This window comes from Dipteris shenzhenensis, chromosome 15, assembly GCF_047967505.1.
Source record: "Dipteris shenzhenensis isolate YYH24624 ecotype China chromosome 15, Dip_SZ_1.0, whole genome shotgun sequence".
In the NCBI taxonomy this organism is placed as follows: domain Eukaryota; kingdom Viridiplantae; phylum Streptophyta; class Polypodiopsida; order Gleicheniales; family Dipteridaceae; genus Dipteris; species Dipteris shenzhenensis.
Genome location: NC_141610.1, coordinates 9,719,947 through 9,792,035, shown reverse-complemented (window position 1 = coordinate 9,792,035; position 72,089 = coordinate 9,719,947). Strand labels below are relative to the sequence as shown.

At 42.2% G+C, this 72,089-nt stretch overlaps 2 protein-coding genes across 4 annotated transcripts; one reads left to right on the top strand and one right to left on the bottom strand.

Moving 5' to 3' along the window:
* The first annotated feature begins 21,852 nt into the window (after positions 1-21,852).
* On the top strand, positions 21,853-22,443 carry LOC147893324 (uncharacterized). Its single transcript, XM_087385710.1, has one exon. The coding sequence runs from the start codon at positions 21,853-21,855 to the stop codon at positions 22,441-22,443; it is 591 nt and encodes a 196-aa protein (XP_087241836.1).
* Positions 22,444-32,498: 10,055 nt separating this feature from the next.
* LOC147893323 (E3 ubiquitin-protein ligase At4g11680-like) lies at positions 32,499-69,412 on the bottom strand. 3 transcript variants are annotated; one of them, XM_087385733.1, is made up of 5 exons: positions 69,011-69,412; positions 67,865-68,892; positions 33,725-33,850; positions 33,220-33,526; positions 32,499-33,099 (listed from the first exon to the last, which is right to left on the bottom strand). In XM_087385733.1, exons 2-5 carry the CDS (start codon positions 68,569-68,571, stop codon positions 32,920-32,922), a joined length of 1,320 nt encoding a protein of 439 aa, XP_087241859.1. In that variant the 5' UTR covers positions 68,572-68,892; positions 69,011-69,412; the 3' UTR covers positions 32,499-32,919. The 3 variants fall into 3 exon arrangements, with proteins under 3 accessions (XP_087241859.1, XP_087241860.1, XP_087241858.1); XM_087385734.1 differs by having other exon boundaries at positions 67,865-68,777; XM_087385732.1 differs by having other exon boundaries at positions 67,865-69,412.
* Positions 69,413-72,089: the final 2,677 nt, after the last annotated feature.

Here is a 72,089-nt window from a genome sequence, read left to right as displayed (position 1 = left end):
ACTTAACTTCTTTAGATTTAGTTATCTCCTTAATCTCATTTCCTTTAGACTTAGCTATTTATTAAGTCCCTTGAGTTTTAATTGTTCAACCTCTCCTTAAAGAGAAATAGCTATTTATGTAAGTCCTTTGAGTTTTAATTGTTCAACCTCTCCTTAAAGAGAACTATCTATATCTTCTTTTCGACCTTTTTATGCTATTCATAATTTCATAAATGATATGCTAAATTTTAAAGATAAACTCTTTTAAAGTATATAAAAAGAATTACTTAAGAAAATATTACCTTACATACTCATGGTTGAGCATTTTTTCAAAAGGTTTTGGAAGTACATAGTTCTATATGTACTTTTTACACCTTTATAATTGTGATATTTTTATGTACCCTCATATTTTTGTACAGCATTTACTCCTATGTTGTGTACTCTCCAAAATTTCATTTATTTCCAATGATATTTTTTTTAAAATCTTAAGGGCAGGCTCAAGTTGTTAGGTAAAGTGATAACAAGCCAGGGAATACATGCATTACCTATCTTTCCAAATACAATCACATTGTTCTAACAGTTGGTTGGTTTGGATGATAACATGTAAGTGGAACTTGACCTTGGAATGTGGATTGCCTAAGGATTTGAATTTTTTTTCAAGATTGTATTATTCAAACTCAGTATTATTATAATTTTTTAATTTTGGTGGATTTTTTTGCAAACTCTAGTTGTTGCAATTTTTAGCTTAGATGTCTTAAACATTTCTTCCTTATATGTTCCCCTTTTGTTACTCTTTATCCAATTGATGAAACTAATTGTATGGCTCAGTAATTGATGGGATGCCTTAATTTAAACACACACTTTGATTTCCCAACTAGCCTTTGGTCAGGCTATTGCCATACAGTTAATTCCCATTCATTGGATAGTTCTTTAGCATGGATGATTCCCAGTCATTTTGTGATCCACCTTATTTTATACTTACAATGGGAAACGCTCACAAAACCTGCAAATCCTTGAAAAACCATAGCAACACTCTTCGAAAATATGCACAAACTCTCAAAACTCACAAACAGAAGAGATAGAACAAGCGTGTTGGGTACAATCTCCCCCCATAGGAGTGGTGCTCTCCTTCTACCTCCTATGTATTTATGTATATATTCCCAAAAAGCTTCCGAGCAAAAATCATATAAAAGTCTCTGTGCTTTCCTCTATGCACCATTTTACAAAAAGCCCATCCACCTTCTCAAATAGCTGGCTTTTTCTAAAAATAAAGCTTTTTTTATAACTTTAGTTTATACACTTAACCAAGCCACTAATATTCCAAAATTCAAATATGTACATAAGTTTTTGTAATATAAAAAATTAGGCATAAGCCTTATTCATCCCTGCATCACTGGAGTTGCGCCTATGTGCCCAAAATATGGCGAATCATGCTTGCTAGATGCCATCACCCGATCAATTACTCTTCCCCTGGATTCACACGATTAATAGTAATGAAATATTTCAAGCATAAGATAACCTTGGAATTAATCACCACAATCAATCAACCTTTCAGTATTATAGCAACGCGAATTCAATAAATCACAAATGAATGGTGCACACATGTAACACATACCATCTCATGGTGCACCTGATGCTACACATGAATAAAATCATACGAATGGTGCACACATGCTACACATACTGTCATCGTATAAGTGGTGCACACAATGCTACACACTCATATAGCCACAGCCGTATATCCAACCATGCAGGAGCACACATGCATCAGTACGGAACAGTGAGCACACATGCATCAGTTGCATGACAAAAATGCTGGATCTCACTAAACTAAATACTGAAGGATTAATTTAATGGGATAATTCCAATTCTCGTAACATCCCTCTTGCTTGAAATTGCAATTTCCCTCAATTGCACGACAAATAAGTAGTTAATAAATTAGGGTACTGGCAAAAATATCGCTCGGGCATCCACTTAGCATCCTCATCATGATGTAGATCCTCAGGATAACCTATCTCTAATGGAATATGCCTTCCAGACATAGTTAAGTATGTGCACACTGCAAAGAAGAAATCACTATGAAAGGAAATACACACAAACACAAGACTTATCTCAATTTGGTTTCCAAGCTTTGAAAGCGGCTATTTGTCAAATAGTATCTCTATGGGCTCTCGAACTCACACGATTCCAACAAGTGAATCCATGTTGGAAGGTACAAAGCAAAGCTTGTGTCCGATAGCACTTGTAGACTGCCTCCTGCTCTTGTGAACACTTGCTTTTGAGATTCTCCTCTTCTAAAATCCGTTGGGTTGCTCCCTTGTTTGCACTTTTGGATTGACCAATGCACCTGCCACATTTAGTCGGATGATGAATCGTATCTTCCTACCCTTTCAAGAATTATGGTAGTTTTCTTTGATTATATCATGATTTATAGCAAGAGTCGAGAGGAACATGAGAAACACTTGAATCTTGTTTTCTCTCTCTTATGTGAGAAACTACTATATGCCAACCCAGAGAAAAGTTCTTTTTTCTAGCCTGAAATTGAATATCTTGGACACATTGTTTCAGCTAAAGGCATTCGAGTAGATCCCAAGAAGGTAGAAGTGATAGTAAACTAGCCACAACCTAAAGATATCCATGAGTTACGATCTTTTCTAGGTTTATGTAGTCTCTATCGCAGATTTGTTAGAAATTTTGCACACAATGCTACACACTCATACAGCCACAGCCGTATATCCAACCATGTAGGAGCACACATGCATCACTACAGGACAGTGAGCACACATGCATCAGCTATGCGACAAAAATGCTGGATCTCACTAAACTAAATACAGAAGGATTAAATTAATGGGATAATTCCAATTCTCGTAACAATACTAACTTTTATATTTATTTTAAAGAATTGGGTTCCACATGTACTATTGGCATTAGTTTTTCATCTTGACACTTATCAGACTGATCTTATTTTATTCACTTTACTATCACTATAGGTGGGGAGTAAGTTTCACATGGTGGCCTTACTCCCCACCATGTGGTCTTACCCTCTTGATTGGGGTTGGGCCACACATATACATTTTTTTGACTTATTTGAAGGTTGCTTTTTGGCCAACACACACACACATGCTTTGACCCTCCTAGTATTTACTTGTCTTCATGCACTTTTTGCTTTTTGAGGAAGAAATGGTCTAGTTCTAGTTTTTTGTCAATTTATTTCAAATTCCATCCATGCTTCCTCCGTCTTTTGACAGAAATGATGGTCAATTTGGTAGGGTCCATGACTATCAACATTCTAGCAATCATATGATAATGAATATATAATGTAATTGGTTTTATTTTACATTATATATATATATATATATATATACATATGAGTGTGTATATATATATATATGTATATATATCTACACCCTCCCCCCACACACACACACACATATTTATGTATGTATGTATGTTCTCCTCTTTTTTCAATTACTTTATTCAATCCATTTAATAACCCCCTTGTTTAAACTCGTTTGCAATTCTCCATTAGGGTGTAGAATACCCCCCATGTTTGAAAATCTTCTTCTCACACAAAGGTGGTGACTACCCCCCTTGTGACTTGTTTACATAAGATGGTAGAGTCATCCTTGGTAAGTTTTAATTGGTTATTAAGTGCGGACTACCCCCACTGATTTAAATTTTACACACATATGCATGCATGAGGTACACACACACATGAACGCATATGATGCCAATTAAATAGGCATGTTGTTACTTGTTTAATTTATATTTAACTTCTTTAGACTTAGTTATCTACTTAATCTCATTTCCTTTATTCTTAGATACTTATGTAAGTCCCTTGAGTTTTAATTGTTCAACCTCTCCTTAAAGAGAAGTAGCTATTTATGTAAGTCCTTTGAGTTTTAATTGTTCAACCTCTCCTTAAAGAGAAATAGCTATATATTATTTTCAACCTTTTTATGCTATTCATAATTTCATAAATGATATGCTGAATTTTAAAGATAAACTCTTTTAAAGTATATAGAAAGAATTACTTAAGCAATTATTACCTTACATACTCATGGTTGAGCATTTTTTCAAAAGGTTTTGGAAGTACATAGTTCTATATGAACTTTTTACACCTTTATAATTGTGATATTTTTATGTACCCCCTTATTTTTGTACACCATTTACTCCTATGTTGTGTACTCTCCAAATTTTCATTTATTTCCAATGATTTTTTATTTTTTTTGAATCTTAAGGGTAGGTTCAAGTTGTTAGGTAAAGCGATAACAAGCTAGGGAATACAAGCATTACCTATCTTTCCAAATACAATCACATTGTTCTAACAATTGGTTGGTTTGGATGGTGACAAGTAAGTGGAACTTGACCTCAAAAATGGATTACTTAAGGATTTGACATTTTTTTTCAAGATTGTGTTGTTGAAACTCAATATTATTATAATTTTTTAAGTTTGGTGGATTTTTTTGCAAACTCTAGTTGTTGTAATTTTTAGCTTAGATGTCTCAAACATTTCTTCCTTATATGTGTCCCTTCTTTTACTTTTTATCCAATTGATGGAAATAATTTTATGGCTCAGTAATTGATGGGATGTTCTAATTTAAACACACACTTTGATTTCCCAACTAACGGTCACGCTAGTGCCATACTATTAATTTGCATTCATGGGATAGTTCTTTAGCATGGAGAATTCCTAGTCATTCTGTGATCCGCCTTATTTTAAACTAACTTTTATATTTATTTTAAAGAATTGGGTTCCACATCTACTATTGGCATCAGTTTTTCATCTTGACACCTATCAGATTGATCCAATTTTATTCACTTTACTATCATTATCGGTGGGGATTAAGTTCCAAATGGTGGGCTTACTCCCCACCATGTGGTCTTACCCTCTTGATTGGGGGTGGGCCACACACATACATTTTTCTAACTTATTTGAAGGTTGCTTTTTGGCAACCATGCACTCGCCTGCGCACGCACACACACACACACACCCTTCCTACCCCTTCCTCCCCCCCTCCCTCCCTCTCTCTGTCACTCTGTCTCTCTCTCTCTCTTTGTCTCTCTCTCTGTCTGTCTCTCTCTCTCTCTCTCTCTCTCTCTCTCTCACACACACACACACACACACACACACAGGTTCATCTTCTCTAGCTCTTGCATTTCCTTACGAGCAAAATCATGTATATTTTTTATGGGCATTCTCATCTCATGATAATTCTCTTATGGGCACTCCTATAAAAATCATATAGTTGACAATTTTTGTCCTTAAGTCCATCTTCAAAGTAGTCGTAATTCCTTATTATCATTAAGAGACTGTTATCATTTTTATATATAAATGAATCAGTACATGTATACTATCAAATGTTTAGACTACCATCACGATATATGGGCCATAAATGCTTTGCAACTTCCTGGCATTGGCACATTGAAGGTTATTAGATATTCTTTTATTGATAAGAAGAAACACTAATATACCATATCAATCGTCATGATCTAGCCCATGAGTGCTATTCCCACATTAAAGTGTCGTAAGAAGCATACATGTGTGTGTGTGTGTGTGTGTGTGTGTGTGTGTGTGTGTGTGTGTGTGTGTGTATGTGGCCCACCACTAATGCCAATAGTAGATGTGTAGCCCAATTCTCCAAAACAAATATAAAGTTATTTAAAATAAGGGAATCACTGAATGACTAGGAATTATCCATGCCAAAGAATTATCCAATGAATGCTAATTAATTGTATGGCATTAGCCCAACCAAAGGCTAGTTTAGATTAAAAAGTTCCTCACTAATTGATCCATATAATTAATTCCATTAAATGGACAAAAAGTAACAAAAGGGGAACATATAAGGAAAAAATGTTTGAGACATCTAAGCTAAAAATTGCAACTAGAGTTTGCAAAAAATTTTGCCAAAATTGAAAACCTATAATAATATTAAGTTTGAAGAACGCAATAGTGAAAAAAATGACCTTAGGCAGTCCACGTTCCAAGGTCAAGGTCCACTTACCTATCACCATCCAAACCAACCAATTATTAGAACAATGTGATTGCATTTGGGAAGATAGGTGATGCCTGTATTCACTGGCTTGTTATCACTTTATCTAACAACTTGAACCTACCCTTAAGATTCAAACAAAATGAAAAATCATTGGAAATAAATGGAATTTTAGAGAGCACACAACATAGGGTCCTAGTAAATGGTGTACAAAAATAAGGGCGGTACATAAAAATAAAGGTGTTAAAATTTCATATTATGCATAAGAAATTATGTTTTTAGAGCAGGGAGAAGGGGAAAAGAAAATGAGGAAATAGAGGAGGAGGGAAGATAAATATATTGAGAAGGGGGTTGGAAAAAGAAAAAAGAAAATATATAGAGAGGGGGAAAGATATATGTATAGAGAAGGGAGAAAAAAGGTATATGTATATAAAAAGAAGGGGAGGGGGGGAAAATTAAGAGGGGAAAGAGGGAAAATATAGAGAGAAATAATATAAATAGAGAGGGGGTTGTTATAAATACATAGAGAAGGGATGAAATGTAGATAGAAAGGGGAGGGAATATAACTGTAAGTACATAGGGAGGGATGAGAAGTAAATAAATAGAGAAGGGGAGTATAACATACATAGAGAGGGGGGGGAAATAAGTAGCTAGAAAGAGGGAAGGGGGGGGGAAATGGGGGGGGAATTAGAAAACAAGAAAAGAAGGACCTCTAAATCCATTGCACCTAGTAGTGACAGAGAAGGTGCGGAGGGTACTGTTGCGATCTTTGAAGGCAAGGAGGGAGCATCAAAATTGAACTAAAAGCATAAACTGTTGAAATCAAAGTCAGAGGTGAAGATGCATGGACAACAGCCTAAGCGCATTGCTAGAATCGGATAGTGTAACGGTGGCACAAGGAAAATTGCACGAGAGTTGACTCCATCAAGCGATGTGATGGCTTGGGCAATGGGCAATGGGAGTTGACTCCGTCAAGCAATGTGATGGCTTGGGCAATGGGCACGGGAGTTGACTCCATCAAGTGATGTGATGGCTTGGGCAATGGGCAACAAAAAGCAGGGACTAAAGGATGGGACAACATAGTCAACCAAAGGTGCATAGAGCTACGGGGATTGCAATGGGAAAAGCTAGTTGGTGGTTGTGTTTATATAGTCAACAGAGACAGGTAGTTGGGGAAGGGATAGTCGGGAAGGTGGGGAGTTTTAGGAGAGTGGGAATAACTAAGGAGCTAGAAGGTCATGCGTAGATCATATATATAGGTAAAGGGTAAGGGTAGTCGGGGAAGGGAGAGTCAGGGGAGTCAAAGAGGTTTTATGCAGCATAAAATGTGGGCAGGTTAGCAGCAGCACATCGCGGTGGGGTTGGGGGGTGTTTAATTCAAATTAAAACTAACACTTAGGAGGTAAGAATGAAAAAAGGGTAATTAATAAACGGTTAAAACAAGATAAAGGAGCGAAGAGTTTTGTAGTAAATAGGTTAAGTTAGGGCATTTTATTAAAGGGGGTTAGGAGTAGTTTAGGAGGTCTAACTAGGTTAAACTAATAAAAGAATAAAAATAAATAAGCAATACACAGAGAATTTTAAAAAATAGGAAATACAAGGAAAATTGGGAAGATAATCACGAAAAGAAAAAGTAAAAAAGAAAAGTAAAAATTTAATAAGGGGAATATAATTTAGGAGATAAGGAAGAAAAGTAAAAAATTAGAAAAAAACCTAGTAAAATTAGAAGATAGAAGAAATATAAGAAAATTATGTGATATTATAAAAAATGACTAATGAAAAAGGAAAAAAGGTCATTATTTAAGGATAAAAAGAGAAAAGGAAAGGAAAAATAAGGGAAAAGAGATAAGAAGAAAAAGAAAAGAAAACATTGAGGTATGTAAATTTTTTTAAAAGGAAAACAACGAAAAAATAGATTTAGCTAATAAGAAAAATTGGGGATAAAGTATTTAGAGAAAGGGAGAATAAATAAGGAAATATTACGGAAAATAAAGGGAAGTAGGGGTGAATACGGAAAAGGGGGGGGGGGGAATAAGGTGGGAAGATAAAGGACCAAGGGTTTAAACAAAAGGAGGAAGTGTGTGTGTGTGTGTCTGTGTGTGTGTATGTGTGTGTGTGTGTGTGTGTGTGTGTGTGTGTGTGTGTGTGTGTGTGTGTGTGTGTGTGAGAGAGAGAGAGAGAGAGAGAGAGAGAGGGGGAGGGGGGGAGGAAGGGGTAGGAAGTGTGTGTGTGTGTGTGTGTGTACCCACCCTTACCCAAGGGGACACCATATGATGGGGTCAGGACAACCATCAAGTGGTGTCCTTCCCCACACCAAAAAAGTCCAAAAGAGGAAGCCTCTTGTAAGAATTTACAAAAGGGATTATATCGTAAGTGTTTGTAAGTGGTTATCAAGTTGTTTTCCAAGTGGTTATCAAGTTGTTTAATGTAATTTGACACACCAAAATTTCCATAACTATCTTGAAACAATCACGCACCAGGCACAACGATTGCGTAGTTATGACAATTTCGACAAAAAGTAAAGCATGAAAGGGTTAAGTCTTACCTTGAGGAGAGTTGTACAAGAACCTCATCCCTAGACAACCTGATAAGAGTTTAGCAAGCAACGTGGCACATGGCATGTGCCATGTGGCTAACTCGACTAAGGGTTACCAACACTGCACATGGTTAACCTAGCCAAGGGTTAACAAGGTTTGGGTGTGTGTGTGTTTAAAAGATAAAACCTTTTAACAACAGGGCACACAAAGCTCAAATAAGGGTGGATAAAAAATTATTTATTCTATGGGTATTTATAAAACAAAAGCTGGTATAAAAGTGTCAAATCCGTCAGGTAGATCCAAGCTCCGAGGTCAAGGTCCACTTACGAGAAAAAATTATGTAAGAGTTTATTTGGCAAGGAATGCCAATAATTTTTAAGCAAAAAAATATTTGCAAAAAAGTAAAGCCGGTGAAGTCCTGACAAGCATCTCATTTATTACTATAGAGGAGCATCTGCATACCTGTCACCATCCAACAAGAAAACATGATAAGAACCAAGTTAACTTAAGTTGGGAAGACAAGTGTCATAAACACTCCTCCCTTGTTATCAAGGTCATAATAAATTAGAAACTTAGCCATAAACTTAACCAGCACTAAGTATAAAAGTTTCTAAGTGTAAAAAGATGGGTATAATTGAGTGTGGATTTGGTAGAGTGTATAAAGTAAAAGGTTAGGTTGCGTGGTTAGGTAGAAGGTTAGAGGAGGAACTATAGAGGAAATATTTTGATATTGTGACAGTGACTATACCGGAGATCATGAGACTAGGAGATCGACACAGGGATATGCATTTTTCCTTGTGAAGGTGCTATATCATGGTTGTCAAATAGACAACCAACTGTTTCTTTATCTTCGACTAAAGCAAAATATAGAGCACTCACTACTATAGGTGCATGTGAGGCTATATGGCTCAGAAGACTATTGCCAAAAATAGATTACTTTGATGAGTCAAAGCCAACAACAATGTACTGTGATAATCACTTGGCTCAAGCATTGGCCAAGAATCTAGTATATCACTCCAGGATAAAGCATATTGATGTCAGAGAGCACTTCATCAGAAAAAGAGTGTTATTTGGTGACATCACACTATAGCATTGTGATAGCAAAGAGAATGTTGCAAACATCTTTACCAAACGACTCAGTAAAGAGCTTTTCAAGAAACACCGACTAGCTCTTGGTTTGACGTAGAGGAAGGACATTCCCATTAAAGGGGTGTGATGGAATGTAATGATCAGTCCTTCGATTCCCTAGAATGACCATCTTGAGGGAAGGCCTACTTCATGATGTTGATCTTGAGGGAAGGTGTTGAGAGTTCATGCTTGATCAACATCATGTGATCATATGTGCATAGCACTAAAAGACATCTACCAGTAGAGCAAAAAGATTGACACAGCTGTGGGTGGAGAGTCACCTACAACTGCATGTTGTTTCTTAGAGAGATTTTTGATTTGGAATTACCAGTCAAAATGGAATCATATACAGAAGCCGATGTGCTAGCATTTCAGACTGAGAGTATTCAGTGTCTAATTACTACCATTGGGAAACAACCTGAAAATATGACTACATTGCAGCATGTATAAAACCTTATCTTTATACTTGTATGCTTGTTCAAGCCTTTAATTGGGATGTGTAAATCTCATAACTTTTTTATATTTTCCTCCAAGAGGAGAAGAGACTGAGTCTAATGAAAGCATGCTATCTTTATACTTCTATGATTATTTAAACCTTTATTTTTATTTGGGATATGTAAATCTCATAACTTTTTAAATTTTTCCTCCAAGAGGAGGAGAGACTCACTCTAATGAACCCAATAGAGTGCTATAAAGGAAAGGGTTATATGCCCTAACCCTAACCCTAACCCTAAATGGGTTTGTATATATTCTACATTTTCAACTAAATCTAGTGTACAGTTAGTCATTTGTGGTGTGCTCTCTAGCTATGCCCTCTCTCCTCATCTCCACTCTTCTCCTCTCCCCTCTTCATATTTTACCATAGGCCTAGGTTTACTAATTTTATACAGTAAGGAATGCTAAGAAATAGGTTTATGCATTGAAAGTTTTATAATGCAAAGCAAATAACTACAATTGTGCAGCGACATATGGATGCCTATATAGATAAGCAACTTACGCACTAATATATTCTCTCACAATCAGCAAAACTTTTGAGAATGTATTTCCAAAGTAATCGTAGATTTCTGCATAGCAGCCATAAGGTATGTGGTGCCCTCTATTGTGTTTTAAATGCAAAGTTTGAAATTAATACAATCTCTTATCTTGGAAAGTTCTTGAAGCTAGGGAAACTTATTTTTTAAAGGTTTGATTCATATTGTAGTCATTATGTAACTATTTCTCTTGTGGTCACTTTCACTTGCTTGAACTTCTTTTTGTAGTAGCAAAATCTTGCTCTGTTTGTTCTCATTGTATGCCAATAGGCAAAGGAATGGTTCTTTCTAAACTAGGAAGACATATTTGATCTCTAAAGGATACTTCTTATTGCACTTTTGTTAATAGTTGTATATGTTGGCTTGAGTTAAGCAAACCTTTTTGTAAAGTTCATTGGTGCATGTGATACAATGCTTGTTCTGTATGTGATGTTATGAGAGTATTTAAGTGTGATCTTTGCCATACCTTTTTATATAGTTTCTTATCATATCCTATAAATTCTTGTTGATCAATTGGAAGGTTCCTTCCTTGGCAACGTAGCTGCTTCTATCTTGATCTTTATTATCAAGATAGTATAACATGTACATCAATTTTGTCTTTCTAAGCGTAGAAATTAAAAGGCTAACATTTATAGATTAGAAAAAGATAACAAGAATAGTGGAAGGTGAATACTCAGTCCCTTTAACTTCATGTTTTTTTGACAATTGCATCGTCTATATGTGCAACTTGACAGTTCACATATAAATATGTAACCATATGACCCGAATTCAACAAAAGGTTTTCTTTAATTCTATGAATTCACAAATACATACACAAGGGTTTTTTTAATGCACAAAATCATACTATTAACATTTATAGAAAAGAATGTCTAGTCGTGCAACCTTACATGACTTCAAGGACAAAATAAACATATTTAGAAAAAAATCCATTTAGATAGCTATCCAAGTAAACCATAAGACAAAATCCCTACATTTTTCCCTTATAATTTTTATTGAGTTCCTAATAAGATGGCTTTCCAATCTTGAGGCTCCCAAAAGTGTAATTGGATTGCTTTCCACACTTTCTTGGCAAGTGAGAAAGTAATGAAAAGATAAAGCATATTCCAAGTACCACCAGGGTATCTCTTGAATTTCTAATTAGATATCCCTACTCTCATCCTCTTGACATTAACACCATGGTGTCTCTTGCATTTCCCATTAGATATTTTTACAAGATTTGACTATGTGTGCCAATATATGTTGGTGGTGCTCTTAGGAAGAGGCTTACTCAACTTGGTAGTACATTGGGGGGGAGGGGGGGGCAGCGGGAGGAAGCAGGTTCAACTTGCATGAACAAAAAGCTCATTTTTTAGAAGGGTGGCTTGCAGATACCCCAAATTTTCAGAAAGGAGCTACCAACTTTTAGAAAGCATAAGCTTTCTATGGCTGCCTTCCCAAGTCTAAATTCATAAACCTTTTATTTGATTATTATATGGTAAGACAAAATTCTAATAGGTTTACCAATACATCTTTGAGTCAATGATGTTGATTCCTCCCTTTTCCTAGAGCAAGATTACCATCTACCAGGAGACCCTGGCTCTAGTGTTCCTTGTGCCATCATATCCTACCCACAAGAAATTCTATAGCAACCACCTAAGCTGTCCCATGCATCCTTTGCGAAAACATACATGGTTGGACATGGGGCCCCACCTCCCTAAGGAGAGTTTGGTCAAGCTCCAATACAAAAGGTTTCACTGCACACTCTCTAGCACAAGGGCAATCTATTGCTCCACTGAAATGCTAATGTCCACCTATCCCCTGTAGTATAGTATGGTAGCTTTTTGCTAGGTCAAACAATACTGTACACACACACGTTCTCTCTCTCTCTCTCTCTCTCTCTCTCTCTCTCTCTCTCTCTCTCTCTCTCTCTCTCTATCTATCTCTCTCTCTCTCACACACACACACACACACACACATACACACACACACACACACACACATTTCTCATTCACAACATAGTCCTTAAATTCACATCACACACATACAATACACACATATGCTTCGATTTACTTAGTATGTCTATAAAATGTTTTGAAACCTTTGGGACACATTTTACTTTGAGCCATTTTTTGGAACACAAGTTTTGACCTCTCCAGACATGATAGTGCTCATTCATTAATAGGAATCATAGAAAAGAAAGGCATGCGAACACATAACAACAAGAAAAAAAAATTAGTTTGTTCAAAGATATCCATTAGTAGGATATGTGCATGATTTTTTTTTTAAGTTGTAAATGCCTATCATCACAGCAATAGTAAAGCATCATTGCAACATTGAAAAACATAGTCAATGTCCAAATATAATTAGAAATATATGTACTCAACAAAAGATCAAATATATCTGGAGTTTAAAATGGTATATCATTCCAACAAAGCTTGGTAACAAATTTTGACAAACAAGGAATGCATGTTGTACAATCCAATAGCCATATGTTGACTTAGGTAGGATTTTGAGTGCTGAATCACAACAATGCCTAGATTATAAACTCAAATACAAAGGAAAAACATATGGTAGACTTTGAATAGGCTTACCATCATAACATCTTGTCAAAAGAGCATCTCAGAAGAATTTTTTGTGAGTGCATTTCACTCATACCATAGAACTTTCCAATTCAGGCAATAGCTCGCACTTGTTAAATGCATTAACCAAACAATGAAACCAAATCAAAAAGCAAGGGGAGGATTATTTAGCCATAACCAATTTCTTACCATCTAACCATGCAACTTCACAAATGATGAGGAAAACATATCTGACCTATGTGACAATATAATGGCCTCCCACAAAGTAGAAGAAAGGTCCAAAAGGGAGGAGTGAGGCATAACGGCCAATAAAGTAGCACCATGGAGGATTGTATACTGATATGAGTGAAAGGGCGGCTTGGCATCATGGAGGTACCAAGTACCAAGGTGTGCTACACAGTGGATGGAAGATCATGAGGTTTGCGGGCCAAGGCACAAGGGTGGGGGAGAAGAGAGAAAGAAGCAAGGGAAGCAAGGAATTAAGAAAGAGAGGGAAGGGGGATGGGTGGAAAGGAGGGATTTGAATGAAGGCTACACATGGGGAGAATATTTCTAAAGGCTATGGGTGGGGAGAAGAAAAGGGAGAGGTGAGAGGGGGGAAAATAGATGAAGGGTAGGAGTGATAATAGAGGGGACATGAGATAAGGAGGAAACTTACAAAATAGGGAGGGGGGTTGAATGAAATATCAGAGTAGTAGGGATAGCAATAGTATCAATTTATGAAGGCTGCACAAAGATGCTAGCAACAACTAACCCATCTAGACAATCAAGTAAGACCATGGGTTCCCTTTTCCCATACATATTCCTGCCAAGTATCTATAATTTTCAAGAAGGATTGCTTGAAACCATAAAATATTTCCTTATATGAATCATCTTTCAATCATGAAAGCATTTTAACCAACACATCAACCCAGGACTAGCCAAATAAAAAATGAAACAATTTCAAACATACACTCCAAGACATGAAACTAAAAAAAGGTGAGAAAAATTAGCATCAGCACTTTGAGTGTTCAGTAACATGGCCTCCATTATGGGCCGATGCAACATACAATCACCAAATGATTTGCAAAGTGTCCCTTCCCTAAAACGATTAGCCAGTGTCCATTCCCTAAAGCAATTTGCAAAGTGTCTCTGTCAAAATCTCCCTTTTTCAAAAATGAAAAAAATAATCATTCTAAATGACAATAGTTCATCTTAACTACTGATAGCATATCTCTCATGAAGTAAAATACAAAATTGCATCCATTTTGAAGTACCGAAGTTAGGGTGAGTAAGTACCAAAATTGGCTCCATGTCCATATTAACTCCAATCAAATGAGCACTATCATGTTTGGAGAGGGCAAAACTTATGTTCTGAAAAATGGCTCGAAGTAAAATGCATCTCAAAGGTTTCAAAACATTTTATAGACATACCAAGTAAATGGAAGCATATGTGTGTATTGTATGTGTGTGATGTAATTTTAAGAACTATGTTGTGAATGAGAAATGTGTGTGTGTGTGTGTGTGTGTTGGGGGGGGGGAAGGGAAAGGAAGCAAAAAGGAAGGACATGCCCTTAGCTATCAGTATTGCATCCATCAATGATTGCTTACAGCTACTTTTGACCTTTTGAAAGGAACCCCACATTGTCAATGCCACATTTGACTCTTTTCTTTGGCAACTCATTGACATCAACCCTTTAGATGAGCAGGACCTGGATTTTTACCACAAGTCACTCCCTTCCATTGTCAACAAGCTCTTGTTGGTAAATAATTTGCCCTTGATTCCCCTGCCAACCAAGGTTTTTTTTTGTATTCCCCTTAACCCGGTTGTCGATGTTGATTGTCTCGATCCCAACCAAAAAGGAAGACTTAGCTAACTTAACCCAAGACTTTGCCTCATCTGAGAGTTCTTCAGATAATCCCTTACCACCAAGTTTGCCTCTTTCATCCCTCTTCTTACCCCTCGTCAACTAGAGTTGGATTCCATTGGACTTGTTCACAAGCTTTGGGCATTTGAGACCATAAACCACTGTGCCCCTTTCACTCTAATGTTGTCGATCAGTGGAAGGTGTCCTTATGGCAAGGAAAACTCTTCCTCTCTACTATTCTTAATTTCACCCTCCCTCTATTTTCTCTCTAAAAATTTTATCATTCTAAATGTGCTAACCATTGTGTCTACTTTTGATTGGCAAGAAGTATGTCAAGACTCTTCAGAATATCCATAGGCCGTATATCAAAAGTTGTTGTTCTACTCAGCATGGGTCTGGATGTGTACTTCCTCGATTATGTCACTGGACCAAGTCCTTTGGTATAACCTCCATTACCTTTTTAAACTTGAGTCCCCCAAAGTTCAATTCTATGCCTTTATTGCATGGGTTGCTTCCCTATCTATTGAGGTCTGAACCAGCCTTATTGCTTACTACTTGTCTCAAGAGCAGGGGGCTCACAGTCTAACCCATTCCTCTCGAAGTTCCCCTCTCCTCCCCAAGATCACAACCATACCCCTCTTGCTCACATTATTGAACAAATCTTGAAGCCTAACCTTGCCACTGAGTCCTTCAGAGGGTTCTTCAAGAAATCAAATTCTCTACTCCACAAGGGTTGTCATCATCCCACTTCTCCAAGTGACCCATGTGTGGAACTAAGAGATACAATGACATCTCCATCATTGCCAAGCAAATCACCTTTGAATGATGGCCCCCAATGTACTTTGATTACTCCAGTTAATGGCCTGAAGTCTTTTTTTGTGGAAACAAAATTTTCCAAAAAGTTCATTCATGTATGTTTCTCCTCCAAATCCTTTGAGTTTATAAAGCCAAGGTTGATTTTGATGGAGGTTGTTAAAATTTTTGATCCCTCGAAACTATATATTTTCAATAACATTAGCTTTGCATGGTCTTACACTTCAAGTATGTCCAAATGGTTCTATCATCCTTTGCACACTTTTACCACTTCCCAAAACACTTCTTACATAGTTTACAAAGCTAACGCTTTGCCCCCTCTCTCAATGATAGATTCTTAAATGAGTTACCTATCCTTACCATGGATATATCTATATGCCATCACTCCAAGTTAAAAAAGTTTCTTTCCAAAGGTCTTAACCACATTCCCCACTTCCTCCTAATCCATTTGTGGCCTTTGAAGAATTGTATAAATCATGGTGCAGTATCGATAATGCATAATACACATCATAAAGACAAGATCAGGTCCCGATGTCTTAAAATAATATAGACGATGCCCAAACTAGAATGCCTCTCAACCATGGTACAAAGATGAACACATCATGAATGAATATGAGTATTTAAAATCACATCTTTTTGTGGTAGGATTGGATAAATCACCTCAAACCCCCACTTTTATTTGCGAATTATTATGCCAATTGTTAGCCATGAAGAGGATTTCTTAAAACAAATTTGAGACCATCCTATGGAATGAAGAGGAAATTATGACATGTATTAAAGAAAGATTACGATTTTTTGAGATAGGTGAACTGAATGTTATGATGCTTCTGTACCTTATGTACAGCTATAAAAGTCATAAAAATAGTTTTCATTGGATCATTCATGTGTTTTCTCGAAGATCACCGATATAATCAACTTTGGCCTTTCTAGTATGATTGCAGGACTTAAAGAGGTCACTTCTAATGTGCGCAATGATGTTTCTAAATTTTGTCATAAGAAGACTAATGCTTTTTGGTTGATTAAAAGTTCATGTGACTTCTTGATTAATGTTCCCTCATCTATTCTCTTTATGCACAAGTTTGACATTACCACATGCTATGAGGCCATATCTCACACTAGGAAAGATAGCCTAATGGTGGCTACCTTGAAATTTCACTTGGAACTACTCTGGAAAAAAGGATACCTAGGATTTAGAATGCACAAACACATGTTGATGCTTATCAAGGATAAGAAACCCAAGATTTGATTTGAAATATTTATGCAAAAATTAAATCTATACATTTTGATTAGCCTTTGTGAAAGTTGGAGAAAACCAACTAAATACTTGGGATATTTGTGTTCCCCCTCATGGTGCAATCTATATCTTCTCTGGTTTGAGATAGCCTTCGTCACAAGACTTATGTGCCTTGATCAGTGGAATATGGCAGATGCCTTTCTATATTCATTTAGATATATTAATGATCTTAACTTTTGCAATAATGAGTTTATATGGAGATGCCTTGATCCTACTCAATGTAGATCATCCAAGAACCCTTGGTGGATTTATCCTCTTGACATCATTTCATTAAAGCCCACTTCAAATTTCATAAGTTCTGCAATGTAGAGCACTACTTTTCTTAACACAACCTCCACATTACATAGACCCTTCATTGGAAAATATGCATCCTCAATTCTCTCTCTCTCTCTCTCTCTCTCTCTCTCTCTCTCTCTCTCTCTCACACACACACACACACACACACACACAGAGTTAAAAATTTTACATTTCCCTTCTTTTCCTCCCTTATGCACTCTTTCATTTATTCATATGAAATGTCTCCCTTTCCCCCTACCCTGAATGCTAACTCTTAATGATATGTTTGAGCCATATAATTTTCACCCCCAACCCTCCTTGATCTTCATATCTAGTAAAATAAATTATGCCCTTGTATTTTTCCTTTCCTTTGTTTAGGCCTTAGTAACTTTACTTTTTTTTGCTTTATAAACTCATGGGCATTATCGACTTTAATGAGCTTATTTAAATTGACTAGGCATATGATTTTCCCCCTTCTCCACTTTACTTAAATCCCTTATGAACTAAAATCTTATATAGCCCTCCCCCATGACTTTATAAGTGAGGGTATGTGCAAGCCCCTTTCATGGATTTTCTATTTTTAAGTAGAATTTTAGTTTTGGTCCTCTTTGATGCCTAATTATCGCATGATAATTTGCATTAGGAATCCCCTATGTCGTGTAATTTTCGCTATGTTTTTACTAACCCCCTCCCTTGATCCCCTTGCCAATCTAGGGCCCAAATTGGAGCGCTTTTGGCACTCATCTCCTCCCTTAGATCTTTAGCTTGATAAAGGGCTTATATTGACCTACCTCATCATTTCATCACATCCATTGGATCTTGTTCTTGATCAAGGGTTAATATTCTATCCCTCTATCCTTTGATGCTATCCCTAAGATCTACCCCTTGATCTAATGGTTGGGAGTGCTCTACCTCAAATTTGAATGTATCCCTTGGATTCTCTAGAGATACATCAAGGTATAGGAGTGAAGGTCATGGGACTAAACTCTGGGTTAGAGGTCTCCTTACCCTTAAATTCTTTTGTCAACTTCAAAATGCCATTTCCCCACACCTCAGATTACTCTCATTGGTACACCTCAAATCGCTCTCTAATCCTTTGAAATTAGGAAAGGCTAATTGGGGGCCCTTTTGAGACCCCATTTCTCCCCTAATGAGTATATTGAAAAAAAGAAAACATAGTTCTTGCTTTACAATGTAATTTATTTAAGAAACTCAATCGAATGGTACAAATGGGAAAAATATATACAAGACTATTTGTAGGAATTTTATAAAAGCAATTGAAAGTAATTAAACAATGAATAAATTACCAAGTAATTGTAAATTAATAAATGAAGACAAATTGTAAAAACTTTAAAGAAACAAGAAGGTCTCAAGGACCTTAAGAAAAAAATCAGGATGGAAAACCTTAAAGTCTATTTATAGGGGATGTATAGCCGAACAAACAATGTGGACGATGCATCATCAAACCACCTTAACAGGAGGTCATGGTACCTTCTTTTTATATACATATACCTTTTCCCTCCCTTCTCTATACATATATCTTTCCCCCTCTCTATATATATACTTTTTTCTTTTTTCTACCCCCTTCTTGATATATTTATCTTCCCTCCCCCTCTATTTTCTCATTTTCTTTCCCCCTTCTCCCTGCTCTAAAAACATAATTTCTTCTACATTCCTCCCCTTTTTTTTCCCCTTCTCTCTCTATAAAATTACTTCAAAATTTCCCTATATTTTTCTCATTATGATTTCCCTTTACTTTATCCCTTTATAATCACCCTTTAATAACTTTGCTTTCTTTCAGTTCCACTCTTCATGTACTTCTATCCATAAGGTTCTCTTTCTTTCTCTAGTTTGTTTTTCTCTACTACTTATACCTATTTTTCTTCCAATCTCTTCCCGTGCCCTTTTTTTCTAACCACCATAAGTAAAGCAACCTTGGATGACTTCCTTTGTATTCTATGCCAAACTGTCTTATACCTCTAATGTATCTCAAGACTCTTTTGGCTGCATTCCAGTGAGACTATTTTGGATTTGCCATAAACTGTGCTAGTGAGCTTACTGCATAACAAATATCTAGCCATGTGATAGTCATCTATATAAGAGAATTGATGAGCTACCTGTAGTACTTGTCATTGATTGTAGGCTTTTTTGAATCTTTAGTAAGTTTCAAACTCTACTCCATGGGAGTGGTTGCAATCTTGCAATCTGCCATATGAAACTTCTTCAAGAGACTGTCAACATACTTGAGTTGACTCATAAATGTGCTATCTGAATCTCTTTAGAACTCAATACCAAGACAATAGTGCATAAGTCCAAGATCTTTCATGTCAAACTCTGCAAATAAGTCTTGTTTTAGCTTTCTGATGAAGCTATCCTTGCTTCCAGTCATAATCAGATCATCTACGTACAAAAGTGCAATAGTAATGTCTTCCCCTTGAACTTTGTAGTAGAGAGTATGATCTACATTGGACTTCATGTATCCCAAATCAATAAAATATTTGTCGATTCTGATGTACCAACTTCTGGTGCTTGCTTTAAGCCATAGAGACTTTTCTTGAGATGGAAAACCTTATTCTCTTTTCCTCGTTCAACATAACCTGCTGTTTGCATGTAGACTTCCTCATCTAGGTAACCATTGAGAAATGCATTCTTGACATCGAACTGATACACATTCCATCTGCTGACTGTCGCTAGTGATATCAAGAACCGTATGGAATTCATCTTTGCTGTTGGAGCATGTCTCATCATAATCCTGACTGTATTTGCTATGCAAATCCTTTTGTAACTAGTCTGGCTTTGTATCTTTGAATGCTTCCATCTGTATTGTACTTCACTTTCTATACCCATTTGTTTGCTTGCTATGGCCTTATTTCCTAGTGGAAGGTCACATAAGTCCCAAGTACTATTCTTATACAAAGCATCCATTTCTTCATTCATAGCAGTTTGCCATTCTGGCTTGTCTACTGCATCTTTGAAGTACACTAGCTCTTCTGTAGCCATGATGGTAGTCATAAGAGCATAATTGGTGGTTTTAACCTGAATTGCTTTACCTTTCTGAGCATATGTCAATCTAGTTGGAGGCCTACTTTCCCTAGTAGACCGTCTTAGCTGTTGTGGCTCTGCTTGGGGTGTTTTTGGAAATTCTTGCTCTTCTTCATCAACCATTTATGTAGATGACTGAGTAATTAGTGCATCTATCTCCTATGTCTTTGAGGTTTTCCATTCTGATTCCTCATCAAAGATTACATCTCTGGAGATAATGACCTTTTGGTTGATGGGATCATACAATTTGTATGCTTTACTCTCTTCACTGTAACCAACCATGATGCATTTGTGTGACAAATCCCGGCATTATCTGTTGGGCCGACCGTTTGTCTTCCATGTTGATCATTCCACATTGTTATATTTAGTGAAGCAGCAAATTCTTAGGGTTCGATTTGCACAATGGGTGTTGTTCTTGCAAGAATACGACTTTGATGCGATTCATCGCTCGGGCTCGTAGCATGTGGTTGCAGATTACCTTTCCCGACTGGAGTCTCTAGAGAGCTGCCAATGGGAGTGGAGGACGAGTTCCTTGATGCAGAGTTAGCGGCATTTTTTTGGGCGGTTTCGATCACGACAGAGGCTGAAGTCCTCCCAGAAGGACCATGGTCGTGGTATGATGAGATGCTCTCGTTCCTATCTACTGGCATCATGCCCAAATCAGAGGAAATGCTTGGCATTGCAGAGCCGATCCTTTGAAGTAGTCCTAGGACAGTTGTACCGACGATACCTAACTGAGGCACTGTTGCAGTGTGTTCCACTTCATGAGCAAGAGGCAATGCTAATGGAAGCCCATTGTGGGGTTTCGGGTGGCCATTTTGCGGGTCAAGTCACCATGAAGAAAGTTTTGCAAGTAGGGTTATGGTGGCCAACCATACAGAAGGATTCTCGATGGTTTGCAAAAAGTTGCGACCTTTGCCAATAGTTGGGACAGCCCACCAATCGAGACCGCATGCCACTTAATCCCATCTTGCCTCTGGAGCCATTTCAAAAGTGGGGCCTGGATTTCATGGGTCCATTCAAGCCCACAGTTGCCTGTACCAAGAATTGTTACACTCTGGTGGCCACAGATTATTGTACCAAGTGGGTGGAAGCTTGGGCCTTGCGGGACAATACCGCTAAATCGATCGCAAAGTGCCTTTACCACGATGTGTTCACTCGGTTTGGGTGTCCAATTGAGATTGTCAGCGATAGGGGGACTCACTTTCTCAACAAAGTCATCAAGCAGATGAATGCTTTTTATATGGTGATTCACAAGAAGTCTTCCCCCTATTATCCGTAGGCGAATGGATTGGCAGAGTCTACAAATCATACTTTCGAGCGGATCATGTCACTATTGGTGAATGAGTACCGCATGGATTGGGATGAGAAGTTACTGGCACCATTATGGGCATACCGCACATCATTCAAGGTGGCCACGGGGTTGACTCCTTTTAAGTTGGTGTTTGGGCTAGAAGCAATCACATTGATTGAGCATATTGTTTCGAGTCTGAGGATTGCGGTGGAGGACAGGCTTCTTCTGCAGGACTCTATGGTATTTCGGTTGGATGTTCTAGACCAATTGGATGATTTGCGGTTCGAAAGCTATTATCTCACCTTGGAGGTTCAAGCACGGCGGCGCAAGCGTAGGGTGGATTTGGCTTCCAAGAAGAAATCTTTTGAGCGCGGGCAACTAGTTCTTCTATTCAATACTAGCCTTGGAAAAATGCCGGGGAAGTTGAAATTGCGATGGTCGGGTCCATTCTGGGTCTTTCATGATTGCGGATTGACATCGTTTTATCTTGCAGATTTGCAAGGGCACATACTTCCATACCTAGTTAATGGGTTTCGGCTTCATCCATACCATCATGATGGCAGTCTTCAATGCCCATTCCCCATCTCTAATGAGGTGCAGATTTCCTGGGTTGAGGTGGAGGCGGTAGAGCTATCGCATGAGGACATGTGACAAACGGTTTCACGGCATGATGACAGTAGTCTTCTACAAGGTCCTAGCCGAGCCGCCATGCAACTCACTATCGTAAGGACTCTATTGGAAATCTGAATTACAACTCTTGAGCAATTGTTTGCATGTACCAGTTGCTTGCTACCTTCTCCGCACTTGCAATTCTCTTGAGTGCATTTGCCTTCCAGCTCTCATCGGCGTCCATTCTTATCTCTTTTCTTCTCCTTTGTCTCACCATGGGAATGGCTCATGCTCAATTTCTTCCTCTTCTTCCTTGGTGTATATTGATTCCCAATCGATTGATGCTCACCTTCAGCTGCTACTGATTCAAAGTTTTAGTAGTATTGATTGGCAGTCATCCATCAGCATCGTCGCTTTGCCAGCAGTTGGCGGTAGGATATGCTATGGAGTTCTTGGATGAGCATCAGAAGCTAACAGTGCAATCAATTCATCAGCGTCTCTTTTTGCCTATGGATGGAGGGATGATCACGCAATCGTGTGCACCGGTGGTGATGGAGGCGGAGTTTGGAACTCGTATTAGGGGCGAATACAAGCTAAGTGGGTGTTCGAATGCTCAGATGAGGGAGGACCTATATCATTGGATACTCGAGTCATTGTCCTTGCAGGCCAAAATGTACACCATCACTCCTCGAACTCGAGGGATGATCGTGATTACTGAGGAGAGGGCGGTGCCATGGGCTCGAATCCTAAAGGAGCGGATTCATGCAGAGGCTTTACGAGTGGCAACACATGTAGATAAGAAGCAAGCAAAGAAGCAAGCAGTGAATTTCAAGATTGGGTAGGTCCTAGAGATTTTGTATCCCATACATCTGGAGTCTACAGTGCCTCGACGGTCGACTGCCTTGGTGCTAACTCTTGCACCTGAGGGGCCTGAGGGAACTTCTGGTAGAGTGGCTATGAAGCAACCGAGGAAGAAGCCTCACCTTAGCCAGGGGGTCATATCTCCCCTTGCACCCTCAACTCCGTCACATACAGGTGGTGTGGGAGGTGTTTTCACTAGTGGGGTGGCGACAACGCAAATTGCTGTGTCTACACCTTTGGCATTACCAGTCATGGCAGAGCGGGTGACGGTGACTCCAGTGTCCACTGCAGTGGTGATTCTAGCAGTGGATGGAGCAGCTTCAACAGAGTACACCAACAACGACTATGGTAACTCCTACAACATCAGTGGTGGTCTCTGATGTGGTGAGGGTGTCGGCAATAGAAGTGTTAACGGTAATCTCGAAGTCTACGGGTGTGTCTCCGGTGTCATCTACCGGGTTTAATTTTTGAGTGTAGCCTATGCATGTGCAGCTGCAGTTTTGTTCGCATTTTCTCACGTGGATAGCTTCACAAATTGGTGTGGGGCGTGAGTCTGCGAGAGTGACCAGCTTAGAGGCGGAAGTCACACAGTTGCTCATGGAAAATGAGTCTCTACGAGGTCAGCAAGAGTGGGTGAGGCAACTGGAGGACAGGATGACAGTCCTTGAAGCCAAAGTTCAAGTGGCGAAAGCACATTCAAAGGCCACGCAGCAACTACATGCGGAGTATGTGTCGAGCGTTGAGCATGAGTTGCTACGCCGACGTACTACAAATGCACTGGCGGAGTATTTGCAAGCTTTTTTGGAAAATGTGAGTGTTAACATGGAGCAGATGGTGGGCTCACTCCTAGAAGCTCTTCAAGGTGATGTGTGAGTGGAATGGGACAGACAGGTGACAAGATGGAGTGCGGCTATTGTTCTGTAGACCTATCCAGAGCTGGTTGTGCACAAACGACAACCTAGGATGAACGGAGATGCAGGAGCTAGTGCGGGCTCCGGTCAGCAATAGGGTCCGCAAGTGCTAACTAGTTCTAGACCAAAGGGGTCTAGTACTTCTTCTGGTGGCAGTGGTGCAGATAAGGGGAAAGGAGTGGTTGCAAAGTCAAGGCAGATTGAAGAGGATTGGCAAGACAAATATGAAGAGCTCGCAGAAGGCATTGCGGAAGCCATTCTTCGCAATAGCAAAAGAATCGATGCACTGAAGCGGCAGAAGCGTTCACTTTGTTTGTGGTTGGAATTGTGTGCCCATTCTTTCAGTCTGTGACTACCTCCTCATCCTCCTTGGTGGAAAGAGGCGGATAGGTTTCTGGGGAAGTATTATAATAAGCACACGCCTTTTTTGAGGTTGCCAGATCCCCCTTCTTACGAGCCAATGGTGATTCGAAGACCTGCAATGGCACAGGAACGATGGCAGCAGCAATTACCGCTAGGTGTAAGATAGATGAAGTATTGCACATGGAGTAGTGGCCTGAATAGCAGGAAGTGGATAGATCCAAGCCTCATCCATTACAATGGCTTATGGATCTGGAGCAAGATCGAAGATTAAAGATGTTCATGTAGAAGAGGCAGTTAGAGACGATTGCGGCCGCTGGTTCGAGTGGAGCAACGATGCAGCTGCAGACAGAGTTATTTGAGAGCAGTGATGCAAGATTGAGCAATGTGGGTGGTATTGTTGCACCTGTTCACAGTACATTTCTAATTTGGATGAAGAGTAGAACTACAGCAATGGCTATGGAAGGGCTTTGCATAATAAAGTGTCGGTGTGTAGCTAAGCGCATACGTCACTATAATGGTTGCTTTTTGACAGGCAACATTGAAGATGTCCGAAATACAAGGATGCTTTTGGACAAGCAGGAGAAATAAAAAAAGGGCTTTCAGACAGGCATTGCGACTATAGAGAGTGGATGTTTTTTTCTGGATGTTTTCAGAATGAGATGCTTTGTAATTCTTGTGTACCGAGTGAATGGTGAGATTTAACTTATCGCACTTGGTTCTCTGCCGAGGCTATGCCTAAAATGATTGTTGCACATACACTTTGCACCATGCAAGGCATCTGACTTCAGTCCAAGGATGTGCATGTGTGGTTCGCACAGTCCACCATGAGTGCCATGTGTTATTGCATAACCATGCGGGTTAGCAGTAGTGACCTAGAGGGGTGTACGAGGGTAGGTTAGCCGCAAGGGTTGACGGTTCAAATCTCCAAGCAGTTGGGGTCTTCAATGGCTACTTCTCTAACCATCAAACGGTTCTGTACGCATGCTATTACTAGCATTCCGAGGTCATTGTGTACACAGACGTTGTGCGAGCTATTGCTTTGGAATACAGTATTCTTCAGCGTTTTGTCATTCTTTGTGTATCTATATTCTGTTCTCGTGGATGTTACACACATCGTTTGTTCATTATTTCTCGTAGCGTCTGCGTGCATTTATGATGCTCCACCTGTTGACATGGCCTATTGATGTGGACTGCCACTGTGGCAAATGACATGGCACTTGGTGATCATGAAACCAAGATAGCCATTAGTTTGTAAAATTTTGATAAAATTTTGGAGAGATTCAATAAGGCTTCCTTGGTGAGGAATAGCTTCATAGCAAGACATAATGTCAAAGGTAAAAATAGAGAAGATATATTTTGGTAAATTGATCCAGAAGTCATATTGGTTGTCGATAATTCAATAGGCATTGGTACGAACATGAGTAAAAACCCAAATATATTTATGAAGTCTTTCAGTATACTCCTGGATTCCACAGTCAAAAGCATTAAGCAGCTTGGTGATGCAGTGTAATATTGGAGAACATGCAGTTATGGGAATAATTAAGCCATGAAAAAGCATCTTATGTACTTTATAGGTACCCATTTGATAGGTGAAAGTAAGTTTGGAAGGGAGAGTAATTAAGATAGTGAATAAAGTGTTGTTGTAACACTTTTGGAGATCTCTTTTTTTGTTCGAGGGTTTGAGAATTCAAGAGACAAATGTCTTTGTTTTGCAGCAAGTTTTATTAACTTTTGGCACATGAAGGTCAGGGTTTGAGAGGATTTATCCAACTCAAAAATATAGAGGTAGTGTTATTTTGGTCATAGAACCTTCAAAATGGTTTTGGCAACTACCACTTTAGGAGAGAAACTGTAAAAGAGAGCTACGGAGGTAATCAAGAAAGGGGATCTATGGTTGATAACCTCCACAGTTTATGCTCCAACCTAATGGAATCAAGTTCAAGTTGGCGGAGAGGGAGGAGAGGAATAGCACCAGAGAAGTCTTGAGAGAAGAACTTTGGTAGGGAAGAAGAGGCTGCAAAAGGTTGGGAGCTTAAGGAGGCAACAACTTCTTTTCATTATTCTTTTTAAAGCTTTGTTGGCAAGGTGGATGAAGCTTGAGATGGACTCACAAAAAGCACTTGGAAAGCCAAGTTTTTTCACCTCGTGGCTTGTTCTAGGTTTAAACATTTACCTTTCCAAGTGCCTTTGCGAGTGATGATACAAGACATTTAAGTCTTCAAGAAGATCTTAAAATATGAAATTTTTAATGCTAGAATAGGCCGTGTTGTTGCAGCATGTTCTAGCTTTTTAAAAAATTAACAAAAAACTACATTAGCAAGTTGCATCAAGCTTGAGATGCAGGCTCTTGGAAATGCAAACTTTTATACCTAGATAGAAAGATTTGCATTCCCAAGTGCCTTTGAGAGTGTTAATAGTTAATATTTTAGTCTTTCACCATAGCTATAAAACTAAAAATGTTTATGCTAGAATAGGCCACACATAGCTAGCTTGTAAGAGTGCATCTCAAGCTTGATGCAACATGCCAACATAGCTTGGAGAAACAATTTTTTTTCAAAGACCCCTCTTTGAAAAGGCGTGCCTAATTTGGCTATCCTACTTACCTCACCCTTGAAAAACAATAGCCTAAAATGAGTGGTGATGCTCTAAACTTGGTGGAGAAAATGAGCCACAACTTCATAAAATGATTATGTTGATGCATGTAACGTTATTAAATATTGAAACAAACAAGATAGATGTATAGTTCTTGTCCTGCCATTTGATTTGATATGCTACATGACCCCTTTTGGACTTTCCAATCAAAAGATATACACTATCAAAGTTTTATGTTGGAATAGGCTGCATCAGTGCGGCCTATTCTAGCATAAAAATTTTAAGTCTTATGGTTGTTTTGGCAACCTGGATCAAGCATAAGATGCACTCACAAAAGACACTTCAAAAGGAAAACACGCCATGCCGACGCAACCTATTCTAGGTTTAAAAAATTATCTTTCCAAGTACTTTTTGTGAGTGCATTTAGTCTTCTAGAAGGTCATTAAAATTGAAATTTTTTATGCTAGAACAGGCCACGCCGGCGTGGCCTATTGTAGCATAAAACTTTGATAACCTATATGTTTTGATTGGAAAATATAAATGGACTCGTGTAGCATATCAAATCAAATGGAAGGACATGATTTACACATATATCATGTTTGTTTCAACATTTAATAAAGTTACATGCATAAAAATAATCATTTTATGAAGTTATGGCTAATTTTCTCCACCAAGTTAGAGCATGATCGCCCATTTTAGGCTATTGTTTTCCAAGGGTGAGGTGAGTAGGATAGACCAATTAGGCACTCACTTTCAAAGGGGGTCTTTGAAAAAAAAACATTTTCTAAAGCTATGCATCAAGCTTTGTGTAACATCAACATAAAGAGGGCTCAACTCTGATTCACCACCTAGCCACCACGATTCATCAAGTGCTCCCTCATCCTTCTTCCTTTTGTGGAGCCTCTCTCTAGAATCTCCCCTGAACCCAATGCTTGCCACTTGGAGCCCACCTGATTGCCACATGTCCATAGAGGACCTTAGTACCTTTCTGCCCTTTAGGCCTTAACATTGCACTCTCCATTATTGCCTAGACCTAGGATAGTTCCTAGTCCCCGACCTTCTAGGCTCCCATCAACCAAGCATTGTTGAGCCATCTGGCTTCACCATAACCACACCAAACGATTTTGGGATTATGGCTGATGTAACATTCCCTTCCCCTTAAGAATGGTTTATGTCCTCGAAAACAAAATTGGGAAACCTCGTCTAGAGACTGCTTACCCTTTCCCATATTGAACTCTCTTCATATCTATTTTTCCACTTAACCAAACATTCTTGCCATATTGTATGTCGTGTTCTTTTTTCTTATCTATCTAAAATTCTTTCGGGTTCATGTGGTAAAGATGCAAGTTCAATGAGCTCAACTAGGACTTCATTTCCAATGAGATTATCATCATCTCCTAATTTTCTTTTTAGCCTACTAACATGAAAAACTGGATGTACTCTACATCCCTTAGGTAAGGCTAATTTGTAAGCAAGTTCTCCAATCCTCTTAAGTATTGTGAATGGTCCACAATACCTAGGAGACAACTTTGGACATTTACGTGTCTTTAGAGATTCTGAAGATTTAAGTACCTTAAGGTAGACTTTCTCATTTACTTCAAACTCCAACTTTCTATGGTGGGGGTTTACATAACTTCGTGCTCTATCCTGAGCTCTTCTTAAGCTATCTTTAGCTAACTTAAGCATTTGATTCATATCTTCAAGAAAGTCTTTGGCAACTTGAACCTTCTCTTTTTCGAGTCCCACTGTCATTGGGGCTCTTGGTTGAAATCCATACATCATCATGAATGGACTAAAACCCATAGTAGCTGAATGTTTGGCACTGTTATATGCAAATTCTAATATGGGCAAATACTCTTCCCAATTAGTTTGCTATTTACTTACATTTGCTCGAAGCATATCCTCAATGATCTGATTGACCCTTTCTGTTTGACCATCACTCTATGGATAATCCGTGGTGCTCATATTCAATGAAGTTTCTAACCTCTTAAACATAGCCCTCCAAAATGGCTTTTAAATTTGCTATCCTGATCACTAATAATACCGGCTCGTAGCCCATACAATCTATAGATATGCTCCACAAATAGCCTAGCTAATTCTGGAGTCTTAACATCTTCACTGACAGGAATAAAATGAGCCATCTTGGTCAACTGATCCACAATTACCCACAGTGAGTTGTGCCCCCCCTGTGTCCTAGGTAATCCCACAATGAAATCCATGAAGATGATTTCCCATTTGCCAAATGGAATCTCCAATGGGTGTAGGAGACCTCCTATCTTAAGGCATTCAGCCTTATTGACCTAGCATTTTTGGCACTTCAATACATAATCTTGGACGTCCTTACCTATTACAGGCCAAAAGAATTGTATTTTTCACAAGCACATATATGTCTTCTAAATTCCCGGGTGTCTAGCACTTGGACTATCATGACATTCAATAAAAAATTGACGCCTAATGTCATTATTATCCGGGACAATACTCTACCCTTGTAGAGCAAGTAGCCATCTTCAATAGTATATTTTTTCCACTAGAGTCCTTTATCACCAACTTGTGGTGTGTCGCCATTTCCATGCGACTCCTCAGTGAAAGCCTCTCGATTAGTTGGATCCCTATTTCTAATTGCTTTCCATACTTCAGAGAAGTGAGGATCAAACTCACATTTTCCCTTTAAGGACTCCAGGAAATCATTCTGAAATTGAGTAAAACTCAATTCATTAATAATTGGCATTCGGCGAAGAGATTCTACTACCACATTGAACTTCCCTTTCCTATATGTCAATTCTATATCAAACTCTTGCATTAACTCAGCCATCTAGCTTTTCTACCCTTAAGCTCTGGCTGATTACAAATCCATTTAATGCTCTCCTGATCAAAGCTGATCTCAAATTTTGCACCATATAAGTAGTGCCTTCACTTTTTTAAAGCATAGACTATAGCATATAGTTCCTTTCCATATGCTGAGTAATTCTATTGGACCTGATCTAAATTTTTGCTTTCAAAAGCCACTGGTCTGACCCTCAATTGCAAAATGGCGTCTGGAGCTTGCAAAATCAGTGGCATTTGTCTCAATCACTGAGGAGTCGCATGGAAATGGCACCTGGAGCTTGCAAAATCACTGAGGAGTCGTATGGAAATTTTTGCTTTCAAAAGCCACTGGAAATTTGGATCATGCCCAATAGAATTACTCACCATAAAGAGGGCTCAACTCTTTGCTTCGAACTTCTCAACCCATTCTTCGATCTTCTTCTTTCACTTTGGCAAGGCTAAGAAGGTTGGAAGAGTTAGGGGCCTTTAGGAAAGATGAAATGGCTTTTAAAGTCCTTGGTGTTTGAAAGAGAACTTTAGAGAATGAGAGGGCTTAAAAGGCTTAGATGATGTGGATTTTTTCCAAAGGCTTAGAACTTTGAATGGCATGGCGAAATGCAACATTCATGTGACAATCCACACGATGTTCACAAAAAATGTCTTGTGCTTGTAGATCCAAATGAGGTCTTGGAGGAAGATAACCTTAGACTAGAATATGTGACAGTCACTGTCACCAAGCAACACACCCTACATGCCCAAGCTGAATGAGGCAACCAAACTACGGTAGTGGAGAAAAAGGTACTCAGAATAATGTGGACGATCTGCAAATAGAGCCAAATAAAAAAATGACTTGCTTTGTATGCTTGCCAAGCCAAGGTGGAAGGTGTGGATGGTACATTTGTGAAGGAGATGGGAAGAGTGCTTTTGGAGTTGCCAACGTGACATTTTTGGATGATGTATTGGAGTATATTTCTATGGTATATCATAGCATACAAGAAATAGAAGCACTCTCTATGGTGCATTGGAGTTATTTTCATCGGGGTTCTTGGTTTGTTTCTCTCTTCTCAATTAGCACTCATGCTTTTGCATTTGTGGAGCTTCTAGGAGGAGACTCGACTGTGTATTCACCATGGATAAACCATATAATGTCAGTCTTGTAGGTTGTAGGTGTGACTAACACAATGCTCAAAGCACTTTTTACACAATGGGCATACAAAGCACTTGATTCATTTTGGCGCATTTCCCTCCATTTCTTCTTCACTTGAAAACTCTCGTTCGGAGTCTTGGGACTCACCTGCAAAATATCTTTCAAGGCTCATATTTATTGCTCTAGAAATCTAGGAAGTCTTCAAGAGGACATATTTTTGCAAAGCTAGCTTTTAGCATCATCAAGATTTTTCCTTTGGCAACAATTTGACACCAACTTAAGAGTACACATAATGGGCAAAGATAGTGCACATGAAAGACAAAATCAAAGACATTGGATAAATTAAACTGTGATTCTTAATATAACTTGTTATTTAGTTTTTTTAAAAAACATGTCACGCTGTCTCTATAAGTTAGAATTTAGGCCTAGGACAACCATCAACTTTATCAAAAGATTCAATGCAAGTTTGAAACATCATTTGGTGCACTTCTCCTCACATATGCATGCATACTTGTAAGAGCCTTACTAGTAATGTTTAGATTGCAAACTATGAAACACCTTTACAAATATGTGAGCAACATAAGTATCATTAGAGCAACTTCAAATGAGTGAGCAACAAAGATGAGGCCTAAGCTCTATTCTGAGAGAGACAGAGAAACTAAAATTCAGGGAGCTTAGAGCAATTTCCAGATAATATATATGGCTAGCAACATAAGTAGCATTAGAGCAACTTCAAATAAGTGAGCAACAAAGATGAGGCGTAAGCTCTATTCTGAGAGAGACACAGAAACTAAAATTCAGGGAGCTTAGAGCAATTTGCAGATAATATATATGGCTCCCCTCAAGCTGCACACAGTCAAAGGGCTGTTCATTTCTACATAGTCCACAACATTCTGAGCAGAGCGATAATGTGCTTAAATTAGAGGTTGCAATGAAACACTTGACATTCACAATGGAGGTGCATAACCATGCTTTGCAATATCTAAACTAGGGACTAGCTACTATGACATCCCCAACAACATTTCCAGCACCAAATGATGGGTGTACACTATTATGAATATACACATATCCCGCCCACCCACAAAGCATATATACCTTTGTAAGACTAGAATAAGTCCAATCATACAAATTTAGAATTTTTGTTGTTCTAAAGATCAAAAATCTACAAAGAAAATAAAAGAGAAAATGAAAGAGAAGAAAAAAGAGGTAAATAAAAACTTTTATGAAAAACAAAAGGAAGACATCCTTAGCAAGCAAAGCAACACTTATGTCGTCATCGGTGCCCAAGCATAAGCAGCTATACTGGGTTTCTAAAGACCAAGACCCGCGGAGTCTCTTGAGCATCCATTTCCTTGTACTAGGAGGTGAAATGCTAGTATTTAATAACATAATTGTATTGCACATTACAGAATATACCCTTGCAAACAGAACAAAAACCTACTAAAGACAATGATACCAATGACCGATAGAATATGCACACATGTCATGGGGAAAAGCCTCAATATTACAGATCTCTACAAGGGAAGGCTTACATATGTGGATACTTGCAACTTATTTTTAGACGTACAGTGTTTGGCACTTCTGAAACCTTAGCGAAGTACGCAAAGTTTTATCTAGACGTATCATCTTTCATCTCAGCGGCAGCAACTCACCGTTACTAAACTCTATTCATAAGAATTAGCCCTTGTGGGCCATTCATTTTTCTGTCGATGAGTCAGACATTACATGGGGAAACATTCCTCCATGATCGCATAACGGGAAGCTCTTGTTTCCGGATATTTTCATAGGAAGCAACTTGTGCTCCCTTCATAAGCCTACCCGTTGATTTAATTACCTGCATCAGCCATTGGTTGGTTGCTCTGGCTGATCGCCAGAGACACTGATCTCATGTTTACATAAAGGACAACAAGCATTTATCTTCAGCCATTTGTCGACACACTCCACATGGAAAAAGTGCGTACATGGCAGTTCCCTCAAATCAGCATCATCTCTGTACTTTCCAAGGCAAATGCAGCAAACCTGAATTCAGAGCGCACAGTTTTAACAATGGAAACTCTAAATGTTTACATGAATGAAAGCTTGAAGCCATTATGATCATCCATGACAGACGATGCTGCAGGGCATGTAGTTTGAGCCTACCGCATCTTCAGCTGAGACAGGTCGCGCTCTGTCTGTTCCAGCTCCAAAAACTCCCCCTTCTCCAGGACTTTCACAGTCTGACTCGTTCTCATCTTCGCACCCTTTACTTCCACTCACACCCTTCGTCTGAAATTTGTAAATGGGAAGTGCCTCAATAACCTCAGGAGCAGCACCTTTTGCTTGCCCTTGGTCTTCCCGGAAGCCTAAAAGTGTGATAATGCATGGTAGACAACAGCAGATCGTCGCACAAATAATAAAGGGCATGGCATAGCCTATACAGCTGAATGTAAGGAAGACAATGCACAGCCTGCATGATGCATGCAAAAATGTCAGCTTCCTGCAGAAAAACTAAATATAAGAAAGTAGACATTGACGTGGGACCTTACACGCGTCATAATAATAACTCAGGAAAGTAAGAATACTGCAGCTCCCCCTGCAATGGGATAAGAAAATGAATGCCAACAAGGCCAAAATGACGTTTGGCAGTGTCCACTCTGTAAGCTACCTGTACAAATTCGGAGCCTCGCGAGAAGAAGAGTGGCCTCCAAATATCCACACATTGCCCACAACAAACCAAACAGCAAAAAAGCAGTCGAGGGCAATCTTGAATCTTTCCATGTATATGGCAACCCTGTCAAAGCAAAGTTATCCCTGAATTCGTTTGGTCAAGTTGAAAAGCAAATATATATCTACTCATAAACCATACGAAGCACAAGAGACTTTCAAAACAACTACCCATGAAAAAGAAATGAGCAGAGAAAGCTAACAAGGGCTACATGAGAAATCCATAACAGGCTCACTCCAAAACCTTGAGGCCAACCGATGAAATTCAGACTGCATTTACCAAAGTAGCACAAGCCCTTATATGCACACTCAACGTTGGAAATCATGAACAATGTCTTTCCATTTCCCATCCTAAACATTATCATCAACTAATGTTTATTATTCTTATAGTATCGACCAACCCACAATAACTCCACTTTTACAACGATACATTGGCTTCTCTTCCTTCTCAGTTTGGAGTCAGGTGTGTTTCTTACACTAGCAATAATCAAGATGCCAGACTATATCATCTATCTATCACAAAAGTTTACCTATCACCAAAAGGAGGGAGTTGTTTAAGGTCACAAAAAGGACAAAGTTGAACACTTAGGAACACTCATTAGACACATGTCCCACAGGACAACCAGATGGCAACAATTACAGCTATCTTTTGTTATCTTTTATTATGGAGGACGGAAACTGGGTATCAAGAAATCTGAGAATTCTTTTCAAATAACAAGAGATTCTGTATCACATCGATAGCTGGAAGTTCCCTTCCTGTTTCAAGACTTCATATATTATATTGCCCTTGCGTTGTTGACAACTACTGAACACATTAAACTCAGTCAAGCTGCTACAAGAAGGGAACCACTGGGTAAGCAGACAAGTTGTCAGTCTCAAATTGAAAGGCTAGGCACAGAGGTGTTCATGATGACAAGTGACTAAAGAATCTGAGCTGTAGCCTGTCAGTAAAGAGCGCTAATGGACGGCTACAATCATGATGGGCACAGAATTGATTCTACACATAGGGCATAGAGTTGCATATGCGACAGTAGGAAAGAATTAACTGTGTTCGAAGGCTTGAATGATGGGACTAAGTAGTCTTGGAGAAAGAGTTATGCTCATTAAAGTGATAACTTCTGGCTTGAAAACCAGATGATGCTGGGTGACATCAGAATTTGCAGTTATTGAGCTCTCTGTTTTCCTTGTTAATAAAAATTTCCAAACTACCCATAAAAGAGCATTTCCATCAACAGATTCCTGCAATCCAAGCTTGACAAAACTGAGTTTTTCAATCTTTGATCCAGAATTTTTACTGTACTTGTGACATGACACTCAAATCAAAGCAGAACCATAAGCTGAAAAGCACAAGACTGAATCTTCTGCAAAGAATGAGTGCTCACAAACTTGTAACAAGATGGAAGCTCAGATGCTTATTGATAGCCTGCAAGAAAATGATGATTAACAGAGTGTGTCTGAAGAGGGCAGCAAAGCTGACGACACAAGAGAGAACCTTGTGAATCCTGAAAGAGTTGAATTGCCCCATTAAGTGCCAAAAATGAAACCAAACCTGCTCATATATTATACTTAGTGATGTTTACACAGGAATAGCCATAGACTGTGTTGGGCCACCCCTCAAAACCCCAACTCTATCATATCCTCAGAACTGCAGATGTTTTTAAGAAACGGTACAAACGGACCACCATCCCACCAAGTATGTCATAGTTGTCATCAAAGCTACAGCGTCCCCTGTCAATTCTTCCTTATCCAATTTCATATAGATTTCACAAAAATCATGACAGCACATGGGGTGTACATACTACCTACATCGCTATAGCCCGCTAGAGTGCGCTTGGAGGGTATGTACCATCCCAACCCTCCCATCTTTGGATTGAAGCTGATGAGCTCATGTATTCGTGTGGGACATGAGCAAGACTAATACCTACCCTGTTTTCCAGCTTGAGGAGCCACCGAGAAAAGTGGGGGAACTAGCATACTGGGAGTTCACTTGGCATCCACTTGACTATCCAAGATCCTCTAACCAATGATATGCCACCCACAATGCTCATGATGCAAATATTTGTGAACAAACTCTTGAGAAGGTTCTATAGCTGCAGAAATCCTAAGAGGGCATGTGCTTTTGTGTGTGTGTGTGTGTGTGTGTGTGCATGCGCGCGCGCGTGTAGTTCGGTGCTTCCAGCCTTCACCTAGGTCGCCCTTTGCTGCTGCACTTCTGGCTCTCCGTCTCTGACGCATGTTTTAGGGTTGCCCTTCTATCATTATGTTTTGCACCTCTGTTTCGCCTCTCTTGGTTCAGTCCTTTCATCCTGCCAGGGGGGGGTTTCTAAGTTCATGTTTTCCTTGCGTTGATTGCTCCTTCCTGCTTGTACAAAGAAAGCTATTATTTTCTGCATTTTCAGCTTGTGTTTTCCTTGTTCTCCTATCCATACCTCTCCTTCTCTGTCAAAACTGTCCTTTTCTCCTTCTCTCTCTCGCCTTTGCATTTAATTATTATGGCAACTTCTCAAGTGGAAAAAAGTTTTGTTTCAAAAAATAAAATAAAAAAGCAGGTTTTGGGTCAAGATGACCCCACTCAATTTTCACATAAAACTCAGCTTGTATATGAGATTATGCATGAAGGTTTTGAGCATACCAGGAAGGATTGGAAGGATCTTGTTCCTTCCTGTGGCATTACAGTGGAGATTGATTACATAGTCAATCCTATATGGGAATATGCCAAGAATGCTGTCATAATCTTCTTTCCAGGTTGCATACCTCCGGCAACTGATGCATGGTTGACACGTCCGATCACGTTTGATACGTACCGTTCGATATTAGAGCGGTACTAAAAGAACTAAAAAATATCGATGGTACGTTCGATACAAAAAAAAAGAGAGAGATGTTTTAGAGTTTCAGAGTAAGTACAAGCTTTTCTTGAATGGACATTCAATGCTTAGAAGATGTCCGTGACTTGATTCTTGAAAGTTGAAACACAAACATTCTACATGTTGCATAGGTGCAATTTGCAAAACTTAAAAGGACCAAAGATATATCATGATTCATGATTCATGTCAAAAGGACTCAAGATATATCATTACAAACAGTAGCAAGTCGTGACTCGTGACATAAAGTAGTGAGTACAAAAAGGGGAACCAAGGTCTAATATAGATGCAAAAAGTTTTACAAAAAGCTTTACTACTACTAGCAAGAGCATAGGGCCTAGGTCCTAGCCTCTAGGTACTCCCATCAATGTCAAATCCAAGACTATGATCACTCTCACTAGAGGATGATGAGGATCCATCAGACTCCTCACCATAGTCACCCTCACTAAGAACATTGCCCTCCTCATCATACTCCGGCTCTCTAGCCACAGGGGTGTCCTCAACAATGGTTGTGGTTGATATGCTCCCGGAGCTACGCCTCACATAGGTTCGGGGAGTCAATGGCACGGATGTCTTGAACGGTTGTGGTTGATATGCTCCCGGAGCTACGCCTCACATAGGTTCGGGGAGTCAATGGCACGGATGTCCTGATACGGGCTGTGGATGCTCTGCCACCACGAGTGCCACCAATTGGAACGGTGACCCTTCTCTCAATGCAAGTGCGTGAGACTCGTCGATCTATCTTTTGACAACAATCTTGAAAAATGTCATTGGGAATCCCCGTGCATGGTCCGGATTGCCCATCCAACTTACACAAATGGATAAGAAGCCGGGTCATACTACTAGTTTGGATCTTGGGGCAATACTTGTAATGCCACTTGCAAACATCAGACTTCTCTTTCACTCTCTCAAAGTAAGCACGATGCAAGGAAATGGCTTCATGAATATTTGATGGCATTGCAGGCAGCGGGAGAGAGGAAGAGAGACACAGAGAGAGAGAGAGAGAGAGAGAGAGAGAGATGAGGAGGGATAAGGACAGAGAGGCTGAATCTTGATGCTTGGAGTAAGGAGAGAGATGGAGATGGAGAGGAGCTTGATGGAGAGGGAGGAAGAGGGAGATGAAGAGGCCCAAAGAAGATGGAGAGGAGCTTGATGGAGAGGAAGAGAGAGAGAGAGAGAGATGGAGAGGGAGCGTGATAGAGAGGAGCTTGATGAAGAGGGAGAGGGAGATGGAGATGGAGGGGAAGGGGGAGCTCGATGGAGAAAAGATGGAGATGGAGAGAGAGGGCTTAATAATGTGTAATTAAACGCGGCATGGTGCCTAGCACATAAGCGTAATGAATCCCTAGGCCCAAAGGCATTCCAAGGAATTAAAAGAGTGGTTGTTAGGAAATGATGATCTGGCATCTTTAATGGGCCCCCTAGAGGGCCATGTACCTTCAGTGGCCCCCCTAGAGTTCCAGGTGGCTCTAGTGTCTTCTACATGCTCCTTTGCCATTCCTCGACCTTCCTGGGCCTTCTAAACTTCACATGTGTGGTTTTCTCTCTCATTTTCTCCCTTTGTTGAGATTTTGGACTGGTTTTTCAGCCTCCTTCAGCTGAATTCCGTTTTTCTTCATAACTCCTCACCCGTTTGGATTCCTCGACTCCCGTTTGGATTCCTCGACTCCCGTTTGGCCCGATGGCTTCCCTTCTGCCTCCCCTTCACAGTGATATGCTTTTCCCTCCGTGCGTTTGGAAGAACGGGCAGAGCCGAGCACTTCTTTTGCTGGTCAAATTTGCAAAAGTGGCTTTTTCTGGACCTTTTTGCTTCTACAGCCTCATGGGCCTCTCCTCTTGCAAAGCTACAGCTTTCTGTTGAATTTCGAGTGGTCCCACGCGCTGGTTGACTGGTTTTTCTCCTTCAGCTGAATTCCGTTTTTCTTCATAACTCCTCACCCGTTTGGATTCCTCGACTCCCGTTTGGCCCGATGGCTTCCCTTCTGCCTCCCCTTCACAGTGATATGCTTTTCCCTCCGTGCGTTTGGAAGAACGGGCAGAGCCGAGCACTTCTTTTGCTGATCAAATTTGCAAAAGTGGCATTTTCTGGACCTTTTTGCTTCTACAGCCTCCTGGGCCTCTCCTCTTGCAAAGCTACAGCTTTCTGTTGAATTTTGAGTGGTCCCACGCGCTGGTTGACTGGTTTTTCTCAGTTTTGGAGGACTTTCCGACGATGAAACTTCTCCAAAACCTTCTCAATGCATTCCTCTCTGAAGCACGCTTCTTTTGAGTCCAAGAGCTCCCACTTCTTCGAGACAGAAGTGCTTCTTTTCGCATTTTTTAGTGGAATTCTTGCTGGTCGGCTCTTGTAAATGCTCTTTCTTCATGCCTTTGCACTCCTCCTTGGCTGAGAATGCAATTGGACATTGGCTACTATGTCCTCTTGACGATTGAGGACTTGGTTCGAGCTTTCAGGGCTTGGTGAGTTATGATTTTGCTGCTATAATTTCTTTTTGCCATAAGCTACTTGTTGGCCTCGTGTGCCGCCTCTTTCTTGGTTCACAGGTGCCCAGGCAGTGCTACATGAGTCATTCTTTGGTTGGGTACTTTGCTGATTTTATTTTGGAGCTTTGAAAAGCTTTGTGAATGCCATCTGGAAACCACTCAAAGAGAGTGCAGCTGGGGTGCAGTGTGATTGCATCTGGACAGCCAATGGAATTGCACTCGGAAAAGAGAATGCCTTTGGGTTGAGCCTATGGATTAAGTGCACTTATGTGATGGTGTTCTATGCTTGAAAGCCTTGCGAAGGCTCAGTGAATTGGGGCTGCGTGCTCAGTTGCAGGGAAGGTCTCCCAGATGCAACTTGTAATCATTTCACTGTGAAATATAAAGAAATACCGAAAGGGACGCCACGGTGTTTGGGGCCAATCGGGTGCACTTGTCTATGTTTGTTGAGCAGTGGCATTCTAGCCTCCATCCCTTTTTCAGTGGTTTTGTTTGTGAACAAATCGGTAAATGTCAAATGGTGATCATGCAATGGTTAATGGTTGTGATATATGCTTTGTGAGCTGTAAATAAGTGCTGAAGTGATTAAAGGTTTAGTTCCACTGCCCTCTGAGTGATTAGAGGCCGGTTTCATTGGTTCCATTGCCGGGATACCACACACTCTTTCTCAAGAGGTGGGCCTTGGTAGTTTGATGAAGGATATCTTTGCTGCACTTTTTAACAGCTGAATATTACAACCATAAACATGGTGAGTACCCATGAGCAAGAGAGCTCCACAACTCCTCAAACGAGAAGGCAGGAAAGCCTTAATGATCCAGCTAGTGTACAGCTGCATTGTACAGCTGCATGGAGTACAACAAATGCCTTTTGAGCAGGCCACACATGAAGCTACAATTGAGCTCAACGGTGATACTAGTTCTAGCAGTGAGTCAGATGATGCTACTATGTTGAATGCACAGCTTGCAAGTGCAGTGACTGCTTTGACTCAACCGACTCAAAATTTGTCTCAGATTGTGCAAACAAATGTCAAGAAGAAGAAGAAATCAAGAAAGCACAAGCACAGAAAGAGTGAGTACACACATGCATCAGCTTCTCATGGCAGACTGCACACTCATGCATCAGTTTCCCATGAGGGACACCCATCAAAAATGACTCAGAAAGTGACTTCCAAGAGAGAGGAATCCCCCAAAAGAGCACTTGAGAAAGAGGTACAAAAAGTACAGCCAGTGCAACAGTATGAGCAGCCAGCACAAGGCCTTGGTTTGGGTACTTCTACTCCTCAAAATAATAATGTGCAGTCCATAAATGTGGCTCAGCCACCTCAGCCATATTTGAGGCAGCAACCTGAATATTTTGGTACAGATTCTATCTTTGATGCTATGTTGATTTCACCGCCAACTCGGCATAGAAAGCAAGCCATGTATGACAATGTGGGAATGCAGCCAGGCATGCAAGCCACAGCATATGCTCCCATGCCTAATGTTCAGCCAAGCATGGCTCTCCCTAGTGAAGGGAATGCTGCAAAAATACAGCCATCTTTGGGACAGCCAATATCAAATGTATATAAAGAATTTAAGGATGGTGGTTCTCATGTCAAGTTTGAGACATATAATGGAGTACAGGACAGGTACAAAGCCCTCACATTCCATCAACAGTTTGATGCTGCATTTCTTGGGGGTTTGTTTACAGAAGCATCCAAGATGAGTAAGGTTGCCACATTTTTGAAAGGCAATGCACTTAAGTGGTACACCAACCTTATGCTTCATGGAGATGCACCTGCTACTTGGCTGGAATTTAAGCAAGTGCTCTCTTCTACTTGGCTTACTCCAACTTTTGAAGTTGAAGTACTTTCACACTGGCATGACTTGTCATACAAACTTTGCAAGAATCTTGATGATTACACCCAGAGGTTTTGGGATGTTTTGCTGCCATTGAGCTCTTACAGGCATGTTTCTTTGAAAAAGCAAATAGAGAGGTACTGTTGTGGATTGCCTAGTGAGCTACGTGATTATTGCATCAAAACCAAGGTGGGTTCTATGACTCAATTAATTGAGAATGCAAGGACAGCATATGCATGGATGCAAGAGAGGAATTTGGGCTTTATGGACAGCAAGAAAGAAGACAACAAACGGGCTGCCAAACACCAGGATAATGACATCAAATCTGAAAATAAAAATTATGGCAAATGACCATTTCAAAAGGGAGGAAAAGCCCAATTCAAAGCTGGTCAAAGGCGTGGACAGCCTAATAAACAGCCCCATACCAAGTTGTAAACTACTCGGTGCTTTCTATCAATTCAGACAACGGATTTTGCAGAGGCGTTTGAATGAAATGATTGCGAGTTGCCAAACACATTTACTTGAACTTAAGAGATTGCAATTAAGCTAGAATTAAGACTTATACAGCTTAAACACAAAGTGACATCATTGGAAATTGCAATATGATTAAGGGGCCAAGACGCCCCCCCCCCTTATCCAAGCTCACTTTATTCTTAAAAATGGAGATACAAGACCAAGGGAAAGACTGCAACAAGAGAGAGAAAGGGGTTGTGGCTGCTCCAAGCTAGGAGAAGGAGAGAGGATGATGCTGCTGTTCCAGAAGAGCTGAGAAGGGGTAGATGTCTGGAGAGGTGGGGCTGGAACTGTAGAGAGAGAAAGTGCTGTTGTAGAGAGAGAAAGTGCTGCTGAGGTGAGAGAATGACCTGGGGAGAAGCTGGCTGCACCCAAGAAGCTGGAGAGGTTCTGCTGCATCAACCAAAAGAGAGAGAAGAAAAGTGACGAATTTTTCATGTAGGGAATGAAGGGGAGAGGCCTTCTTTTATAGGCTCAGCCCCCCCCCCCCCCCCCCCGGCTTAGAGTGGAAGGTGGACACTTGTCCCAGATTTTTGGTGGGCTGCAGTCCCAAAGAGGACAGCACACAACTTGCCCCAAATCTACCAGATTTGGGGCCAGACACTTGGCCTGCATGCCCTGCCACTTGCCATGCATGCTGCCACATGTGTGGGACAGGTGGACTGACCTGCCAGCTCAGATTCCATGTGGCAGTCTGCCACGTGTCACTCCCAAAAACCCTAAAATTTCAAAGTTGTCAGAATTCAATTCTGATCGCACCCACGGGTTCCTAACAGCTTGGACTATCTATTGACTTACTCTAAGGTCATAATTTAGCCATACTGAGCTCATTTGTTTGTCGTCTTATCTTGTATCTCCATTACTCTTGGCATGCTGCCAAGCCCACACCCAAAGCTCAAGGAACATTCTCTTGAATGGTTCCTAGGTCAGTATGCAATCTGTGCATTTGATTGGTCCCATGTTTGGGTACTCAAATGCTAGACCTAGTCCCCATTGTCCGTAACTGAACAGTAGGAAAACATTTCATTTCTTAATAAGCATACTATTGAAAAACAAAAAGAAATAGTACCAAGCAAGTGGATACATGTTGAAGCAGGATGACATTCCCTCCGTCTTTCATTCGGTTGTCCTCAACTAAAATGCTTCCTCATAAGCATCCAGGATTTCAGGACACTCCTGAAATGTAGCTCTGTCCACCAATTGGACATCGGTGGATGGGAGCCCTCTAAACTTCAAATTTCAAAAGGAGCTTTTACAGTGGAGGAATGAATTGTGTTGTTATAAGCAAACTCCACAACATGAAGGAATTTCTCCCAAAAGGTTTGCTGGTCATGCACATAAAATTTCAGCAAATCCAAGAGTGTGTCAGTGACCAATGTAATTTAATAAGCTAGTTAGGGGCACTTTTCCCTCTTTAAGAGGTTTTTCCCCCTAACCGCAGTTAGTCCACTAACTATGGTTAGTGACTACTAAGGTTTTGTCACTAGGACAAAACCTTATCTCACTCCTTTAGTTGTATCACTCTCACACTCATCTATTTGCAACTAAGCTTTCAGCCCTTTTTCTGAGCATAGCCTTTGGCAACCAACCTTGCCTTGTATCTGTCAATGGAGCCATCCGGCTTCCGTTTCACCTTGAAAACCCATCGTGTACCAATGGCATGTTTACCTGGTGGCAAGTCTACGACATCCCAAATCTGCAATATTATCTTCATTGGACCCTGTGAGCAGTAAGTCATCGACATAAAGAATGATGACTAAAATTTCCCCCCCATCCTTCTTGATGTAGAGGGTGCTCTCAGTAGGACTATCGTGCAGCCCCTTGCTGGTCAAAAAGGCATGAATCTTGGCATACCATGCACGAGGGGCCTGTTTCAGCGCATATAAAGCTTTATTTAGCTTGCATACCTGAAGTGCATTTTCTGAAATTTCAAAGCCTTCAGTGGATCATTTCCGTGTCTTTGGATGCCTTGCATATGCTCATGTGCCAGTTGAATTTCAGCATAAGTTGTCAGCTAAGGCAATTAAGTGCATATTTGTTGGGTACAATGTAGAAAGCAAGGGGTACCGTCTCTACAATCTTGCTACACGCAAGATCATTGTCAGTAGAGATGTGATATTTGCAATTCAGCTCACACTCACGCTGAATTTCATATGCCTTCTTCTTCAGAGGATGTTTTTGAGGGATTGCTACCCATTGCCTTGGGTTCCCCTACTAATATTTCTGATGCAAATCAAAATTTACAGCCACCTCCCGATGCTCCAGCTCAGCCACAGGATGTCTTGCCACCTCCACAGGCAGTGGAACAGGTGGTTCAGCAAGAAATTGCAAACATACATGCAGCAAAAACAGTCCCAAACTGGCTGTTACAAACTCTCAGGGAGAGTAAGATTGATGCTCCATTACCTGGCAGGACTCGCAGTGCAGTAAGGCACATGGAAGGTGCTAATTCAGTGGAATCAGCATATGCAGGTACTCTTCTCGATGAGGAGGAGCCTGCAACATTCGAAGAAGCAAAGGACAATGTGCATTGGATGAATGCCATGCACGATGAATTGCAGTCCATTCAGAAAAATCAGACTTGGGATGTCGTAGACTTGTCACCAGATAAAAATGCCATTGGTACACGATGGGTTTTCAAGGTGAAACGGAAGCCAGATGGCTCCATTGACAGATACCAGGCAAGGCTGGTTGCCAAAGGCTATGCTCAGAAAAAGGGCATAGATTATGAGGAGACTTTTGCTCCTACATCCTGGATGACCACCATCCGATCTATTATTGCAATGGCTGCACATTTTGAGTGGAATGTTCATCAGTTGGACATTAAAACAACCTTCCTAAATGGAGACTTGTTGGAAGAGGTTTATGTCAAACAACCTCCAAGCTTTGAAATTTCAGAAAATGCACTTCACCTATGCAAGCTAAATAAAGCTTTGTATGGGCTGAAACAGGCCCCTCGTGCATGGTATGCCAAGATTCATGCCTTTTTGACCAGCAAGGGGCTGCACAATAGTCCTACTGAGAGCACCCTCTACATCAAGTCAAGAAGGATGGGGGGGAAATTTTAGTCATCATTCTTTATGTCGATGACTTACTGCTCACAGGGTCCAATGAAGATAATATTGCAGATTTCAAAGCTGATTTGCAGACCAACTTTGACATGTCAGATTTGGGGCTGCTTCACTTTTATTTGGGGATCCAGTTCTCTCAAGAGAGACGTGGCACTGTTATGTCTCAGTCCAAGTATGTGCAGAAACTCTTGGACAGATTTAACATGCATGATTGTAAGCCCATAGCCACTCCAATGAAGCCGGGGCTGAAACTCACAATGCATGATGCAGGAGAATCAGTTGATGCCACATTTTACAGTCAGGCTGTTGGATGCCTCATTTATCTCTGCAACACTAAACCTGATATTCAGTTTGCAGTATCTCAGGTGAGCAGGTATATGCACAGCCCAAAAACTATGCATTGGCAGGCAGTTAAGCGCATCTTCCGTTATTTGCAGGGCACGGAGTCTTTTGGCTTGTTATTTCCCCGGGGGGGTGACTTGCAGATGCATGCCTACAGTGATTCAGATTGGGCTGGTGATTATGACACTAGGCAGTCCACTAGTGGCAATTGTTTCTTTTTGGGTAAAGCTTGCATTTCCTGGCTGAGCAAGAAACAATCTACAGTGGCTACCTCATCATGTGAAAAGTTTGAGGCATTTCGCAGTGCCCTGAACTTATATCCGTTTGGTGATTAATCATCCTTGTACATGACATTGGCACTGCAAGGGGGTGTTAGAATTATAGACATAATTCAGCAGTGACCAATGTAATTTAATAAGCTAGTTAGGGGCATTTTTCCCTCAATGATAAGTTCAGCGAGGTATGAAAGCCGAGATAAGTCTCAGGAAGAGAATTCAGAGTGGTGGTAATCATCTCTGAATTGGGAATAATCTCATCAATGTTCAATAATTGCTCTCTAACATGGAGTCACCCTCTTCCATATGTGTATGACTTAATTCTCTTTTCAAGAAAGATACCCTGGCATCATTCCGAGCTGCATACATGCTCTCCAAAATATCCCACGCTGCATTTGAGGTCTTACACGACCGAATATGCGGAATGATAAATCTTTTTACTGAAAGAGAAATACACGACAAAGCTAAGACATCACGTGAATCCCATCTCTTCTGCTCTGGAGTAGTGGCTATAGCTGCACCAACAACTTGTCCTGCAGCTGCACCCTGTGCACTACCTCTTCCTCCTCCTTGCTGGGGAGGGGTATTAGGTGCCATACCTGCTGGTCGGATCTCATCCCCATTCACATAATCCCACAAATTACGAGAAATCAGAATATTGTGTATCATAAAACTCCAGAGGGAGTAGTTGGTACCATCCAACTTGTCTTCCTGTGAAAGACCACCGAACTGGATTTTGCTGAGCCATGTCTGAGAAAGAGATTACAGCAAATACAAAACTGAATTCCCTTGCTGGGAATGAAATGCACGACTCCCAAAAAACACAGCCAAGCACTGGCTGAAAATGCAACTCAGATTTCTGCAATTTCTCTGTCAAAAACCTGTCAAAGCATCAAAACTCTCCCAAAATCTGCCAAAAGTGCTGCAAAACACTTTCAGAAAGGCAATGTGAACTGAAATCTCCAAAATTGCTCTCCCAACACAAAAGCCCCAAAATAGGCCTGAAATTGCAACCAGGGAGGGGCAAATTGACCAAAAGCACCAAATGTTGTAAAAATTGCGCTCTGTCTGCAAAAGCCCCAAATTTCACTGCGACATTGCAGTGTAATCACAAAATCCCCAAATTTCTGCAAGAAATTGTACTGCAAAACTGAAAGCCCCAAATTTCGAGCTTGAAATTGCAACCAGAAAGGGGCAAAAGCACAGAAAGCCCCAAATTTTGCAATTTCAGCAGAAAGCCCCAAATTTTTGGGCTAAACCTCTGAATCTGCCTGCATTGTCTGCTTCACAAGCAACTACGAACCCGAAAATACCCAAATGACTGCAAAAGACTGCAAATGTCTGCACAAATACCACCAGATCTGCAAATGTTGCAGAAGAACTGCAAGAATGCCTATCAAGGATCACCGGTAGATGAAGGAACTTGCACAATAAACCCTGTACGGAATCCGTACACCTGCAGTACAACTGCACGGAATGCAGTACAGCGGCTGATGCAGATGTGCAGTACGGAACTTGCAGGTACTGATGTACGGACGAGCAAGTACAACACAGTACAGGTGTACGACGGGTACGGCAGATCTACAGTACGGACGTACGGATCTGCATGTGACGAAACAGTACGGCGCAATACGGATCTGCAGATCGTGGAGCTCGAGCAAATCTATACGGTCGAAACAGCGTACGGAGCGCTGGTACAGACGGTGCTCCACGGACTGTGCTCCACGAAATATTTCGAGCTGTACGGAATGTACGATGATCGTACAAACGACTACTGCGTAGAAACAGCAGTACAGCGCTGGTGCAGTACTGACGAGATTTGCGGAAGTAGCTATACGGAGTAGGACAGAAGGCAGCGCAGGTACAATGCGGGACTGTACGGAATCAGTCCGTACAGATTGTACGGACGACGAGCAATTGGAGCAGGGAGCTGTTGGGCTGGAGCTGGAGACGAATGTGCAGCAGGAGCAAGAGCAGGAAGAACCCGCTCTGATACCAAATGTGAGAATGGGAGAGAGAGAGCAAATGAGAGAACTGAAGAGAGAGAGAGAGAGCTAAAAGCTTAGTTGCAAATAGATGAGTGTGAGAGTGATACAACTGAAGGAGTGAGATAAGGTTTTGTCCTAGTGACAAAACCTTAGTAGTCACTAACCATAGTTAGTGGACTAACTGCGGTTAGGGGGAAAAACCTCTTAAAGACGGAAAAGTGCCCCTAACTAGCTTATTAAATTACATTGGTCACTGCTGAATTATATCTATAATTCTAACAGAGTGTACTATTCGTAACTTCAGTTTGGCCATCCGTTTGAGGATGAAAAGCTGAGGAGAAACTTAGAAGAGTTCCAAGGTTCTCAAACAAAGCCTGCCAAAAGTTACTAGTGAACTTTGAGTCTCTATCTGATACTATAGACTTGGGCATGCCGTGGTGTCTAAAGATGTGTCTAATAAATAAATGGGCATGTGTCTAATAAATAAATGGGCAGCTTCAGGTGCCTTGAGATTCTTTCTGCAAGGAATGAAGTGGGCTTGCTTACTGAATCGATCTACTATCACCCAAATCATGTCATGATTTTGATTGGTCCTGGGAATTCCTGTAATGAAGTCCATGGTGATGTGTTCCCATGGTCTCTCAGGAATGGGAAGGGACTGAAGTAAACCCTTGGGTTTTCCTCTCATACTTAGCTTTTTGACATGCGAGACAAGCTGAAATGTAGGCAGCAATGTCCTTTTTCATGTTAGGCCAGTAGAAAAATTTATCCATGGCTGAAAAAGTGGCCACAATACCCCTATGACCAGCATAGGGTGGGTTATGGCTTTCCTCCATCACTTTAGATCTAAGCTGCTTTGTGATACATAGTTTGTTCTCCATAAATAAAATAGCCATCCCTGATGTGGTAGGCATGATGGGTGCCTCCATCTTTCAAATGTGCCCATGGCTGAGCAAAATCAGCATCTCCCTCATAGAATTCTTTGAGGGCTGTTAGCTCATCATGATAGGGAACTGAAATATGGTGAAGCCGTGGTCTACGAGAAAGGGCATCAGCCACTACATTCTCTTTTCCAGGAGTATATTGTATCTGAAAATGAAATGATTGCAAAAAGGTAGACCATTTCATATGTCTCTCTCTGATCAGAGGTTGAGTTAGAAAATATTTAAGACTTTCATGATCAATTTTTACAAGAAAATCTATCCCTAAAAGATAATGTTTCCAAAGTTTGAGAGCATGAATTACAGCTAAGAGTTCTTTTTCATAGATATCATATTGAAGTTCAGCATCTCTTAGCCGTCGGCTTTCAAAGGCCATAGCATGACCATCTTGGGTAAGAGAAGCCCCAAGGCAATCGCCACTGGCATCAGCTGCTACTAGAAATGGTTTCCTTAAGTCAGGAATGATAAGTACAAGAGCTGTAGTCAAGGCATGCTTTAGAGCATTAAAAGAGTCCTTTTCTTTTTGGGTCCATCTAAACTTCAGATTTCAGCAAAATGCCAAATAAACCTTTGGTAATATGAGCATAGGCCTAGAAAAGACCTCAATTCATGGGCATTCTTTAAGTTAGCCCACTCTACAATTGTCTGTATCTTGGCTAGGTCCATACGGACACCTTCTCCTGAGATAATGTGACCAAGATAGTGAATCTCAGGAAGAAAGAACTCACTTTTCTTCTCATTGATGTGAAGAGCATTTTCAGCTAAGATTTGAAATACAATCTTTAGATGCTCCTTATGCTGTTCCTCATTCTTGCTGAAAATGAGGATGTCATCAAAGAAGACGGCAGTGAACTGTCTATAGTTCCTGAACAACCGTTCTATCAGCCGATTAAACGTGACTGGGGCATTGGTAAGGCCAAATGGCATTACCATATATTCATACAGCCCAAATGTGGTTCGGAAGGCTGTTTTATGACTGTCCTCAGGTACAACTCGTACCTAATGGTAGCCACTCTTAAGATCTATGCGGCTGAAAATTTCAAATCCTCCTAAACGATCAAAGATATCGTCTATATGAGGAATTGGGAAACGATTCTTAACCGTCTGTTTGTTTAAGGCTCTATAGTCTATGCACATCCTGAAGGTTTTATCCTTCTTTTGGACTAGTAAGACAGGAAAGCAAAAAGGAGAACTACTGGGTTGGATCAATCCCTTGTCCAAGAGTTCTTGGACTTGCTTGAAGATTTCATCTTGTTGAGATTGACCTATATGGGGGTCTATTTGGAGGTGAAGACCCTGGAACTATGTCAATTTTGTGATCCTCTGGTCTCTCAGGAGGGAGGTGACTAGGAAGTTCCTTAGAGAAGCAACTAGAGAATTCCTGAAGGAAATCTAATCTTTCTTTTGTGAGAGGATCTGACTTTTCTTCACTTGGTTGCTTATCGCATACAAACACTAGAAAAGAACATACTCCTTTCTTAAGCAAATTGGGAGATCGTGCATGACTTACCATAGGAATGGTGTTTCCTGAAACTCCCGCTGTAATGCTCACATCTCTATCCTTATGTTGGAGGGTTAGAATATTCTTCACATAATTGATTCGGGGGTTGACTTGCTTATGCCAGGGCATGCCGAGAATTACATCTAATCCTTGAAGTGGTGCCACCATGAAGGGTAGATGATCCAAGTACCCCTGGATGTGTACCTGAAGCTTACTGATGATGGGGTACACCTTCTCTTCTTGGTTCTTGAAGGCTGCAGTTGCCTCCAAGGCTTCTCCTTTATCCTCTGGGGCTATCCCCAAGTTCTGTGCCATCTCATGAGAAATAAAGTTGTGAGTAGCTCCACTATCGAACAAAAACAAAGCGGATTGATCCTTTACCTGACGCCATGTTTTCAACAAACTACGGGTGTCGTTTACAGCTCCCTTTTATGGAGGTGCTTCCACCTTGTTAACTACCAAAACTAGCTTTTTGGGGGCTCCTTCTTTGTTGTTGCTATTTTTGGCAACTTGAGGGCATTCGTAGAAGTTGTGGCCTCGCTTGCCACACTTGAAACACCGCCCTTCAGAGTAATACGTTTGCGTCTGTTGTGGAGACAATGAGCTGAAAGTGCGGGCTGCTTTCTTCGAAGGAGGCTGGCTAGCTGACTTTTGCTCTTTTGGTGCGTCCTTTGCTGTCTCCTTACCCTTTTGTTCCTTGGAAGAGGTTCCCTGGGACTTCCGCTTGTTGTTTCTGCCGTTCCGCTTATTGGAGAAAGCCTGTTTCTTCTCCACCTTCAAGGCGATGTTGATGGTGTCTTCGAGAGAAGTAGGAGTGGCAATGTCCACCTCATGCTGAACGACATACCGTAGGCCAGCAAAGAACTTCCTTTGCTACTCTTTTTTATCCTTCCTACTGAATGCTTGAACTTTTCACAAAGTATCCCAAAATCGATCAACATACTCACTGACTTTCGCTTCTTGGCGTTGGCAGAGGATGTCCCATTGCACCATTGTATCTCTCTTAAACTCCTTAGGCAGGAAGTGCCTCATCAAGTTCTTCTTGAAGCGCTTCCAGGTGTGGGCTTGCTATCCAGTGTTGACCATAGCTGCCCACCAGAGTGAAGCACGGTCTTGCATGTGCAGGACGGCCGGATCTTCGCCTTGTCTTCGTACTCGTCCCCCTCAAAGAAATACTCGAGGTCTCAGATCTAGGCCAGCAAGACCTCGGGCTTGTCCTCTCCCTTGTACTTGGTAAACTTGAAGAGCTTATCTCCAAGAGGTACCTTATGCTTTGCATACCTTCGTCTCTGTGGACGTCTCGAAGGAGATGGACTCCGATGACGCCGTCTACCTCGAGGAGGGGAAGAAGAAAATGATCTTCCCTCCTTGTTGGAGTTGGTGTTGTCTACACGGCCTCTTCCTTGGGATTGAGGCCCTATGTCATGAGTTTCTGCTTGGTTGCTTTCCAACACTTGAACCTGTTGAGCGATGTTTGACAAGAGAGCACTCAACTCATGCAGGTTAGCAGGAGGGTCAGGTCCATTGGCTGCCATGATGACAAGATGACTCAATGAAGGAGAGACTCAACAAGAGAAAACACAGAGTACAGGACCACTGCCGAAGAACTGATACCAATGTTAACTACTCGGTGCTTTCTATCAATTCAAACAACGGATTTTGCAGAGGCATTTGAATGAAATGATTGCGAGTTGCCAAACACATATACTTGAACTTAAGAGATTGCAATTAAGCTGGAATTAAGACTTACACAGCTTAAACACAAAGTGACATCATTGGAAATTGCAGCACCTTCCAAACTAATGAACTCAGTGAAAGCCTAGGACCTAGATACAAGACTCAAGAGCATATGTACAAGGTAGACAACAAAAAGGAGGACTCCAAGCTCAGGTTTCAACTCTTGGCTTGCCCAATCCACAAGGAAGAAGCCTGCAACAATCACCACTTACATCCAACATTAAAGGCAAGCACTAGTTTCTAGAAAGATAGTAGAAACAACATGAAATAGTGCTGTAAATGAGATAAACTTGACAATACAGACTCCCTTCGTGACTTGACCATTTTGTAGATGAAGTCCTTGATGCCTCTGAAGCTACCTTGGGTCAGGAGAGTGTGGAAATGGGGCTAGTTTGAGAACAGCTTAGAAAAAACAGCTTGGAGGCTAGAGAGAGAAAACCTTTATGGAGTGATAGCTGTAGAGAGAGAGTGCCAATGCTGATCCCAAGGGAGGGGATGTAAGAGAGGAGCTACTGCTGTTCCAAAGGTGCAGAGAAAGGCAGATTTCTGCAAGGGGAAGGGGCTGGAACAGTAGAGAGAGAAATTCTGCAGTAGAGAGGGAAAGACTGCAGCAGGAGAGAGAAAGGGGCTGTGGCTGCTCCAAGCTAGAAGAAGCAGAGAGGATGATGCTGCTGTTCCAGAAGAGCTGAGAGGGGGCAGATTTCTGGAGAGGTGGGGCTGGAACTGTAGAGAGAGTGTGTGCTGCTGTAGAGAGAGAAAGTGCTGCTGAGGTGAGAGAATGGCCTGGGGAGAAGCTGGCTGCACCCAAGGAGCTGGAGAGGTTCTGCTGCATCATCCAAAAGGAGAGAGAAGAAAAGTGACGAATTTTTCATGTAGGGAATGAAGGGGAGAGGCCTTGTTTTATAGGCTCAGCCCCCCCCCCCCCCCCCCCCCCCTAGCTTAGAGTGGAAGGTGGACACTTATCCCAGATTTTTGGTGGGCTGCGGTCCCAAAGAGGACAGCCCACAACCTGCCCCAAATCTACCAGATTTGGGGCCAGACACTTGGCCTACATGCCCTGCCACTTGCCATGCATGCTGCCACATGTGTGGGACAGGTGGACTGACCTGCCAGCTCAGATTCCATGTGGCAGTCTGCCACGTGGCACTCCCAAAAACCCTAAAATTTCAAAGTTGTCAGAATTCAATTCTGATCGCACCCACGAGTTCCTAATAGCTTGGACTATCTATTGACTTACGCTAAGGTCATAATTGAGCCATACTGAGCTCATTTGTTTGTCGTCTTATCTTGTATCTCCATTACTCTTGGCATGCTGCCAGGCCCACACCCAAAGCTCAGGGAACATTCTCTTGAATCGTTCCTAGGTCAGTATGCAATCTGTGCATTTGATTGGTCCCATGTTTGGGTACTTAGGTGGGGTGTGGTTTCAAGATGTCCCTCTCAATGAGAGGCCATCACTCACTAATGCCCATAACCCCAAGCAAGGGGGTCCACCCTCAAATGCTAGACCTAGTCCCCATTGTCCGTAACTGAACACTAGGAAAACATTTCATTTCTTAATAAGCATACTATTGAAAAACAAAAAGAAATAGTACCAAGCAAGTGGATACATGTTGAAGCAGGATGACACAAGTTATCTGATGAAGAGAAAAAGTCACTCGTGGAGCAAAACAAATGTTTTATATGCAAAGGATAGGGACACCGCTCTTATCATTGCCCATCCAAGAAAAGAGACAGGTCAGATGATGATAAGAATGGTGATAAACAGGCTGATCGGAAGGGCAAAAGGCCTAAACCTTCCGCATGACTTCTTCCAAATGTGATTGGGAGTTTGCCACATGCACATGATGAAGAGGAAACGAAAAAGACTGAGATGTGTAGAGCATGGGAAAAAATCAGAAATCAGAATTGTTTGTTTTTCTTTATTTCTGGGGCAAAGGCGAATTTCATAACTGCTAATATGGTAGGAAGGCTTGCATCAAGCCTGAGGGAATGAGGCCATCCGGCATGTGTGATATGGCCAACCCTGAACTCAACACACCTGTCACTCCTATCATTGGCAAGTTGAGGATGCATATCTAGGGATATCAGGATGCAGAGGACTTCTACATTATGCCTTTGCCAGAGTGTGATGCTTTGCTTGGGATGCCTTGGATGTGCAGGGTGGGGGCTGATGTGCAGATGAAAAACAAGAAGATTTCTTTAACTCATAGAGGCAAAAATCATGTACTTAATTTAAGGTTGAAAGGGGAGTCCATCCCTGTAGTTTCAGCTTCTTGTATTTCCAATGTAATAAAGCGTCATATTTCAGCGTACTTGATTTTTGTCAAAGAGGAGAGCCAACCAACTCAGGAAGGCGCTACTTTTTCTGCTTTAGATAGAGAAAGGGCTGCTTTTATTTCAGATTTTCAGGATTGTTTCTCAGATGCACTTCCTCAAGAATTACATCCCAAGAGGCCCGAGGATCGAGTATCATCAAATTGATATAATTCCAGGAAGCTCACCGCCTAATATACCTCCCTATCGTGTCAGTAAGGCACAACAGGAAGAGATAATGTCACAAGTGAAGGAACTCTTGGAAAAGGAATTAATACAGCCAAGTAATTCTCCTTATTGTTCCCCTATGTTGCTTGTGCAAAAGAAGGATGGCAGTTGAAGAATGTGTATTGATTATAGGGCTTTGAATAAAGTCACAATTAAGAACCGTTTTCCAATTCCATGCATTGATGATATATTGGATCGGTTGGAAGGTTCCTCAATGTTCAGTCGTATTGACCTTAAAAGTGGATACCATCAGATAAGGATACGGCCTGAAGATGTCTACAAGACTGCCTTCCGCACTTCATTTGGCTTATATGAGTTCCTTGTGATGCCTTTTGGTTTGACTAATGCACCTGCCACTTTCAATAGAATGATGGATAGAATTTTTAGAGCCCACAGAAAGTTTGTGGACACTTTCTTCGATGACATCATTGTGTTCTCTAAAAATGAGCAGGAGCACAGGAAACACCTCACTATTGTGTTTCAAGAGTTGAAAAGACACAAGCTGTTAATAAACACCAAGAAAAGTGAGTTCTTTATGCATGAGATTCATTTTCTTAGTCATATAGTGTCAAAGGATGGAGTCAAGATGGATCTTGCAAAAGTTGAGGCCACAAGGAGTTGGCCAAGTTTGAAAAATCTGCATGAAGTTAGAAGCTTCCTTGGGTTGTGTTCATACTATCGGAGGTTTATAAAGTACTTTGCAGAAATTGCTTCTCCCTTGCATGCTTTACAAAAGAGAGCTGTACCGTTTCGGTGGGGACCAAAGGAAAATGCAGCTTTTGAAGAGCTGAAGCAAAAGTTGTGTTCTGAACCCGTTATTATCTTGCCAGATCTTGCAAAACCCTTTGCTGTAACTTGTGATGCATGTGGGAACAGCATAGGAGGCACTTTGATGCAGGATGGCAGAGTGGTTGCATATGAGAGTAGACATACGAGAAGGAAATGTTAGCAGTGATACATGCTTTGACCACATGGAAACATTACCTTCTTGGAGCTGATTTTTATGTGCAGACAGATCATCAGTCACTTAGATATTTTCTCACGCAGAGAATTATATCTGAAAAGCACATGAGATGGGCTAACTTCCTCTCAATGTTTCATTTTCAAATTGTACATGTGCCGGGTAACAAAAATGTTGTGGCTGATGCACTTTCCAGGAAACCGCAGCTTGAAGCAGTCTCCAAGTGGCTGATGCACTTTCCAGGAAACCACAGCCTGAAGCAGTCTCCAAGAAACCCAGTGTTTCAGCAGCGAGCATTGCTTACAACAATGTGTTAGATGTGATGAAAGATCAGTATGTTAATGATGCTGATTTTTCAACTATTTATGATCAGCTTTCTGATGGTCAAAGGCATGATCACCATATGTTGAAAGAGGGTTTCATTTTGATGCATGGACGACTCTGTGTCACTGATCAGATGCGACAGAAAGTCATAATGGCAAGTCATGCTCCTCCATATGCAGGACATAGGGGAATTACAGCAACAATTACAACAGTGGAGCAATACTTTTATTGGCCATCTTTGAGGAAAGATGTGGAAGAATATGTGAGAACATGCATGGTTTGTCAGAAAGTAAAGTTTGACAGGCAGAAGGCACCTGGGTTGTTACAACCTTTGCCAATTCCGGATAGACCATGGCAAAGCATAGCTATGGATTTTGTGTTTGATCTTCCACGTACTCCTACTGGACATGATGTATTGTGGACAATAATTTGCAGGTTTAGCAACTTTGTGCCAATAAGAAAGAAAATTACAGCAGATCAAATGGCCAAATTGTTTTTGCAGCATGTCTTCAAGTATCATGGGATGCCTGAATCCATAATCAGTGATAGAGATCCGAGGATGACCAGCCTCTTTTGGAGAGGGCTGTTTGAAAATATGGGCACTATTCTGAATTTTTCATCATCTTTTCACCCTCAGTCTAATTGACAATCGGAGCAGGAAAACTCTACCATCTTGGATATGTATAAATGCTATGTCTCAGACCACAAAAGAAAATGGGAGCATTATTTGCCTTTGCTAGAATATGCTTACAATAATACGATGCACACATCCACAGGTAAAGCACCTTTTAAAATAGTGGAAGGTGCCAGGAAGATACCTCCCATTTTGCATACAAAAGAGAAAATCTTTGAAGCTAATCGTTTTGTGGAAAGCCTTGAAGAGGCTTACAAGAAGATCAAATATGCCTTGCAAAGAAGTCAGGACAAGCAGAAAAGAGCAGCAGATAAGCACCGCAGGGAATCGGTATTCACAGAAGGTGATTGGTTTTCGCTGCATTTTCAGAAGGCAAGGCTGAAAAATAAGAAAGGCAAGGAATGGTTGTACACAAAGCTGAACATGCGTTACTATGGTCCTTTCTAGGTTTCTAAAAAGATAAACGAGGTAGCTTACAGGCTGAAGTTGCCTCCGCATTAGAAGATACATAATGCCTTTCATGTGAGCTTGTCAAAGCAATATCATGGAGATATTCCCGAGGATTTACCTAATGAGGTGCAGCCTCAAGTGGAAGAACAGGATGAACTTCTGGTCCCAGAGCAGATTCTAGCACACAGAGATAGAAAGCTCAAAGGTAAAGTTATCCGTCGCTACTTGGTAAAATTTCAAAATTACCCATCACTTGATGCGAAATGGATGGAGGATGAACTTCTGGTCCCAAAGCAGATTCTAGCACACAGAGATAGGAAGCTCAAGGGTAAAGTTATCCGTCGCTACTTGGTAAAATTTCAAAATTACCCATCACTGGATGCGAAATGGATGGAGGAAGGTGAACTAGCAGATTCACCTAGGATATTGCAGCTTCACCTTGATGCTTTCCAGTTAGAGCCGACTGCAGTCCGGGCTCCTACAGGTAGTTCAGCAAAGCGAGCGTCTGGAGCATTACTTGGTGTTCGAGAGGGAGGTAGCACCTCCACTCCCTCAGTACAGACGAGCTCACCGTGATTTCATGAGGTCGCTTGATGACACTGTATGTTTCATCCGAGATACTAAGCTGACAGTATTTCTACTTCATGATATTGATGCATCTTGACTATTGATCGCCGAGCATCACATAGATTTTGAGCAGTGTATATGGATGGATGCATGCCTCTCCTAGCCATATTTTCATTGTCTCTGTATACTATAGCTACGGCTTTCTTGTATACTCTTTCATGCTATATTTCACCCTCTCTTGAAACAGCAAACCACAGTTTGCTGCCCCAAAACAAAAGCAAATTGTGGTTTGCTGTTTCAAGAGAGGGGTATGTCACGGGGGCATGAAATTCTAAGTTCTTTGATGTACTACAAGACTGTGACAACTTTGGTTTTAAAAGTCCAAGCGTAAGCTTAATAATGTGTAATTAAACACGGCATGGTGCCTGGCACATAAGCGTAATTAATCCCTAGGCCCAAAGGCATTCCAAGGAATTAAAAGAGTGGTTGTTAGGAAATGATGATGTGGCATTTTTAATGGACCCCCTAGAGGGCCATGTACCTTCAGTGGCCCCCCTACAGTTCAAGGCGGCTCTAGTGCCTTCTACATGCTCCTTTGCCATTCCTGGACCTTCCTGGGCCTTCTAAACTTCACATGTGTGATTTTCTCTCTCATCTTCTCCCTTTGTTGAGATTTGGGACTGGTTTTTCAGCCTCCTTCAGCTGAATTCCGTTTTTCTTCATAACTCCTCACCCGTTTGGATTCCTCGACTCCCGTTTGGATTTCTCCCAATGGCTTCCCTTCTGCCTCCCCTTCGCAGTGATATGCTTTTCCCTCCATGCGTTTGGTAGAACGAGCAGAGCTGAGCACTCCTTTTGCTGGTCGAATTTGCAAAAGTGGCTTTTTCTGAACCTTTTTGCTTCTACAACCTCCTGGGCCTCTCCTCTCCAAAACCTTCTCAATGCATTCCTCTCTGAAGCACGCTTCTTTTGAGCCCAAGAACTCCCACTTCTTCGCGACAAAAGTGCTTCTTTTCGCATTTTTCACTTACTGGTCGGCTCTTGTAAATGCTCTTTCTTCATGCCTTTGCACTCCTCTTTGGCTGAGAATGCAATTGGGCATTGGCTACTATGTCCTCTTGGCGATTGAGGACTTGGTTCGAGTTTTCAGGGCTTGGTGAGTTGTGATTTTGCTGCTATAATTTCTTTTTGCCATAAGCTATTGGTTGGCCTCGTGTGCCGCCTCTTTCTTAGTTCACAGGTGCCCAAGCAGTGCTACATGAGTCATTCTTTGGTTAGGTACTGAGCTTTGAAAAGCTTTGTGAATGCCATCTGGAAACCACTCAAAGAGAGTGCAACTGGGGTGCAGTGTGATTGCATCTGGACAACCACTAAAATTGCACTCGGAAAAGAGAATGCCTTTGGGTTCAGCCTATGGGTTAAGTGCACTTATGTGATGGTGTTCTATGCTTGAAAGCCTTGCGAAGGCTCAGTGAATTGGGGCTACGTGCTCAGTTGCAGGGAAGGTCTCCCAGATGCAACTTGTAATCATTTCACTGTGAAATATAAAGAAATACCGAAAGGGGCGCCACAGTGTTTGGAGCCAATCGGGTGTACTTTTCTATGTTTGTTGAGCAAGGGCATTCTAGCCTCCATCCCTTTCTCAGTGAATTTATTTGTGAACAAATGGGTAAATGCCAAATGGTGATCATGCAATGGTTAATGGTTGTGATATATGCTTTGTGAGCTGTAAATAAGTGCTGAAGTGATTAAAGGTTTAGTTCCACTGCCCTCTGAGTGATTAGAGGCCGGTTTCAGTAACTCAACCCACCCTTAACCCAAGGTTAACCATGGTCAAGTGTAGTAATGGTTTGGCCGTGAGGGACTGCCTAGAGGAAGTGCACACTTCCTAGAAGTTCCTAGGGGCAAAGTCTAGGTGCACCACTAGGTCCTAGGGGCAAGGCATAGGCACTAGAGAGGCGTCTAAAAGTTGGGCCCAAGGACAAGCAATGTTGTCCTTGGTCAAGAGGCTAAGAGCTTTAACGAAGAGCCAAGTGTCATGCATGTAGGTGCATGCCCTTCTCCCACCTACCATCTCTCTCCCCTCACCCTCCTGGATCATTCCAAGCCTAGCTGAAGCACCCTGCACAGAATTCAACATCAGGTTCATCTTTTCTCCTGCACTTTTTGATGTTAGTTGCACTCCTCACGTTTTGGCTGGCTCCTCCCCGTTTTTTGTTGGGTACGCCCTCATAGGAGAGAGTGTATGCAGATACGCGGTTGATGGTGATTGGATTATTGCAACTAGTTGATAGGTTACTATTGGTCCATGCTCTAGGGCAAGTGGGTGATTGGCTACCTCGTGCATGCAATGGGACGTGGCGCAATATCAATGAGTTGATGACTCGAGATCATTCGAGTGGCAGTGATCATGGACTGTTTGGTGCATGGTTGTGTCCTTGTGGGTATTTGAAGAGACGGCGACGGATCGTCTTCTCCTCCTCTCTTTGTCGAAAGCTCTCTTATGAGAGTCGTTTGAGCAGTTGTTCTTCTTGTCTGAGTCTTGGGGTCCTTAGTAGAGTCTTTGGGTCTTGTATGAGCAACAAACACGATAGTGGTGAGCTCGGTCGTGTGTGTTGTAGTCCATCTAATAAATCTGATTTCGTAACATCTGTGTCGATTCTTTTTCTGATTCATATGAGTGATCAAAGTTTACATAATTAGTTGCATGAATATTGCATACAATTGCTATAAGTGGTATCAGAGCGGGTGATCTGAGGGTCTGAGAGAGTTTGTAGAATTATGCCCGTGTGTTTGTCCGTCAATCTCTGTGAAATGGTGAGGAGTCTATCATCGAAATTTTCAGTCACGCATGTCTAAAGGATTTGCTCGTAGATCTCAGAGTCATTTCCTGGTGTTTCCAAAGGAGTTAAGAAGAACTAGAAGCAAGCGGTGTCAACAAGGAAGAATTGGTCTGGACGTGCTGGCCGAGGCGTGCTTTCAAGACCATCTTGGTGTTCTCCCACAAATCAATGGACTCGAAGAAGACAAAGTCTGAGGCGTCCATCGTGGAGTATACTGGGCGAAATTTTGTGAGTTGGCAGCTGTCAACAAAGTTGTGGTTTATGCAAAAAGGTATGTGGGCAATTGTCTCTGGTGTTGAGAAAGAACCTACATCTGGTGAAGCCAAGAAGCGTGCATGGAAGAAGGAGAATGATGAAGCCTTGGGCATGATGGGCATAGCTTTGGGTGAAGATTATTTTCACCACTTGGACGTGACAAAGGGTGCTGCAGCAAATTGGACGATCTTAGAAGCACTGTTCGGTGTAAAGATGCGTCATTCGAAGGCCAATCTGAAGCAACAACTTTACGACTTACACATGAATGATAATGAAGATTTAGCAGCTTTCTTAAATCGCATGCAAGCTTTATTCAAACAACTTTTTGAACTTGGCTCTAAGATTGAAGACCTTCATCAAAAGGCGATTCTGCTTAAAAGTCTTCCCTCCAGGTATTGGGAAGTCTCACATATTCTTCGAATGGACGATGAGTCTAATTTTATTGACTGTGTGGGATTATTGATGGCAGAAGATAAACGAGAGGAGGGTCTCTTTCCTGGTGATGTTGCATATATGACCAAAGAGAAGAGAAAGCCGTCTGGTAATGTGAAATCAGAATTACGTACTTGTTTCTACTGTGGTAAGCCCGGGCATATTGAGAGATTTTGTATTAAAAAACAGAAAGATGAGATGGTTAGACAGGGAAAGGCGAATGCTGTTGTTGAGAAATCTTCTACTCAGAATGAAGTTGCAGGACTTGTCGAAGTTGATCTTCCAGATCAAGATTGGGCTTTCTAAAGAGTTTTTAGTTGCACGTTGAAGAACTGCTCCGATGCAGTTGTATTAGATGATCATTGTTGATCATGTTTTAGGTGTTGATAAGACTCTGGTTTTTGTGTTGATCTCTCCCTATTTTGGTCGAAGGAGGGAATGTTGGGTACGCCCTCATAGGAGAGAGTGTATGCAGATACGTGGTTGATGGTGATTGGATTATTGCAGCTGGTTGATAGGTTACTATTGGTCCATGCTCTAGGGCTTGGGTGATTGGCTGCCTCGTGCATGCAATGGGACGTGGCGCAGCATCAACAAGTTGATGACTCAAGATCATTCGGGTGGCGGTGATCGTGGACTGTTTGGTGCATGGTTGTGTCCTCGTGGGTATTTGAAGAGACGGCGACCCATCTTCTCCTCCTCTCTTTGTCGAAAGCTCTCTTATGAGAGTCGTTTGAGCAGCTGTTCTTCTTGTCTGAGTCTTAGGGTCCTTAGTAGAGTCTTTGGGTCTTGTATGAGCAACAAACATGGTAGTGGTGAGCTCGGTCGTGTGTGTTGTAGTCCATCTAATAAATCTGATTTCGTAACATCTGTGTCGATCCTTTTTCTGATTCATATGAGTGATCAAAGTTTACATAATTAGTTGCATGAATATTGCATACAATTGCTATCATTTTTCGCTGCTGCACACACCCCAAAGTAGTGTACAGATCCTGAGGCTCTATTCGGTGCATTTCTTGCAGTCCGTACAGTCGTACGGATTGTACAGATCTGAGACATCGCCCCCGAGGCTGCTGTACAGATTCTTTGGCACGCTTTCCGAGGTTGGAATAGTTCCCGAGGTGGCCAGTGGCTGATTGGAAGCAAGGTTCGAGGCCCAGATCCTGAGGTTGACACTTTGGGGCATATCTACAAGATTGTGAACCTCTTCAGCCCTTTACTAGCCTCGCTTCCGCCTTCCTTCTGCTTTTACTCTCATCTCCCTGAAGCTTGGAAGTCACCTGCACCCTGCTGGGAGCCTGACACGAGATAGGCACAAGGAACAGAGCTCGGCCCTCTGCCACAGACAGCAGATATTTGGATTTGGACTTCCATTTGTTTGCATTTCTTGCTTTGAAGCATTTTACAATGCATGTGTGGTGTTTTGTTGTCCTTTCTAGTTTCTCTCATACTCTAGCAAGCACGAGAGGCAAGGGTGTTCCTGGGAAAAGGATTAAGGATAGTGTGGATGCATGTGATAGCTTTGAGGCTTCTTTGAGCACAGTTTGCTAGAGGATTGGATGCCTGAATGCCTTCAGTTGGGTCAATTCAGAAGTGGATGCCTAAGATTGCCTTGCTATTGGTATTCTAGTGGTGCACTTGGATTAGATGTCTAGAAGACAGATAGAGGCTTTGCATAGAAGAACTGTGCAAGGGTGAACCCCCTGGTGTAAAGCATTTCCATTCAAAAGTATTAAATAAATACCGAAAGGGGCACCAAGGCATTTGGGGCCAGCGGGTGCATTGTGTACTGTTTTCACTAGTGACTGAGCGGGGGCATTCTAGCCTCCCCATTGTTATTATTGAAGTTTGTTTCTGAGTATTGTTAAGTGGTTTAAGTGACTAAATCTTGCATTGTGGCTCTTTATGAGGATTTTGATCGAGTAGACGAAGATTACTGCCCTTTGTTTGTTGAAGGCCGGTTACAGTGGTTCCATTGCCAGGATCGTCACCATCTTTCTATAGAGGTGAGCCCTGGTAGTGTTGGGTGAAGGACACATTCATTGCAATTGTTGCTACAACCATCAATCTCAGCAAGTATGTCACACCGTGAGAGGTCGTTGACCATCTCCAAGTAGGAGGGGCAAGAGGAAGACAGAGCATCAAAGAGTTTTGAGAAGGAGCATAGCATCAACGGGGGGGATGAGAAGCAGGACAATGGGGCACATCCTGTTTCGCCTGAGCATGCCACTGAGGACTCACAAGATGAGGTAGATGACGCTGAGGAGCTTGATCCCAATGCCCTTTTTCAGTTGCGAATGCAAAGTGTAGCAGGAGCCCTGTCGCAGTTGCAACATGCTTTCACGAAGATTATGCAAGCTCCTCCTACTATTGTTGCTCCCCCTAGAAGCAAAAAGACAGCACAGAAGAAATAAGAAGACTCACAGGCATGTATCCTTCAGTAGACAACCATCAGAGATGCCCACAGTCACCCTTGTAGCGGGTAATGCCAATAACTTTCATTCAATCAATCAGGGACAGCAAGTCCTCCCTCAGCCCATGATGCATCAGGGACACTTCAGAGGGGGATGGTTTTTCAAGCAATGGTGGGACCGCCCACAGAAGGGCCTAGAATGCCAGGCAGCTTTATGGAAAGCATGCAGCCCGGAATGCAGAATTTCCAGCACCAAATGATGGGTGGAATGCCACCTGCAAATGCCAATATGATGTACTCAAACATTGGGATGCAACCTGGGATGCAGACAGGAATGCCTGGGATGATGGGCAATACTTGGAATATGCCACAAATGCACGGAGTGGGACCCGGACTGCTTAACCCCATCATCATGGGTACGGTCAAAATGCGGGAGCAATGATGACTCCGCCCTTTTTACAGCCCCCCGTTTATGATAATCTCAACCCACAATCGTGGAGTGAGGTCTGGGGGGAGAGCTGCAAGCATCCAATCTCTGGCTTGGGATCTGGAGGGCTGAGACCCAAAGATGCGTGCTAGCAACGCTACACCCTTCTTGAGTTGCTGCAACTCGTCTTTAGAAAAGGTAATAGTTTTCGCGGCCGGTGGAGGTGGAGTAGGATTGGCTGACGGAGTATCCATCGCCAATCGAGGTGAGGAGGCCGACTCTGACAATTTGGAGGCTCCTTCCGCTCCCAAAAAAAAAAAGCTGCGGGAGATAGGGGGGTAGAAAACAAGGAAAGGAGGTGAGGAGGGAGCGGGGGGAAGGGGCGAGGAGGGGAGGGGTAAAGGGGAGAGGCTGAGAGGCTGAAGGGGAGGGGGCAGGCTGAGAGGGAGGGAGGGGGCAGGCTAGGGAGAGGAAAGGGAGAGGAAGGAGAGGCAGGAAGGGGGCGGGCTGAGGGGCAGGGAGCGGGCGGGCTGAGAGGGAGAGGAGAGGGAGAGGAAGGAGAGGGAGGGGCAGGGAGGGGGAGGTGCAGGCTGAGAGGGAGAGGAGAGGGAGAGGAAGGGGCGGGCTGAGAGGCAGGGAGGGGGCGGAGAAGCAGGCAGGGACGGGGCGGAGGAGCAGGCTGAGAGGGGGAGGAGAGGGAGCGGGGGGTGAAGGGAACGGGGAGGAGAGGGAGAGGAGAGGGCGGGCTGAGAGGCACGCAGGGGGCGGGGGAGCAGGCAGGGAGGGGGCGGAGGAGCAGGCTGAGAGGGGGAGGAGAGGAATGGGGCGGGCTGAAGGGGAGGAGGAGAAGGGAGGGAGGGGCTGAGGGCAAGGGAGAGAGGGAGGGACGGGCTGAGGGAGAGGGTGCAGCAAGGGAGCGGGGAGGAGCAGCAGCTCGAAAGAGAAAAGTGTTCGTTGAACAGATTTCAAAAGCAGGCACACCGTGGGCTGTCCTCTTTGGGACTGCAGCCCACCAAAAATCTGGGACAAGTGTCCACCTTCCACTCTAAGCCGGGGGGGGGGGGGCTGAGCCTATAAAAGAAGGCCTCTCCCCTTCATTCCCTACATGAAAATTCGTCACTTTTCCTCTCCCTCCTTTTGGATGATGCAGCAGAACCTCTCCAGCTCCTTGGGTGCAGCCAGCTTCTCCCCAGGCCATTCTCTCACCTCAGCAGCACTTTCTCTCTCTACAACAGCACGTTCTCTCTCTACAGTTCCAGCCCCTCCTCTCCAGAAATCTGCTCCCTCTCAGCTCTTCTGGAACAGGACCAGCATCCTCTCTCCTTCTACTAGCCTGGAGCAGCCACAGCCCCTTTCTCTCTCCTGCTGCAGTATTTCTCTCTCTACTGTTCCAGCCCATTCCCCTTGCAGAAATCTGCCTTTCTGTGCACCTCCGGAACAGCAGCAGCTCCTCTCTTACATCCCCTCCCTTGGGATCAGCATTGGCACTCTCTCTCTACAGCTATCACTCCATAAAGGCTTTCTCTCTCTAGCCTACAAGCTGTTTTTCTAAGCTGTTCTCATTCGAGCCCCATTCGGGTCACCGATATACCTGAGAGTAGCAGTTCCGGATTGCGTCGGTCCCAACGTCTTAGGAAGACCCCATCCGTGAATTTTGCATTGGTGGCTCAGCTTGAAGAGCCAAGGACCTTCAAGGAGGCGAAGGACAATCCAGAATGGCAGGCTGCCATGCACGCAAAGATGGATGTCTGAAGAACAATACCTGGGACTTAGTGGCCAAGCCCCCGCGACGGAAAGTCATCGGCACTAAGTGGGTATACAAACTTAAATACAAATCAGACGGCAGCTTGGATAAGTACAAAGCAAGGTTAGTGGTCAAAGGTTTTGCTCAGACTGAAGGCATGGATTTTGATAAAACTTTTGCTCCCACAGCTTGCATGGTTACTATCCGGACAATGATTGCCCTTGCTGCCCAATTCCATTGGCCTATTTTTCAAATGGACGTAAAGTCCGCCTTCCTTAATGGAACCCTGGAGGAGGAGGTGTACGTCGAGCAGCCACAAGGCTTTCAAGATCCAGGGTCCCCATTAAAGGTCTGCAGGTTGAAGAAGGTGTTATACGGGCTGAAACAGGCCCCCAGAGCTTGGTACCAAAGGATAGATGTATTCTTTTAGAAGATAGGGCTAAGTCGAAGTCCTTCTGAGGCAAACCTCCACTTGTTCATTGAGAAGGGGTTGCGATTGGTACTCATCCTCTATGTTGATGATCTTATCTTGACATGTGACCATGTCAAGAAGATTTCCCGACCTTGGGTTATTACACTACTTCCTTGGGATAGAAGTAAAGCAGGCCAAAGACAAGATCTTTATTTCACAGAAGAAATATTGCAAAGAACTTCTGAAGAGATTCCAAATGGAGGATTGCAGGACGGCAGTAACTCCCATGGAGGTCGGGCTCAAGCTACGGGCTCAAGCTAAGTGTTCACGACACATCTCAGCCGGTCGATACTCCGTTGTACCGACAATTGGTAGGAAGCTTGCTTTACCTTACCAATACTTGACCTGATATTTGTTATGCAATTGAGCTATTATGCCAGTTCTCTGCTTCTCCCAGGAAGAGTCATTGGGATGCAGGTTTGCGGGTGCTCGGGTATTCTAACGGGTACTTGCACCTACGGGATCACCTACACCAAAGGCATCGAACTAGGCGGGTTCTGTGACAGTGATTGGGCGGGTGATGCTGACACCAAAAGATCAACAACAGGGTATTGCTTCTTACTTGCATCTGGTGCCATCTCTTGGCTGAGTAAGAAGCAACCCACAGTGGCCCTTTCATCTACAGAGGCCGAGTACAGAGCCGCATGTACCGCAGCTTGTGAGACACTGTGGTTGAGGTGGATTCTGGAGGACATGGACGTGTGTCAGGAGGACGCAACAGTGCTGATGTGCGACAATCAGAGTTGCATAGCCATTGCCAAGAATCCAGTGTACCATGCGCGGACCAAGCACATCAAAGTTCATTACCACTTTGTTCGAGAGCTCATGATCGACGACGTGATCGAGCTCATGTACTGCTCGACCACTGACAACTTGTCCGACCTCTTCACGAAGGCACTCCCTCGAGAACAAATGGAGCACCTCATCAGACGTATGGGGATTGGCCCACAATTGTGGGGTGTTAGATTCTCACTGTGCCCACCTGTGAGCCCCCGATTTGAGGAGACAAGGGGCAGTGAGAGGTAGGAGGGCTGGGAGAGAGACTCAGGCCAGAACTAGAGGGAGGATAGCATGGCAGACATAGGCGACCAGCACACGGGCTGGTCGCAGCCTGCAACAGCAAGTATAAGGGGGCTTTAGGCCTCACATGGAGGCTCCTGCAGCAGCGCAGACTGGCTGCCCAGGGCTCCCTTATATAGGGGCCTGTGGCAGGCCAAGTCGGCCCAACTAGGGCCACCGACCAGGGCCAACCCTGGTCAGTTTAATGGGGCCCATATGGTCGGCCACCAGACAGGGTACCGACCCTGCTGGTCGGTCATCTGAAGGGGCCTGGGCAGTGCCTATAAAAGGCCCACTTCTCCATTCAGCCCAGTATCCAGTGCGATACTGAAAGCCCTTCTCCAAGGCTGTGTTTAGCACTCAGATCTGGTGCAGTTTGTGAGAGAGAGTCCATCAGTTTTCTCCAGCACTCTGCTGTGTTTTGTATTGCTCCCTTGGAGCCATTTTCTGCCCACCATCCGGTGGATGAATATACTCTCTCTCTCCGTCTATATTTATTTCTGAGTGTGTGTTTGTTGCATCTGTGATCATCTATCTGAGTTGAGTGTGTGAGAGTTGGAGAGATCTTGGGTGGAGGATTGAGTGATTCTCTCTTCTTTTCTAACATCCTGGCTGAGTATGACTTGAATTTTTCCCATCTCAGTTACAATTCCATGACTTGGCACTATGCGACTAAGTACTACTCCATGTGTAACCATATATTTGCACTTACGAGGATTCAACAATAAGGCATATTCAAGACTTCTCCTAGGCAATGCACGTGACTTTGATTTGTCAAAGTGCATGCAGAGATCATCCAAAACAATTGCAAGAATTTCGTTCAGCATATTCTTGAAAGCATGGCATATCACTTGCTTGTTGGAACATTAAAGGGGCATTGCCAGATCCAAACAATATTGCACGCTATGCATAGATCCCCCACTCCTGTACAATCTTCGGTTGGCCTTGCGGGACAATATACTTTTTAATATTATTCGATAGTCACATAGACTTGATGCCATATCCTCCTTTGGCATTCAAGCAATGAACAAACAGTGCCACTATATCAGGGAATTGGAAGACATCCAATCAACTGCCTCAAGAAACACTGCACAGAAACATGGCAAAAACAGCAAAATGTTCCTGTGGATTCTTTGAGTCCACAAGAAAATAAACAGGACACCATCCAGTCAACAACAAGTACAAACATAAATTGCCACTCTGGAATGCATGTTTACAACTTACTAGGCGTTAAAAAATACTTTAATTTCTTATTTGCCGCCCCCCTGCATACTTGCAAATACTTGACCTACACCACAAGTTGTTCCTGCAGACCATTACTTTGCACCTTTGCAGCAAAAATGAATGTCGAAATGAAGAAAGAAAACCGGAGAGACGTGTACAAATTTAGAAGATTTCCGAATACCTTGAATCTCCACCAGCTGGCACTCGATTACCCCTGAATGTTGACAATGCCCCACTTGCTTCTTCAACCTGTGATGCAGACCGCTGAGGCAATGCATAAGAAGTTGGGGGACTTGAAGAAGAAGCCGCAGATTGTGCCAGTGTATCCTGGTCAGATTGGCGTGCATAGTGATGAGTATACCTCCAATATAAAAGTGGAAGTGTCGCTATACAACCAGCAGCATAGCCCACAACCCATACTGACAACGGTGCTTTTGGTTTTTCATCTCTTGACAGGGAGAGCACTATAATGGAAGCAATGATCTGGCTGACTGTGATTGTCAGCTCGATTGATATCCACAAACCAGAATTTAAAGGACTGGCCCTTTGACGAGCTCCATAATTGTTTGCATCATTATGCCACGCAAAAGATCCTGACCTCCCCAATGATCCAGCTACAGGCGTCAAATGAGGTTGACTCACTGCCGACGTCGACAAAATACTAGCCGGACTCACAGAAATGACAGTATCAGTTTGCGTTGATGAGGGTAGATTGGCAGAATCAGAACGCTGGTAAAGACCAGAACCCTCATCCGAACCTTCTGAAGTCCCGGGCATGATGGTCAATATATGTTCATGGTTTGCTGGCACGATATTGTGATCCATAAGCAAAGGGTACGTGTCGGTATGCTGGCCTTCCAAATTCAAATCCCCGTAGCCAGCAGCCATGGAACTATCGAACCTCTCCCACAAGTCGCAGAAATGAGCAGCAATTATGTCTGACAGGACTTGTCTAGCCTAATGTAGCTCACCGCCCTTAGCAAACAAGCTCCTGTAGCAAATAAGTCTCATTCCCCAGTGATAACACAAAATTGGAAAACTGGTAGACCTTGCTGTCTCAATAGCACAATAGACCCCACCGCATTTGGACTTTACTGCAGCAGTAATGAACAGATGCTTATTTTCAAGAACTGAAGAGCTTGTCGATCAGGTAGATTAAGCATCCTGAACTTCTATGAGCAGACAACCGTGTATCTCCGATAACGTAACCTACCGGTAGGCAGCATTAAGCAAAAATGAGACGGAGGTTTTTATAGGCAAAAGCTTGAGACAGGAATGTGAAACGATCACATTACACGTTAATCTCGAGAGATGGCTAGGTGATTACAAACGACAGCAGTGACAGCCAAGAGGCTGTGTGCAAAGGCCTGTCTCGGAGGAAAAGCTCGAGCTCGATGGCTGGAATCAGGAGCGAATGAACGAGCAGCCTGCAGAACTGTGCACTGCAGCAGGGAAACGATCAACAGAATGCGGAGGAGGGGAGGAGGCACCTCGTGGCAGATCGACAGATGGAAAAGGAAGGGGCGATTCCATGGTTGAAATGGTGTGGTGGAGGAGGGGAAAAGCTCCGAGCAGAGACCAGCCAACATGCCAAAGGATCAGCAAACGCAATCGCTCTTATGTCCTAATCTCCCTCATTACTTCTTAATCCTTCCTCCACTTTTAACTAGTGACAAGACTCTTCATGGCAAAGTTTCTCCAAAAGTCGTCCCCATCAAAGTAGCTCCCCGCACCATTGCTGGCGCTGGGAACCTAGCATGACACTCCCTAATGTGGTTGTCCAACACCGACGGCCACCGGGAGACACACGGGTGATTCAACATGAAAGATTTGGACGCATGACACGAGGTTCGCCGGATCTCCGAGTCTAACATTCCAACGCTGGGATGTTGAGCCAACGCTGCAATGTCATTCAGCATTGCCAAGCAGCGTGGGACGCTTCCCGTTTCCTACTAGTGCTCTTGGCTAGCTCGAAAAGGTGCTCTAATGCCTACCAATTAAATCTTCAAGACTACAGTTCCACGAACGAATTGGGTGGAGCTTCATCTCAACACCATAGTTGGCAGACCTGACTTCGTGTGAGCTTTCCGAGCTAACAAGGCTAGGCATAGGCTAAAGCCGTCTGAACCTAGCCTTAGTTGATAGGAAGGGCACTCAAGGACAAGGACTTTGAGCTTTTCACGAGAAGTTGGAACAAATAAAATTTGTGAATTGCTTCTCTGGAGAATGGATTTTTTTATCTATTCTATTCTATTAAGGAGGGAGGAGGGAGAGCCACGTGGCGGCGACCTTTTATTGCCGGGTGTCGGCAAGCTGGGAGGCACCATCGCCTTCATCACGCCTTCAAAGCGATGCACCATCGCCTTCAATCACGCCGTCGCCTGCAGCTCTTCGTCGTCGACCTCCCTCCATCTCCTGCACCTCCACCACCATCCACCACCCTTCGTCTCCTGCAGCTCCATTACCCTCCGTTGCTCGAGCTCCAGCCTCCACCACCTCCGTCGCTCTTCGACACCACCCTCCGTCTCCTACAGCTCCACCACCCTACCCTTCGTCGTCGCCGTCGCTCGACCTCCAGCTCCTGCGGTGCCAACCCACTCCTTCTTCTCTCAGTGCCCTACCCTCTGCCTGCTCCTTGCCTTTGCAGCTTGCTACTACAGTTGCTACTACAGTCTGCAGCTTGCTACAACGGTCTGCAGCAAAGGGAGCCGAGCAAGGTCAGAGAGAGAGAGAGAGACGGTGTGTGTGTGAGGACCCGAATGCAAATCTCGAGGGGGCAAAGGCATGCAAAGTGCAGACATACGAGCGCCCTTGAGCATCTATCTTCTATCTATTGCCTTCCCTTCCTTACCTCATCCCATGCTCCTCCAGCACATAACAAAAATCACTTCAAACATCCACTTTGAGACGTAACTGAGCATCATCGGCCCAAAAGTGAAGGAAAAGTATCCCCTCACTCATGGAGGTACATTGGAGGTTTGCGGCATAAAGAAAAAGGTGAGGGAGTGTGATTCAGTTTATGGAATCTAGACCATGGAGGGCCCATGTAGTGAGGCGAAGGGGTGCAATGACTATTTCATTACATGCGCCGAAAACAAAAGAATATGGATTAAATCAAATATAAAGGAAATGGGAAGGGGGGGATAAAGGTGTAAGGCATTAGCTTAATTTATACGTGGGGGTGTATGTCATTACGTATTTCTATGAGAGAGAGAGAGAGAGAGATGTACAGTTCGCTTAGCTTTACTTTTTTTTTGGGTTGTTTTTCTTGCAGGTTCTTCATTTTATTGTTGGACTAGCACTAGCTTCTCTCCACAACTTTTGTTTATCCAGGTAGGTGATCACTTTTTTTCCAATTGACATTGTGTGTGTGTGTGTGTGTGTGTGTGTGTGTGTGTGTGTGTGTGAGAGTGTGTGTTTGCATCTTAAACATTTTCAAAATCATTGAAACCATTCCGATCTGATAATTCATGAATTCTTTGTTACATTCATGAAACCATTCTGATCGTAATTCGTGGATGCTTAGATTCTTGGGAGGGGAAAACTAAACTAAGAACCATATTTTTTCAAAAAGGTAATGGAGGCGAGAGAGAGAGAGAGAGAGAGAGAGAGAGAGAGAGAGAGAGATAGAGAGATTTAGAAGCTACATTTTTAAAATCATCCAAACCATTATGATCTTATAGTTTCTAGATGATTATATTATTGAGACGGAAGAACTAAAAGATAATGGAGGCGAGAGAGAGAGAGAGAGAGAGGGAGAGAGAGAGAGAGGGAAAATATAATGGTGGACAGAAGTGAATTAAGTTAGTGTATTAGTTAGAGACAAGGCGATGATGTGGTTGTACCAGTAATCATTAAATGTAATTGTATCTTTCGTAGGGGCATCTTGATGACCTAGCAATATGTCTAGAGATAAGCTTGCACTGTCTACCCTAAGTGATCTAATCTAACCTTCATTTTGAGAAGCTAGCCTTGCTTTTCAATTGACTTTGCTTTCTATTTGGAATTCTTTGCTTCCTTAGGACACGTTGTGTGTGTGTGTGTGTGTGTGTGTGTGTGTTTGCATCGTTTAACACAAGCTACATTTTTAAAATCATTGAAACCATTCTGATCTGATAATTCATGAATTCTTTGCTTCCTTAGGACACATTGTGTGTGTGTGTGTGTGAGTTTGCATTGTTTGAGACAAGCTACATTCATTGAAACCATTCTTATCTTATAATTCATGGATGCTTAGATTCTTGGGAGGGGAAAACTGAACTAAGAACCATCTTTTTTCAAAAAAGTAATGGAGGGGAGAGAGAGAGAGAGAGAGAGAGTATTGACAGATTTATCTCTCCATATGTTTGCATCGTTTAAGACAAGCTACATTTTTAAAATCATCCGAACCATTATGATCTTATAGT

Excerpts from the sequence above, each read along its gene's own strand:
- LOC147893323 (XM_087385732.1), bottom strand. The coding sequence starts at position 68,571 with ATGGCTGCTGGCTACGGGGATTTGAATTTGGAAGGCCAGCATACCGAC. Across the intron at positions 33,851-67,864 it reads CCAGCTGGTGGAGATTCAAG|GGTTGCCATATACATGGAAA; the intron begins GTATTCGGAAAT and ends TTGCTTTGACAG. Across the intron at positions 33,100-33,219 it reads CTGTCTCAGCTGAAGATGCG|GTTTGCTGCATTTGCCTTGG; the intron begins GTAGGCTCAAAC and ends CTCTGAATTCAG.
- LOC147893324 (XM_087385710.1), top strand. The coding sequence starts at position 21,853 with ATGGATTGGGATGAGAAGTTACTGGCACCATTATGGGCATACCGCACA.